The sequence below is a fragment of the Pleurodeles waltl genome, chromosome 6 (assembly GCF_031143425.1).
Source record: "Pleurodeles waltl isolate 20211129_DDA chromosome 6, aPleWal1.hap1.20221129, whole genome shotgun sequence".
Taxonomy (NCBI): domain Eukaryota; kingdom Metazoa; phylum Chordata; class Amphibia; order Caudata; family Salamandridae; genus Pleurodeles; species Pleurodeles waltl.
Genome location: NC_090445.1, coordinates 530,878,184 through 530,950,272, shown reverse-complemented (window position 1 = coordinate 530,950,272; position 72,089 = coordinate 530,878,184).

Here is a 72,089-nt window from a genome sequence, read left to right as displayed (position 1 = left end):
AAGCAAAGTAGGGTAAAAGTCACTGGGTGATGGGGGCACAAGTCTGCAAGCCACAGGCTAAGCTAACTCCTGTATCCCATTAAAACAAACTAGGATTCACTACAAATAGAGCTACAATCCATGACCTCTGTATATAAAAGTATCCTGTTCTGAAGCCAGCCAATCGGAATCAGCATGCCATCCCTACAACTGTGCAAGTGCTATCTGTGCTACATTTTGTGGCCATGGGCTCATTTCAGGTAATAGTGGGCATGGCTGCAAGGGTCTCACAGCCAATGTTCAGCCACATCCTGTCCAATTTCCTGGATGCATTCGTTCAACACTTGCAAACTTATGTCCAGTTTCCCCAAAGGGCTGAACTCACCGCCATCAAATCAGGATTCTATGCCTTCGCTAATATCCCCCATGTGATACGTGCCATTGATGAAACCCACATGGCTCTCATACCCCCAAGAGTAAATGAACAGGTGTATAGGGATCGTAAGAACTATCACTTAATGACTATACAACTGGTGTGTACTGCTGATCAGTACATATCACATGTCAATTTCAGGTTCCCAGGATCAGTCCATGATGCATTTGTCCTGAGAAACAGCAGTGTGTCACACATGATGGGACAACTACAGGGGGACAGAGCTTGGGGCATAGGTGAGTGTGTATGACACTGGATCAGTTACATAGCTGACAGCCAGGCTGTATGCAAGTAAAGGCAGTTTGTTCAAGTCCTCTTTCACCCACTTTTGCAGGTGTTTCTGGCTACCCAAACTTGCAATGGTTCCTAGTTCCCAGGACAGATGCAGAGAGGAATTTTAATGAGGCCCACTGTCGTACTATGAGGGTGATAGAGCGCACAAAAGGACTCCTGAAGGTAAGATTTTGTTGCCTCTATCTCTCTGGGGGATCCCAGTGCTATGTCCCTGACAATGTGTAAGATAGTGGCGGCCTGCTGCATGCTGCACAACTTGGCTGTGAGGAAAGCTATCCCCCTTCTGGAAGAGGAGTGTGCTGTCCAACAAGCCCTGCAACCTCAGAGAGGGGATGAGAGTGATGGTGAGGAAGAAGAGGGGTAAGATCTCAACTCCAGGACCAGCTAATCTGGCTATACTTTCTGTGACTCTAAGGTAATGTTCAATGATGCTGATGTCTTCACTGCATAGTTACAGTCTGACTCATGTAATAAGTACTGTGGTGTCTTTTGTCAGTGACAATGCTAAATCATGACTGAAGTGGCATGTTCAGACACTACAGTGTGTTGGATCTCCTCTTGAAATAAAAGTGTTATTATAATAGAAACTGGCTAATGCATTCACATTCACAATTGATCTCTCCTATTGATGAAGGACATATAATTTGGGTGCATATGTGTTTTTATTCAATGGTGATATATACATAAGTGCTGGGACAGTTAAAGGGAGTGGGCACATGGTGAAAAACATACTCAGGTACATATGCTCAGCTCTTGGCTGCACTGGGGTATAGTCCAAATGGCCATTGGAAGATGGTGTGATGGCAGTGGCATGTCCACAATGTAGTTCAGTGGCACACAAGGGAGATAGTTTAGGGCAGAGTCACTTCCTGGCACTGGTCTTGGTCTTTGATGGTGTTTCAGTGGGATATCTGGGTCTGAGGGCACATTTACGAAGGTGAAGCTGGGCTGCAGCGGTGGGGGTGCTGATGTCCTGTGAGTCCTCTGGCAGTGCCACCAGTCCAGTGGATGCTGCAGATGTAGCTGGCAGGGCAGTGTCCTGGCTAGTGGTAGGGGCTTGCATGTGGGTGGAGGACTCAGGCTGGCTGTGGTACTTGTGCTGTAGCACCCCTGCAATGGAGGCCATGGTGGCATTGAGCTGTTTCCATTGCTCCATGGCCTCCTGCTGGTGTGCTATCTGCAACCTCTGATTCTGCTCCAGGGTGGCCAGGATCTGGCCTATCCTGTCCTGGGTATGGTGGTATGCTCCCAGGACCTCAGAAATTACCTCCTGGACTGCAGCATCCATCCTTTGGCTACCCTCCAGGCAACTGATGCCCTCCCACTGGCCTAGCCTCCTGTGCTTGTGTCCCCTGCACAGGTCTGGCAGTCCCACTTGCACTGGGCCCTTCATAATCCTGCCTGTTGGTGGGTGGAGACTCTGGCCTCTGTACATGTGGGCAGCCAGTCTGTGGCCAGGAAACACTGGTGTGGGGTAGTTTGGCCAGAGCTGATGATGGTGGTTGTGTAGGGGTGTCAGTGGTGTCATGGGTGGGGCTTCTGGAGGGTGACAGTCCAGGACTGTGGGATGGGCCAGGGATTTCATCTGTGTCCAGACATCCCTCTGCACTCTCCTGAGTGGGGCCTCCATCTTCAGGTGGATGACTGGCAATCCTTGTCGTCTCCGTCCGGGTGGCATGGGTGGTGGTGCCTGTGTGTGAGAGAATAGACATGTGGGTGTCCTGTACTTTTTCGGCAATTGCTGCACTTATCTGCACTATTTTATTCTTATATTCCCCTGTAGTGGCATGCAAGGTCCCTTTGTGTACATTTAGGTGCATTTTTGTGTGGGGAGGGTGGCGGTGCATTGTGGGTGCTGTAGTGCCACTGGGATTCCATGCAGGGGTAGGTGACTGTGCACAGGAGGCTAGATGGAGATTTGTTTGTGGGATTCTGGGCATGCAGGGGACTTGGATGTGGGTGTTGTGGACTGGGTAGTGGATGGGGTCCTGGTAGTGGTGAGGGGATGGGGTAATACATGCATTACAGGTGTGGTGACTATTAAGATATTTTAGTTGACTTACCCGATTCCAGTCCTCCAGGGAGTCCGGTGAGGCCCTCCGGGAGTAGGAGAGCCAGGACCTTCTTCTCCCAGTCAGAGTATTCAGGTGGAGGAGGTGGGGGACCATTGCCAGTCTTCTGTGTGGCGATGTTGTGCCTGGAAGCATGAACCGAATCTTACCACGCAGGTCGTTCCAACTCTTCCTTATGTCGTCCCTTATGTGTGGAAGGTTTCCCACAGCGTTGACCTTGTTGACTATCCTCTGTCATAGCTCCATCTTCCTGGCCACGGGTGTCTGCTGCACCTGTGCCCCGAAAAGTTGTGGCTCAACCCTGAGAATTTTGCCCACCATGGTCCTTAGCTCCCTGTCTGTGAAGCGGGGTTGCTTAGGGGGGTGCCAAGGTGTGTGTTGTGGGTGGTGTGTAGTAGTTGTATTGGTGAGGGTGCTGTTGTGTGGTTGGGTGTGTGGCTTGTGAAGGTGTTTGGGGTATGTATGGGTTTTGGTGGTGTATTTGTGTGTGTGACTCGTGTGATGTTGAGTTCAGCGTATGCATGTTGTGTTGTCAATATCTGTCCTGCTATTGGCATTGCAAAGGATTGTGGGGTGTTTATGTGTGTGTTTTATGGTGTTGTGGGTGTGTGTCAGGTGTGTAGGTTTCAAACTTGTCAATGTGTGCATTTGTTGTTGGTGGGTCCCATTGCCCGCTGTAGCGGTCCGTACCACCAATGGTCGTCTGGCTTTTTTTGTCCACCAAGTTGATTTGTGCATCATTATTTGGTGGGTGGAGGATTTGTCTGCACAGCAGTAGCAGGGTGGGGTTTACCGCCTTTCCGCCGTCATTGGAGTTTGCAGGATTTTCAGATGTTTGTCCTTTTGATATCATTATTCGTCAGTGTGCAGTTCACTGCCACTGGCGGTCTTTTGTTCACCACGGTGGTCAGCAGTGACTACTGCCGAGTTCATAATGAGGGCCTATATTTAAAGTCGGTCATAATGATGCAAGGATAACTCATTTGACTGCACCATTCAGTTTTGCCTACGCATTTTCCTGATAAAATAAGGTGCCGTCTTCTACAAAGAAGTTAAATGCTCAAACTGTCTCTTTCACTATTGTGCAATCCTGTTAGAGGAGCTCGTGGGTAGGCCTGCTTCAAAGACTAAGGGCCCAATTTAAATATTGGCAGACCAGGTAATCTCCATTGGCCTGGTGAAAGATTTATGGCCTAAGCATGTGGTCATTTTTTAAAACATTGTCAGGAACTACTGTCACTGTGGTTCCTGTCAATGCTTTTTTAAAGTTTGCCTCACAGCTCTCTCAGTCTGACAGATCAGTCCATCAAACCCATTTTTTTCAAAAAGAAAATCTCAAACCAGGAATTTCTTTTTGATTATTAAAAACATGCCCGTCTTGCTCCCCATGGCAAGGGGGTATTGGGCAGTTTTCACTGCCACTTAAAACCAAGGCTTCCTGGAGGCGATGGGGCAGTGAAAACATACCTATATGTCCATACATCTAAATCAGTTGTGCTGACATGGAAATAAGCCTCTGATCAGGCCATCAGTGAGGGTTGCATCTTTGGTCAGCGGTCATCTAAATTTGGTGGCAAGGATACTCTGTTGCCATTGCAACAGAGTATGCTTACCACCAATATTTAAATCAGCCCTTAGTCACACTATGGCCTGTCTCTGTGATAGGGATGGAAATTCTGAAAAGTCCTGCCTACCTTTGTCTGTGTAAGTTCTATGTGCTTTCCACCTTTCTGCAGCAACAAACTCATAGTTAGAGCATCCTTCTTCCTCACAGGATGTTATTAATTATTTATACATCTTTTGTCCTGATTTTCACCATACAATAAAATTACACAAGCTTGAAATTTCTAGTTAATTTCTAAACTAAGTTACACAATTGAGAAGCAGGTTTTGACAAATGCAGAGCCACATTAACCTGTGTACCAAGTATCAATTTTATGAGCTTGTCATGCTGGCAGTCCCAAAAAGACTACTGCACTGGCGCTCCCTGGGTCTGCCAAATAGCAATGTATACTGGCAGAACCGCCGCCTGCCAAGCTAAAATGCAGACTGCCAGCGGTCTGCTATCTTGGTGGTCTAACCTCCAGTGCCATCAGTGCCGCTCCAACTGCTGAGCCAATTACAAACAAACAATGGACTTCGTGGTCCCCTTGCAGCAGTAAGCGAACACTGGTCAAGCGCCGTGTTATGCGTTCAGCAATGCAACAGACAAATGCCTATAGGATGAATTAAAAAACAACACAGCTGACACACATTGGATCAGTGGACAGACCTGCAAATTACACTATAAAACACACTCCTTCATAGACCACAGTCATTTCCATACATCCTGCAAGAATGACTGGTAAGTCACAACACAAAAACTGTTGCAAAACTGCAATGTCCTGCATGCTCACAGTTCAGTTTTTACCACTGTGGTGTTCATGCACTTCACCAACATTCATTACCCAGAGTATTTGAGATGTAACACTGTCAATGTGTGTTGTTGGATCCAAAATCATAGCTATCAAGGTCCATCACATGCCATATGTTGAAATTGTGCCTGCAAGTCTTTCAATATCAAACTTCATCCCAGGACTCATAGTATGACTCAGGATGTAAATATATGCTCCAACCTAAATGCAGTCTGGCAAGAGATAGGTACGACACACCATTTGGCAAGTGTTGGGAAATAGAGAGAGGGACCTGACTGCAACTCCCAGGAGGCCTCGTTTCAGTAACACCAACCACCAGCCCAGTGTTCACTTGCACAAATACCCCTGTTTGTCAACTCTCAATTGAAGTGTACTCACATTAAAGGATACCATTTGTCAACTGTGTGAAGTGGAGGGGGTGACCAGACTGCAACTCTCAGGATGCCCTATTTCAGTAACTCCAACCACCAGCCCATTGTTCACGTGCCCAAATACCCTGTTTGTTAAATCTCAATTGCAGTGTATTCACCTGGGAGGATACCATTTGTCAAGTTTTGGGAAGTAGAGCTAGTGACCTGACTGCAACTCCCAGGAACCCCTGATTTAGTAACTCCAGCCACCACTCAAGTGTTAACTTGGCCAAATACCCCTGGTTGGTAACTCTCAATTGAAGTGTACTCACCTATTAGTGAGCAATATACAGATCATGCTCAAATCAGTGACGTCTGTCTACCTAGCACCAGCTTGACCTTCTATCGTAAAATTAATTATTGAGGACAGGAATGACACCTTACCAAGTGTGTACACCAATTATTCCTAAGACCTTAAGCAGCATCACAGGATTGGTGGTAGCACCAAACACATTGACACAACACTGCACATCTGATGACTGCAGTTACATATACAACAAAGTTGTGTGCTTGCCTGTATCTGACTCAACTAGGCCTCCAAATGGTTAAAGGCACATGTTCAATCAATCAATCAATCAATCAGTGTTTGTAAAGCACGGCAAGCCTAATGGCCCTGGGGGGAGGAGAGAGGCCTCATTCGAAGAGCCACGTCTTGAGGTTCTTCCTGAAGATGGTGAGCGATGGGCTTTGTCTGAGATGCAGGGGGGGTTGTTCCAGCTCTTCGCAGCAGTGTAGGTAACAGATCATCCTCCGACGGTGGTTTTGCGGATGCGAGGGACTGTGGCCAGGGCCATTTGGTCGGAGAGGAGGGATCTGGCGGTAGTGTGGAAGGAGACACAGTGGTTCAGGTAGGCTGTTCCTGCGTTGTCTATGGCCTTGTACATGTGGATGAGAAGCTTGAAGGTGATTTGTTTCTTGACTGGTAGCCAGTGGAGGGTCCTCAGGTGTTGGGAGATGTGTTCCTGGTGAGGGAAGTTCAGAATGAGTCTGGCGGCTGCGTTTTGGATGAGTTGAAGTTTTGTGATATTCCTATTTGAGGTGGCAGCGTAGAGGGCGGTGCCGTAGTCGGACTTGCTAGTGACTAAGGCATGGGTGACTGTCCTGCGACAGTCTGCTGGGATTCATCTGAAGATCTTCCAGAGTTTTCAGAGTGTGTGACAGCAGGAGCAGGTGACAAAATTTATCTGGCGGGTCATGGATAGGGAGGAGTCGAGGATGATTCGTAAGTTGTAGGTGTGCTCGGTTTGTGCAGGGATGTGGGCCACCAGGAGCCATCGCAAGCTGAGGTGGCATTTCTGAAGATGATTAGCTCCGTCTTGTCAGAGTAGAGCTTGAGGCAGCTTTCTCTCATCCAGGTGGCAACGGCTTCCATTCCTGCATGAAAGTTTCTTTTGTCGGTGTCCAGTTCTTCAGTGAGGGAAATGATGAGTTGTGTGTCATTGGCATATGACACGATGTTCATACCATGGCTTCCGACGATGTCGGCAAGAGGGGACAGGTATACATTGAACAGTGTGGGACTCAGTGAGGATCCTCGGGGGACTCTGCAATTGACTCCTGTGGATCTGGAGGTGTAGGGCGGTGGACTGACCCTCTGCGTACTCCCGGAGAGGAAGGAGTGGATCCATTCCAGGGCATTTCCATGGATTCCTATGTTGTGGAGTCTGCTGCGCAGAGTGCTGTGGGAGACCGTGTCGAAAGCTGCCGAGAGGTCGAGGAGTATGAGTGCTGTGGTGTGTCCACGGTCTAGGAGTAATCAGATGTTGTCAGTGGCTGCCAGGAGTGCTGTCTCCATGCTGTGATTGCTGCAGAAGCCTGACTGGGAGCTTTCCATGGAATTGATGGGCTCAATGAAATTGTGTACTTGTGCATTGATTGCTTTCTCTAGTACTTTGGCGGGGTAGGGTAGTAGCAAGATGGTCCGGAAATTCTTTAGTTCTGATGGGTCGGCTGAAGGTTTTTTTCTGAGAGGGTGTATTTCTGCATGTTTACGCATGTCGATCGCAGGTTTCGGTGCCAGGGGACAGGAAGCTGTCGTAGATGTCCTGAATCTTGTGATGGAAAAAGGAGACAAGTTTGTCAAGAGGTCCTGTGACGGGGGTGCTGGTGGCTTCGGAGGGGGTATCTGTGAACTCGTTGATGACAGGGAAGAGTTCCATTGAGTTGTGTGCGGAGGTGTTGCCTCTCCACTGTGTTGGCTTCACAGTTGGTAAGATGTCATTTTTATTCCATCATCCAAAGTGCAACTGATTATCACATCTAATGAGCTGCTTATGTTTAGGCAAGCTTCACACATATCATATTGAATAGTCCAATAGCATGGTAACATTGCACGACAGGCTAACCTAACACTTAAAAATCTTCAATGTCTCTTCTTAATGTACACAAAACCTTTGGTGGTTGATGTCACACTTCAACCTGTAACAATGTACTTCCTTCATCAACTGGTTGAGCTGCCGCTGGACACTCCTCGTCCACTGAGCAGACTCCAACTACACCCCTGGATGAAGGCCTCAGTGATGACAACACTCCTGGACTTGTGGACATGGAAGATGGTCCTAGCCCATCCTGGCAACCTGGTCAGATGGCAATAATGAGTCTCAATGTGCCCACAATGACACTTCCCAGCCCTGTTGCATCAACTTCACAGGCAACAATGTGCCTCCTAACCTGTGTACCTAGCACAGTTTAAAACATTTTGTGCCCCCAGTCCTGGATCCTGAGATGCAACTTGCTGGGTTGTTCTTCAATTAATTTATGATGCATGTAGAAACCTTTAAATAGTGGATTGTTAAGGTTTAGAATGTTTATATATCATATGGATTGCAGGTATATCATGAGAATGTGGGGACGACATTGTGAGAAGACAAGTGGAGAGCGGTTGGGACGGAACCAGTGCTGTGGGGTTCAAGTTATACATCAATAAATCTTCCTCTTGAAAACGTTAATCAACGTTTGTGTGTACTTAAGAAATTGTCGAGAAGAGGCTTCAATCCTTTACGAACCCTAGCAGCCATTGATGAGTCTGTCAGATGTAGTGTTTGGTCACTGTTGATTGTGGTTATGTTCTATTGCTCTTTAGTACAATATTTCCAAGATACTATAAAGTAAAAGTTTTTTTTTAAAGAACTTATTCAATGGAGTGTGTTATGAACTTTTCAAACTGTTACAGTCATTTAAAACAAGCACGTGCTCCGTGGATTCTGTAACTGGTGAGTACCCTGTTGTCATAGCTGCTTACCTTCTCATGATGTGTCCAGAAGCCTACACAGTGACGGCTGGGATCACGTCTTCTCCTGCATATTGTATCCTGGTTACCATGGCATGTTTGCCCCCACATCCCTATGCACGCATTTTTGAGTCGTGCGCTACAGCATTGTGGAGCCTTACAGAAACAGAAAGCTGCTGCGTTGAAACCATATGTAAGCAAAGCCACTTCACAACTTCCACACATCTCTTGGTATTGCACACACACAGGTACTGCATCAATCCACGTACTGCGCAGCTGAGCCATATGGAAGCAGAGCCACTTCACTATACTAGCACACATCTCTCAGTGATGCGCACACCTAAATATCTCTTCATTCTACATGCGCACATCTCCGGGTGATGCACACACCAAAATAAATAACAAGTCTATCAGGTGAGACTATGGCTTCTGGCAAGCAGACGTTAGTGTTTTACCTGGCGTTTTGATGCTGACAAGCTCACCCATAGTTTGTGACAATTCAGAAAGCATCTTGCGTGTCACATAGTGATACACACACTAAAATCATATTCCATCTTATTATTTCTAATTTGGAAAATACTATGGTTACTATAGACTTGCGGTTTTATCTTTTATCTGGCAGGTCTATACTAAAGCATGCTATGCAGTGACATGCACACTTATGACAATGAACCTCAAAATCATTCCTACGTAGTATAGTATCAGGATCACCATTATTAAACCTACGTTTTTAGCATACATGTCAACTCAGCAGAACACTATCACTGTGGGTAATGTGATTCTTCCAGCACCACTACCCTTCATGGTGACAGAAGGCGAGTCTAGCATGGGGTGGGATGAGTGGAAAGATGTTTTTGTAAATTATATTGCAGCATTCAAATCAGAAGAATTATCTCCAGAAAGGAAGAAGAAAATATTTTTACATTGCTTAGGTCCTGCAGGATTAAGAATTTTCAATTGTATGGAAAAAAACAGCACTCTGAGGATGAAGGAGATATATTTGTTCATGCATTAGCTGATCTGGAGACCCACATTTTGTCCGGAAGGCCATTTTCCATTTGTCCCCTTACTTGACACGCACTAAATGGTAAGCCTTACTGAAGTCCTATTTGGTATAGATTACTGCATCTTTTACCTTGTCCAGTAATTCTGGAATGAGTTGAAGGGGGTACCTATTCTTAATAGTAATGTCATTCAATGCACAGTAGTCGAAGCACGTTCTCAACTCTCACTCCTTTTTAGCGTAGCAGTTCACAGTACAGAAGGTGGACTCTAGCCGCACTACTCATTTTTGATAATCAATTTGTGGATTGTGTTTACCAACCAAGGTAATCCTAAAATGAGTCTGAACCATGGTGTATCAATAATATTGAAACATATTTGTTCATCATGTTTATTGTTGCAATTCATAGTGAGTGTTTCAATTTGGAACAATACTGGGCCTGAGGTGAGTTTGTTACCATCTACCGCCCACACAATCTCTGGTTGTGGCTTTTATACTACTTGCATACCCAAACTTTCGGTAATTTGACTGTCTATAAAGTTTTCAGTGGCACCACAATCTATGAGTGCCTCTGTCTTCCATTCTTGGCCTGAGAATGAAGTTAGTATGACAGTTCTATTTAAATGGTGTTAAGCTTAGCATGGATGGGAGTATGTGGTATTCCTTGCTGTCCTCAATAAGTGGACCTCGTCGCTCTGGAGCGTGGGTAAAACTTGCCAAAGAAGTACCCACAGTGACCTTGGGTTTTTGGGGACGAGACAAAAATTCCTTAACAAAATGGCCAGTTGTTCCGCAACATAGACACTGATTTAGTTTCCTACATTTCTCTGTCTCTTCTTTGGATAAAGGGACCCTAATTGTTCCTAATTGCAAAGGTTCGCCGAGATCAGGAGGTGCCTCTGTAAGGGTTTACTTTTTATGTTTTTTCTGGAACATGATTACTCTGTGGTCTGAAGTCTTGCCTTTCTCTGATTTCCTTTCTTGGAGCCTATGGTTTAGCTTAACTGAGATTTATGAATTCTGAACATTCTTCTAGAAGTTCTACTAGTTGTGACAGCAGATCTTTTAATTCAACTACTAAACTCCGGTAGTAAAAAGGGACAGTCTTTTGCCTTCAGGATAATTTGCTTCAATAACTAATCAGTTAAAAGTAGTTTTATAATGCAATAGATCGGATGACCCTTGTTTAAGGCTTAACAATTCATTCTCTGCAGCCTGCAAGAAGGCATGCCGGGCGACCAAACTTTCCATTGCTTCCTTAAATTGTTTGTAATTGTACAGCCAAGGGTCATCCTGCTCAACTAAGGGTATTGACATTAGGGCCGTGTCTCCCAGTCACCAGGAAAGGATAAATGCCACCTTGTAAGCATCATCTGAAAGTACTGTAGGTTGCATTGATTCATAAAAATGTCAAATGTCTTGCTATCTCTGTAAAATCGTTCAGTATGGGCCAGTGGTATGGGTACTGCAGTAATGACTTGAAGATGTGTGGGATATTGGGAGTTTGAGGTGTCTTGTGAACTTATATTTTCCCCTATATGTGAGGTTCTACCTTTTTGTGCTAATTGAGACTGAATAGAGCCAATTTCTTGTTTCATGGTGGAATTCTCAGCCTATATGGCAGACAACATGGCTCCCAAATCCTAAAGGATGACCTGTGAATCCATACCATCCAGGCATCCTTTTTATTTGTGGGCTTTGCGTTCTGTCAGAATCAATGGAACACTCTTACTTGAGAAGAGGAGCCATTCCTTTTGGGTTCCAGGGACAATAAGTTCTCACCTCTTATCTCCTTGTTCTTTAGTTGGCCCTGTATCCAGCTGAAGATTTTCTTGTAGGGTGCATGATGGAAACTTGCTGCATATTGTGAGGGTGATATGAAGAGCTGAGCTGGTAATCATGAGGATGAGTTTTTTTTTAGGGACAGATATAGAATTCAGTTTTAGTGCAAAAATGTATTATTTAAAGCGTGTCTCAGTAAACCATTGATGTATGCAAGAACATTTTCCCACTACTAACATACTGGTACGCTGATGAAAATAATCTCACCTTTTGACTTGAAGTGCCTCCTAATTTAACATCTAAATGTAAATTGTGGGCATCTGGCCATGGTATATTGTCAGCAAAATAGTTGACTTTTTCAAATTGGCTTTTTTCTGGAAAGCTTAGTGCAACCTATACCACCCTGATACTAGTGCAATCAAACAGGGGGACGTGATTGTGCTGATTTCTGTGTCTCATCAATGCAAACTGAGCAGCACCTCTGTTAGTGTTTGCTTTTTGATCTTGTCTTTTCTTGTTTTCTACAGGTGTCGAGCTGTCCGGGAGACAAGGAGAAATTTCCAGTCTTTGGAAGAAACTAGTCGCAGTAAGTAGATGATCTGAACTTAGGTTCTTTGAGGGTTTGAAGAGACTTGACCAGACTCTGGAATCTCAACGCAACGGGCTGGATCAAGGGTGGAACAGGTTTAAATAGTTTATGTCTTTGGTCTGTGATGAGTCATTTAGAATGTTCATGACTACTGAATATGTCTACCATCTGGTCATGAGTCATTTAGAACCATGTGACTGATTGTTTTTATCACTTTAAGATGAGTCATTCAGGATGTGGTGACAGATGGTTTGTGTTTACTTCATTATGATGAGTCATTTTGGAATGCTCATGGGGGAGCTCATTGTCCCAGCTTGATTGGTTCTGTACGTGTTTCTTTCATGAGTCATCAGCATGCTGTGAAACTGATCTAGCAGGTGCACTTTAATCAGGAAAACTAGGAATGAATAGGTCAAGGCATAATTATGCTCTCTAAAACAAACTCCAAGTGTCAAATGGAGTTCAAACAGGGGTGCCATGTGAGACTGTGTTCTGGTTATTACTGCCTGCCAGAAGCTTTCGAGAAAACATTCAAGCATGATTTCTGCCATTTTGTACATACAATCATTTTGAAGGAGGAAGCATGTACTAAAGGGCACAAACTAAGGAACATTCTTATGAGCATGAAAGAGGAAGTAGTAAAAGAACTCATTAAATTAGTAGAAACAGGAGTTATTGAGCAAGTAGAATCTTCTGATTGGATTGCTCCCCTAGTTCTGGCACGGAAGGCTGATGGCCTGATTCATTTATATGTTGATTTAAGGGAATGAAATAAGAATAGCTTTGTAGACATGTTTCCCTTACCGTGCATAAATGAACTGATATCTGTAAAAAAAAAGTATGAAGTGGTTTTCTACGATAGACCGTACGTCGGCTTACCACCAGGTGCCATTACACCATGGCAGTAAACACCCCATGCCCTACATTACAGCAATAGGGTGTTTCCAAGTTAAAAGAGTACCTTTTGGATTGGTATCAGCTGCCGCAATGTTCCAACACCTCATGTTTCAGCTGTTTAAGAATAGGAAAAGGGTCATCTTCTTCCAAGATGAAATTCTAGTTACGGGGAAAGGCAAAAGAAAACATGAAGTTGAGCAAGAGAATGTGCTAAAAATGTTGGAACATTATGGGCTAACTGCTGAAGAATCCGAATGTTGCATAGCGTAGTGTGACGTACTTAGGGCATGAAATCAGCCACAAGGGCATTACACCCAAGACAGATTTAGTGGACGGTATATTGGTGGAATTTTATGCTAAATTTGAGAACATTTTATCAGGCAAAATGTACCATATCAGATAATTACTAAAGGAGGGAGAGAAATGTTTGTGGACAGAGGAATGTAACAAAAGATTTGAAGGTATAAAGGAAGAAATATGTAAGTCTTCCACACTACAAGGTTTTGACCCAAGATCGAAAAGTTTTATTACAACAGAGGAGTTTGGGTGCTGTGCTTTCCCAGTTACAGGACGATGGTACAGAGAAAGTAGTAACCTTTGCATCCAGGGCCTTAACGCTGGCAGAAGAGAAATAGTGAGTTATTGAAAGAGAGACATTAGCATGTGTATGGGGGATAAAACAATTTAGCCCAAAGCACTTTAGACAGTTTATTTGGGGCACCAGAATAGTGGTATGATGTGATCATAAACCTTTAACTAAGGTACTTACTTCACAAGGTTTAAGCATGCTTCACTAAAGATCACGAGACTTTCCATGCAACTGTTAGACTATGTATATGATTTACATTATGTTAATGGGGCAAAGAACAGAAAAGCTGAATTTTTTAGCAGACTGCCCCAAGCCACAGAGAAAACAAAAGAGTGTGAATAGGATCATTATAAGGCTGCATCAGTATTTAATGAGGAATTACATAGTATTAAACCAGAAGTTTAGAGAACATCTTTAAATTAATAGGATGTAATGACCAAAGTGAGGAATTTTATTAAGGAAGGATGGCCTGAGAAAAGTAAACTGAGTAAATAACTTGTGGCATGATGGGAAGTAAAAAATGAGCTATCTGAAGAGGATGGGTTCTTATTGAGAGGATGTTGATTAGTGCCACCTAAGGATTTACATGCATGTGTCATTAATTTATGTCATGAAGGCCATTTAGGCATTGTAAAGATGAAAAGTAGGGTCAAAATATCATACTAGTGGCCAGGCATCGATAGAGAAATTCAGAAAATTGTGAGAGACTGCAGCAAATGTCTCAATGAAAACAAAACACTTAATACTCTGAGACCACAGTTAGGGTTAACAGTTTTACCAAAAGGACCCTGGGAAAGGATAAGAATAGATGTGTTTAGTCTTGTGCAAAGTGCAAAGTATTGACAGAGTATCTAAACAAATTTTTGTTGTGGTTGATCATTTTTCAAGATGGCCTGAATCTAAGGCATATAGAGCTGATGCTGGAGTTGTGATAAGCTTCCTGTGAGAAATACTTTCTAAAGAAGGACTATCTAAAACTGTTGCTAGCAACAATGGAGGGCAGTTTATTTCAATACTATTGTAATATACCACCCTGAAGGAAATGGAAACGAAGAACAATTCAATAGAGTATTGAAGGGTATCATTGAATTGTCCAATGGTAACGGTCTGAATTAGAAAATGGAGATGTGGAAAACTATAAATGCATACGGAGTAATACATTTTGATATCACTGGACACAGTCCATTTGAGTTAATGCAAGGAAGAATGCCTGCACCAACGATAATATTGGATGGTTAGACAGCAATACCAAAGAAAAATGGTTGTTAACTGAACTTAAAAATCATATTGAGTTAGGACAAAGGAAATACAAGTAAAAGTTTGACAGGTACATGGGGTGAGAAAGGTTTGCCTTAAAGTAAGAGATGTTGTAAACGTGAAGACAGGGAGAATATTGAGAAAGGGTGAGACTAAGTATTCTGAACCCCTAAAGGTGATCAGAATATTGTATAATTCAGCTTCGCAGAGTGATGGTAAGGTTTGGCATACTAAAAGGCTGGGACTATACAAGGGACAGGTTGGAGAAGACAATGTAAGTGAGAAAAATAAGAAGAGTTCTAAGAGTTCTAGGAGTTATGATTGGGTTGATGAGGAACCATGAAAGGGAGGAGAAAGTTAAAGACAGGAGGGAAGCCAATTACCGGATGATGATGTGATGTTAACCGAGAACATGATGATAACTCTAGGAACCAGAAGGAAGCAAACACTAGTGCCAGATGTGAGAACAAACAGGTCATAAGTAGATGTGAAAGGCTGAGTGTAAAACCTAAATGTTAAGAAGACTTTGTAGCTATAGTGAATGCTATGTAATAACTTTCACTATGATGTATTGGACTATACTTTCACTTTAGACATGAGTAGACTCTATAGCAGTACTGTGCCATGCATTATTTTAGAAACGTGTTATAATTTTTCTGTAGGAATTTTAGGGTCATAACCTTTATTGATTAACTCAACTATGAGGAGTAAATAAAAAATAAAAAAAATAGGGGGCGATGTGTTGGGTTGTTCTGCTAATTTATGTTGCATGTTTAAACAGTGGATTATTAAGCTTTAGAATGTATATGTTATATGAATTGCAGGAATGTCATGAGGAATGTGGGGAGGATGCTGTGAGAAGAGAAGTGGAGAGCGGATGGGATGGAGCTGGAGCTGCAGGGTTCAAGCTATACAACAATAAATCTTACTATTGAAAACCTTCATCAGCATCTGTGTGGACGTAAGACATCTCAACACTCCTGGCACTCAGAGTCCAGGACCAAGTTGGAGAAGGGCACCCTGTGCCAAGGGCAAAGGCTCGTGGGGGTGGGGTGTATTGGAGGGATGCTGTGGGCTAGTGGAGTGAGGCCACTTGGGCTGCTGTCGACCAAGATACCATCATCCACGTCTAGGGGCCTTTCGGGAGTCCCAAGGTGTGATGGGCCAGGTGTTAACTGAAATCTGGGAAATAAAGCAACTGCAGAGGGACATGATTGCAAAAATGGATGCACACAATGACAAAATGGGCACCCTAACAGGGGTGCTTAGGGACATCAAGACAACCCTGAGCAGGGCTTGACCTCCACCATTTACCCCTTCATGAGGCCAAACAACCTCAAGGCCAAGTATATCCGTGGCAGACACAGGAAGGGAGGTTCTACCAAAGGCGCAACCACTCTCTGACATCCTTGCCTCTGTAGCAGCTGATTCCCCCCCTCGCAAGCAGGGACTTCCATCCACGAATGCAGGAGGCACGGATGGCAAGACACCCACCACTGCCAGCAAGAGACCTCTGCCTTAATGGCCTGCTCTGCATGTCACACATACACAATCTGTGGACTGATCCTGAACCACATTCCATTTCCAATGAGAGGATTACTCTAGACTTTGGACTTCCAATGGTGTGGCATCTACTCTAATGATTTCATCTACCATGACTGTCCCCTTCGCTTTACATTTTTGTGATCATTGTAATAAATACACGCATCACAAACTCATTGTCTTCTGTCTCAAGTTTCACACTTAGCTATTTCGATATGCAGGACCATGTGAACCATACGATGAAGATACAAGCTACTTGTGCAGGTAGGGATATGTTTTGTATGTACACAGTGCCCAGTTAAGTATTACAACCATTACACACCAACACACACATACAAGTGTCTTGTTGCGGAAGAGATCTTATTACATTGTTTAGCACATAGGCTGTCAAGATGTGAGTAATATTGAAATTGAACATGACCATGTCAGACTGTGTAGGTCACAAAATATACTGTTACAGACCCTCAGAACATTGTAGGAATGGACATGTGAGACAGTGTGCTGTTACATAGGCAAACATTGGCTATGGTTGATGTCATCAGTTGGAACCAGATCCACTCTACAAAAGGAAGTCTACCTCGACAGATGGTAGTATAGCACTTCATGGTCACAGGGGCATTACAATCCAGTGCTTCGGTATCTGGTGGTATGACATTAATAATTATCAGTGACGTGCCCAGGCACTTTGAACTACAATGATTAAACACATTAACAGCTACACATAGTTCAAACAAAAAGACTGTTTAGCCAATTTGAAGGGGAACCTGCATGAAATTGGCCTACCACAATATTTTCACTCATCACATGATGACACACATGATGCATCATGGCTATCACACAACAATGAACAAGTCCAATGGGCTCTTCTGCACTTTCATCCTATCACGGTGCAAGCTGTCTTGACACTGGCTGTCTACACCCAAAGTCTGTGATAAACATTCCCAGAAACAATCCATGTCCTTTTTGCATGTCCCAACAGAATGATGTAGCTGCCAATGTCACACCTCTGAAATGCACAAATGAAGATATCATGGTGAAGGTACCTGAACAAAGATAAATCAAGCAGTAAAATTATGAAACCATGTATATGACACACGTAACATAGCAAACGTCTGTAGAGCAAAATCCATCAAAAAAATTTGACACAAACAAAGCAACATCATCAAATTGTGAATGTGTCAAAAGCTTGCTTATCAAACACCAGTTTGCATATTTTGTATGAGCATCAGTTCCCTAACTACTTTAAAAAATATACTCCACACATTATCACAACTATAGTTCATTGTACAGTCAAAGTCATGACATCTCATGACATCCTTACACTCATGCGAAGAAGATGTAGATGAGATCTTGTTGCAAGTCATCTACTTCCTCTTCACCACAATCATCTTCATTTGGCATTCCAAGAGTCTGACCAAGGGGAGTCTCACAATGAATCGTATGAATGTTGGATTTGTGTTTTCAGGCATTAGATCTGGCTCCAACTGAAGTCATATATCCACAATGGTACGCAGATTCAGATGGAACTGTTTATAATGTGACATTCTTCTCTGGTTTGGAGGTCTGGCAATGGGCAGTACACTGGCGCTTGTCACCTTCTCCCTTTCCCAGGATACCTATTGTGGCATTTGAATGAGTTGGAGCATTAGTTGCTGTGTCCACACCAACATACATGATGAATAGGACCAAATCCATGTGGCAAAGCAGGAATGACTGGAAAAACATTACACACATTACACATCAGAGGTGTCTACCACTCAAGGGCCAAATGTGATCCCTATGGCTATCTACACATGTGTCAACAACATGGATTAGAGCATCAACCAACGTTCTGCTCCTCATGTGCCCCTCAAAATTTAACAGTCTGTTCAAACTGCCGAACATTATGCCATCTGTGACCAGCAACACACTACACTGGTGATTAGGTAGTTTAACCTACACAAGGCTGCTTTGGAATGTTTGTGATGATCAGACACATATATTGGTGTTGTGACACATTTATCAGGGCCCAATACTGTATTCTGAACTGCTAATATGAAGGATGCCTGACCTACTTCACTAGACAGTAGGAACTGCCCGTGGCCTCTTGCTGAAGTTGACTGCGCTGTGGGCGGTTTCGACTGCAGTGGACACAGCCATAGGCTATCATTGTTGTATATAATGGTCACAACCAATGGATGTGCCCATTGTTGGTGATAACTGCATATGTAGCATACACGTATGTTCTATTTTGAAAATTCACTCACCTGACACTGCTGCCGTCAATACCTCAACCACTTCAGCTGCTGTGTGCTGCTTCTGGGAGCAATCATGCCAGGCTAAGCAGGTGAAAGGACCCCTGCCATCTCTCCTGAGAAGCTGGAAAGGCTCGTTTAGAAGGTCCTTCCCCTGTATGATCAGCTGTATGACTCACCAGAGGAGCAGGTAAGAACCCCAAAGCATATTTGACTCTGTTCAACACCATCCCTTCCTTCCTCATGAGTTACAATGTGCCTGTGGGTGCCAGTTAGAATTTTTGGTTGCCTGTTGTCACATTTTGTGTGCCATGCAAGAGATGTACATGGTGTAGGCAGTGGAGAAAAGTACTCTATGTATTTCACATTAACATTGTGTTGTGTGATGTGTGTTAAGGCCTAGATCCTCCTTGTGTTACATTCATATATCTAGGTAAGGAGACTTTATAGCCATACAACGACATATCTATGTATATGATGGCTGTAAACGTCAAACAACATATATGTGCAATACAGCATGAGCTGTGTATATATATACGTTTTGAGTCATTTGAGGATCTTATAACCAATGTGTATAGAGCCACAGATCACTTAGCCCACATCTGACCTTGCCACACTGTTATAAAAGAACAATACAAAACTCACTTTGCCCTTCAGAGTGTCACACAAGCCACAACCCACATAGAGAATTTGAAGATGATGTACTGTCATGCATGAAAGTGATGAGAATGTGACTGCAATGTATGTTCTGTGTGCTCAGCCTGCAGACACCAGGGCCTGTCAAATATATCTCCCCATATGGGACATAGGCCAGGATCAGGTAGAGTTACTGTGGCTATGCAACTGTGGTAACGGGCCCACTTCCTGTAGACCTGAAGATCCTGGCATGTAGCCAAAATGAGTCTTCAGTGGCAAGACTTGGCCTGAATGCCTGTGTCCATTGACTACATTAGGAATGAGTACCGAGGTAACTCCCTGAGCTAGTAAGTATGTACATTATCCCTAATTCTCAATGTGTGTCATTGACTTATGACAGGTCCCTTACTCCCACAGCTTTGTTGTCACCTTTATATAAATCATATTTGACCAGTACAGGCGTATTGCACAAGTGACTAAACCAACAGTGCAGATTGTTAGTGGATTCCGGGGAGAGCATGGCATGTGACTCATTAGCTTGGTTACATGAAAACAGTCAGACCAACTGTAGTATGTTGGATGCCATCTCTGTAGGACTGCCACATATGGTAAAAGGTGTGTTCTGTGCTACAAGTACATACCAAACAAACCCACCCTGAAGTGGCATGAGTGTGCACTGGGTAGCCCACATGTCCACACATGCACAGGGGAGGGACTTTCTTTGCCACCCATGGCAGCCCTTTCATTGCCACTCAAGTCTTAGGGTGAAGCCTGTACTATGGTAGTTGCCTTTAGAGACTGTATGCTTTGAGCCAATGTGGCTGGGCTGAATGAAAATGTGTCTGTCCAGTCAAGCCCAGACAGTTTTCATTTTAGAACATCACAATGGTATGCTGTGCTTCATTGTTCTCACATTACAGTACATGTTGCTTGAGCCTGGGCCACCTGATATTTATAGGTTTGCTTAGTCAGTGTAGGCCATGAGCAGGGTAGTGCATTAGTCTGTAGATTTCTCCAAATGTGTGCAGTCATGTCCATGTTTGCTTTACACTTGTGGTGTGTTGCCAATTACAACATGTTTGTTGGCAATGTACATATAGTGAAGTCACCAAAAGGTTTTTTTTTTCAGTGTGACAAGGGTGTTTCCATGTCACCTTCTTCCGGCTACCGTATTTCTTTAAGCAACATGGCTGGATTATTTGCCTATTATTTCATCATGAATTGGTACTGGGTATATGAAGATAAGCTGTATGCATGACCTTGTGTGGGATCTGTGAGACTGAACTTGGCATTGCCATACTATTTTGTCACCACAGATTACTAAGGGATGTTATCTAAGACAAGCCATTCAAGGTGATAAGATGTCCTACTTGCTCCATGAGTATTGTGATTGCACAACTTCACCCATGCAATTGGAGTTGTCTGTGATTCTGAATTTATTGTGGGCAACTGTTCACAGTTCATGTAGCATGCATGCATATGGTGCCGCAAATGTTGGAGCCACTTTGCTGTGGCTTGTGGCTGATGGCTACTGTATGTTATGGCAATGTTTGCTAATCACAGCTGTTGTTCAAGTGTGATCAGGCACATGTAGTGACCCTAAATGTCTTTGTAATTTCAGCATCAGCACCGGCAAGTGGAGGAGACAGGTTCGATCCAAGTAGGAAAGCAGCTGGCCAAAGTACCTCCAGTCATGAGACATCTGACACGGAGGAATCCATGGGCACAGGGAGTAATGGAGTACAATGGAGGATACAGGATCTGAATCATCTTCTTCAGATTCTTCCTCCAGTGGCCACTCCCTAGTGGTGGTGGACCCATCAGCATCTGCTCCTTTTCCATCCTTGTCCACCACCCCCAGTTCCATCTACACCCTCCCTGTTGCTCTGCACCAAGTTGGTCATGCCTGCTCAGAGGGCGTCTCCTTCGCCTCAGGCAACTCAGCCCCTCTCCTGTTACCTCTACTACCCTGAGTGAGGAGGCTATGGACCTCCTGAGGAGTATCTGTCTGGGTCAGACTGCCATTCTGAATGCCATGCAGGTACAGGACAGCCAGCCCACAGATGGTTGCATACCTGGAAGACATTGATAGAGACATGTCTGGCCTACCAAGATCTTTTCAGGCTCTGGCATCCTCACTGATAACAGCCTTTCACCCCCCACAATCCAGCTCCTGCTACCTACCTCTTCCTTATCCAATTTCCCTATTCCCTTACCTGTTCCAGGCACACAGATACATCTGCACACACCCACCTCAACACACACAAGCAGCACACATAAACACAAGAACCACAAGATACAACGACATGCAAGCATTCAGCAGTAACTCACACACACCGCAACACCCACCAGTCCCACAGACACCACCCCATCCCCATTTACCCACACATCACACCCAACATGGTTGTATGATGGAACCATGCCTGCTGGAACAGTGCATACCTTATCAACGCGGTCGGAACCACGACCGCGTTGTTTCCATGCATGCCTTTACCATGAATGTCTTTGCAACGAATGTTGTTGTAAAAGCATGCCTAGTAAAGGCATGCAAAACGGCATGCGTAGTTCTCTCATGCAACCCCCACACCTGCCCTAAGGCCCAAAATTTCCACACCCCTAATACCTAAACTATCCCACCCCCTGAGCCCTAAAAAAAAATGATCCCAAACCCCCAACCCTAAAAACTAAACAACCCTGATGCCCCACCAACCCTGAACCCTAAAAGAACCAGATCCAACCCTCTTCCCCTGCCCATTTAAAATAAACTACCAAAACACCCCCACCCACCCTAAACCCTAAAAAAAAAACTATCCTGACCTCCCACCCCTAAAAACTAAACTACCCTGACCCCCCACACCTGCCCTGAGCCCTAAAAAAACTACCTGACCCCCAACTCCTAACCCTAAAAGCTAAACTACCCCAACACCTCCCACCCACCCTGAGCCCTAAAACTTTCACCAATAAGTAAACTACCTCAACCTCAATCCACCCTAAGCCCTAAAAAATATGCCCCAACCCTCCCACCCTGCCCCTAAAAACTAAACTACCCCAACCCCCAACTGCCTTGAACCCTAAGAAAAATTACACCAACACCCCCACCCCTGCCCCTAAAAAACTAAAGTACCCCAAAAACTCCCACCCACCCTAAGCCCTAAATCCACTACTAAAAACTACCCACCAACCCTGCCCCAACCCTAGTTACCCCACTGTGTCCTCTTCAGATCCTTCCTTCTCTTCTCTCCTCCCTCCCTTCCTTAAACCTTCCTCCACCCTTTAAAAATTAACTACCCAGCCCCCCATCCAAAGCCTTAAATAAAAGAAATACCCAAACACCCGCTCCCACCCCTAAAAAAAATAGCCTTACCCCCACCTTAAGCCCTAAGGATCCCCTTAGAAAAAAAGGCCCACCCGACCACACACCCACCCCAATCCCTTAATCCACCCTCCAACCCTGTCCAAGCCCCACTTACCTCACCACGCCCTCCATGTCCTCACCTGAACAATGCATGTTTTTTTCTGTGCCTTAACCACGTATATGTGAAGTTTAGCACATGGGTGATTAAGACACAGAAAAAGCCATGCGTTGTTCCGGCAAGCATGGTTACGCTTGCATGGGAAATGTCTGAGTTGTTAAGGATGCACCCACCATACCTACAGACACCACCCCAACACCCACAAACCTACACAACACACTCAACATACCCACATAACCCACCCCAACACCTACAGACCCACACATCATAGACATCATACCCCCAGACACCACCCCAACACCCACAAATACGGCCACCAATTCCACATTGCCTAGCGTCTCCACCTCACAGCCCCCAAGAAACGCAAATACCAACAAACGCAACGGACACCACCCAAACCCAAGCATGCCTCACACACACCAACAGCATCAGCACCAACAGCTGACACACCCACTTCCTCAACCTCCCAACCCCTAATCCCTTCTGAAGTCCATATCCATTTTCCCAAAGAAAGATTCCTTTATAACCTTGTCCTTACCCCTGTGATTCCCACTCCCTCCCAAAAGCAAAAGGACCACACCCACATCTCAACCCATGCTTTCCACATCTAAGTCCTCCCCTGTCACACCTGCCCCCCTGAAACCAGACATACCCCTCCCACCTCCAAGATGTAGATCACCCTATCCAAAAGGTAAGCCCACCCCAACCAAAGTTAAGTCAACCAAGACAAGGGTAGATGTTAACTAGATTGATTTGTGGCTGGTAATCCAATTGGGGTCATTGCTTTATGTTTTGTTTGATATGGTATTTCATCGTAGCTTGGCCAATGTCAACATGTATTGTGTTAGATTTTTTCCCTTGATGTAGATTGGACATTCATATCATGTGTGCAAGCTAGAGTTGTGTTTGTCCAGGCATGGAGGGTGTTCAATTGTACTACCTTTCTATACATTTGACTGACCACCTGTTCATGCATGCACCTTCCAGCTACTTCATCTGCATGTGTGACCCAGGCTGTTGCATTTGTTTTCTTGACTTGCACTTACACATTTGGCAGATTGGCATGTCACTTACCTCTACTAATGGTTGTCCCTGAGATACATGAAGACCCAGTTTCTGTGCATATAGGCCCTCATTCTGACCTTGGCGGGCGGCGGAGGCCGCCCGCCAAAGTCCCGCCATCAGGTTACTGTTCCGCGGTCGAAAGACCGCGGCGGTAATTCTGACTTTCCCGCTGGGCTGGCGGGCGGTCGCCTTCAGACCGCCAGCCAGCCCAGCGGGAAAGAGGCTTCCACGATGAAGCCGGCTCGGAATCGAGCCGGCGGAGTGGAAGCTGTGCGACGGGTGCAGTTGCACCCGTCGCGTATTTCACTGTCTGCGCAGCAGACAGTGAAATACATGTAGGGGCCCTCTTACGCGGGCCCCTGCAATGCCCATGCCAGTGGCATGGGCACTGCAGGGGCCCCCAGGGGCCCCGCGACCCCCCCTACCGCCATCCGGATCTCGGCGGTCCGACCGCCGGGATCTGGATGGCGGTAGGGGGGGTCGGAATCCCCGCGGCGGTGCAGCAAGCTGCGCCGCCGCGGAGGATTCAATGGGGCCGCGGTACACTGGCGGGACCCCGCCAGTGGTGCCGGTCCGACCGCGGCTTTACCGCCGCGGTCGGAATCCCCATTGGAGCACCGCCGGCCTGTCGGCGGTGCTCCCGCGGTCCTCCGCCCTGGCGGTCAAAGACCGCCAGGGTCAGAATGACCACCATAGTGTTTTAGGGGCATGTGCAAAGTGAAATGTGTCCCAGGGCAGCATCCTTCCTGTGGGACCCCTGATGCCCCCATCCCTATTTTGCAGGTATTGTTCACATTGTGAGCGTTGGGTATTTGTCTCACAAACTTTTGTGCATCCCATTGACCTTCCATTGTCTTGTAATGTGGACGATATGTGTGGGTTCATTACAGGGCTGTTTCATTGAAGGGGTATTTGGGTTAAATGACACATCTATACATATGGGTCTTCAGTATCAAGACAGGTTGTGGCATGTGAGCAATGTGAGGGCTTCATTTCAAATAGATGTGATGTTAATGTGGTGTTGCTGTTGCATGACACAATGTTCTCAGCACTTCACTGACCCTGAAACTGGGATGAGCAGACGTCTGGGTTTGTAGAGTGTTGCAGTGCAGTGACCTGCCCAAAGGGGGCATTAAAGTGCTGTGATTGGGTCATTAGTTGTGTACAACTCCAACCTGGGACACGCAAAATTATACTTGGTCCACGAAGCACAATCCCCATACTATGTGGATGGTAGGGCATTGATCTTTTGTTGAGTTTAGGGACACAGGTAGATGTGTGGTCCTGCTGTCGGTTGCATCCACAGTGACATGGATTTTGGGCTCTATCTATGAGCAGCAGAAGGATGTGTTTGATTGGTTGCATGGCAGCACAGGACGTGTGATGCTAACAACAGGTGAGTTCCTTCCTTTAATGGTTCTGTTTTTGCCAGCTGGGACGTAGTGGTTGGACTGCCACAGTCATGTAGGTGGAAGGGAACATCAGAATGTGTCTGGCAGAAACACTAGCTCCAGCAGGCTCATCAGCCTATCTCGCTGCTGTGGGGGTCTGCAATGCCTGGCGGTGCTAGCAGAAGCACGGTGGTCTGGCGTCTATTGAAAAGCATGCATCATAATAGAGTGGTCCGACCGCCAACACGACGGCAGTCAGACCGCCGCTACCATGGCAATCTCCAGACCGCCAAAGTTGTAATCAGGCTTTTGGTTTTTGTTGCTGTAGGAGTGTGTCAGTTAATATAGTTTGCTTGTTTCTAAACATTATTTTAAAGCATGTCAAAATAGTTTTAATGTGACAAACCTGAACAAGCACCAAGATGTTGGACAGATCTACTGATATGATTTTAAAGTCATATGGGTAGTGCAAGAGAAGTGCAGCCCGGACTGTTTCCCTTATAATATTTTTGAATTCTATTACACTTGTGCAGTTTTTGACTGATGAATAAATGTACAATGTTCTAATTGGTGTTTTTCAATTAGTTGTCATGTTTAAGTGTAGCACTGAAGTAAACAAAAAGGTGATGATGGAATCTGTATATTTGTAGAACTGGAACCAGATTAAGGCCCTCATTAAGACCCTAGCGGTCGGTAATAAAGAGGCGGTAATACAGCAACAGGCTGGCGGTTGTTACCGCCAAATTATGACCATGGCGGAAAGATCACCAAAAGACAGCCAATGTATCACACTGACCGCCAGGGTGGAAACAACAGCCACCACGGCGGTACCCGCATACAGCCAGACAGAAGTCAAAGTTCTGCCCACCATATTAAGACCCTGCAAACCGCCACCTTTTCCGGGGTGGTACCAACAACATCAAAAGCCTGGCAGAAACAGAGCTTAGAAGTGAAAGGACTTACCTTTGGAGACACAGGGAACAACCATGACGCCATGGAACCCGAACTGCATGTATTTCCGATGATATTCTACGGTCTGCGCCACCATGAACGCCTTCGAAGATGACGACGGTGAGTACAGCTGCCTAGCACACAAGGGAGGGGGGGATGACAGTGACACACACACGCACCACACACACCCCATACACACAACCAGATGCACAAGAAAGCAAGTTAATCCCCCTAAATCAGCTGAAGAATGCAAGGACAAAAAGAGTTGACTAAAGTAAGTGTAATAATATCAACACAGTATAAAAATAACTTAGCTAATGTTACATATATCTACAAATGTACAGAGAAAGGGACACTGCCCAGTCCTCAGTTCGTGTGGGCCACATGACCAAATGGCAAAATCCAAGGCCCCACTTTTCACCTGCATCAATACAGAGAGAACACTGCAGGGGCATCAGTTGGCAAATAGAAAGGCACCTCAGGGGGAGGCGGCACCTCAGCCAGATGTGGAAACAAGACGACTGGTTCTGGCGGGGGCAACATGCCCTGTGCTTGGTCCTGGGGAATGATGGGCCACAGTGTCTCGAGTGGGTGTTTTGCTCACTGGTTCTGGAGGGGGCAACATGCCCTGTGCTTTGTCCTGGGAGTTATGGGCCACAGTCTCTCAAGTGGGTGTCTTGCCCAATGGTTCTGGAGGGGGCAACATGCCCTGTGGTTGGTCCTGGGGAGTGATGGGCCACAGTCTCTCGAGTGGGTGTTTTGACAAATGGTTCTGGAGGGGGCAACATCCCCTGTGCTTTGTCCTGGGGACTGATGGGCCACAGCCTCTCGCTTGGGTGTCTTGCCCACTGGTTCTGGAGGGGGCAAGATGCCCTGTGCTTTGTCCTGGGGAGTGCAAGGTCACAGTCTCTAGAGTGGGTGTCTTGCCCACTGGTTCCAGAATGGACAGGCCGCACAGCAGCCCATGGAGGCAGGATCACATTGCATCCACCGGCGGTGACGGCTGCACTGTGATGGTGCTGGTGGTGGTGGGAGGCACCTCCACATCCCCTGCACCCTCGGATGGATGCACTGTGGTGGTGTTGGTGGTGGTGGGAAGCTCCTGCACATCCCCTGCACCCTTGGATAGATGCACTGTGATGGTGCTGGTGGTGGTGGTGGGATGCTCCTCCATAGGCCTAGCACCCTCTGATGGATGCACTGTGGTGGTGGTGGGAGGCTCCTGCACATACCCTGTACCCTCAGATAGATGCACTGTGGTGGTGCTGGTGGTGGGAGGCTACTGCACAGGCCCAGCACCCTTGGATGGATGCACTTTGGTGGTGCTGGTGGTGGTGGGAGGTTCCTGCACAGGCCCAGCACCCACGGATAGATGCACAACCATGCTTGGTGGTGGGGGATCCGTGACAGCTGCTGGTGCAGGCTCCTTGCCCTTCTTGCCTGCTGGTGCAGGGTCCTTGACCTTTCAGATGGCAGGTGCAGACTCTTTCCCCTTCTTGCCAGCTGGGGCAGGCTTCCTGCCTTTCTTGCCTGCTCGAGCAGGCTCCTTGCCCTTCTTGCCTGCTGGTGTAGGCTCCTTGCCCTTCTTGCCTGCTGGTGCAGGCTCCTTCCCCCTCAGTATATGTGGTCTGGAATCCTTTCCACCATGACTAGGTATGGATGGAACTGGGCCCACGGACTGTGTGGCTGAGGTGCTTGGCTGCGTTCATGATAGCCTGGCCATACGTGCAGGATGGATGGGGGAGGGGCAGGGAAGAGGTCAATGGTGGATAGGAAAAGTTTCTTAGGGACATTGGGTCGAGAAGGAATGGGAGTGGAGGATGAGGAAGTGGTTGTTGGAGGTGTCTGTTTGCTGGATTTGGGTGCAGGTGCATGGGTTGTATGCTGCTGTGAGGTGGATGGCTGTTGGGTGTCTGAATGCTTGCGTGTGCGTACTTTAGGAGAGGGGACAGACACAGTGGGAGAGGACACAGGAGACATGTGCATGGATGTTGTGGAGGTGTCTGCCATTGAGGTGTGTGTTCTGTTTGGTGTGGTGATGATGCTGGTAGTGGATGCTGATCTAGTGCATGCAGGTGTGAGTGTGGATGTGACTGGGAGGGAGGTGATGGAGGGGGAGGAGGGAGAGACAGTGGACGTTGTAATGTCTGCAACTGTATGGTGTTTGTGTGAGTGCTTGTGGGATGAAGTGTGGTGCTTGTGTTTGCCTGTGACACTCTTGGGTGTTGTCCTGTGTGCATGCTCATCTGACTGTATGCTTGGGATGTGTTGGGGTAGAGGAGAATGGGACTGGGAAGAGGAAGTTGAAACAATGGCTGCCATCAGGGAGGAGGCCCGAGCCTGAATCGATTTCTGTTGGGCTGCCAATCCAGTGTGAATGCCCTCCAGGAATACATTAGAATGTTGCATCTGGGCTGCCAGCCACTGGATGACATTCCCAATGGTTCACTGCCCTACAGAGATGGATGTCAGGAGGTCAATGGCTTCCTCTCTCAGGGCAGCAGGGCTAACTGGGGCAGGGCCTGAGGTGCCTGGGGTGAAGGAGATGCCCACCCTCCTGGGTGAACGGGCACGGGCAACTCAATAAGAGGCTGCTGGGAGGGCGGTTCTGGTACAGGGGTGGCAGCTGTACCTGTAGCTGGGGTGGTCACAGAAGTGTCCGCCACCACCAGGGAGCTTCCATCGGAGGAGGTATCTGTGTCTGAAATGTCCCCTCCAGTCTCTGCTGTGGTGCCCCACTCGCCCTCTGTCCCACTGGTGCATTCAGAATCAGTGGACTCTGCCTCCTGGGTCCTGTGGGATGCAGCTCCCTCTGTCGCCGGTGCCTCTGCTCCTCAGCCAGATGATGCTAATGCACATAAGGACAGGATGACGAAACAAGAAAGGGGAGAGAGAGACAAAGGATACATCGGGTCAATGGCTGCACCAATACCACTGTTGGCGTACACAGCACCCTCACACACAGGGAACAGGCCTATGCACTATGCATTACACCACCACTGATATCGCTAGCCACAAAGGCATGAGGAGGGGCACACACCGCCATCTGCAGCACACCTGGAAACCATGCAGACCTGACCAGTAGTGGATGCTTACAAGCTAGGTAGGAAGGATTATCCCTTCAGAACCTTAGCCACCAAAGGACCCACGCCTCTATGTCAGGCCTGGCCTAGGGGCACTTACTAACACACATCCACCACCCGGATACCAACCCACCAGCCATAAGTTGTAATGATAGCCACTGTACTCATCCCCTTGTGGCTTCTGTGATGCCCTCCAGTGCCCTTCCACCTCTGGATAGGCCACCACCAGTATGCGGGCCATCAGAGGGGTCAGGGTTCGACGGGTACCCCTTTCTAGTTGGGAGGCTATCCTCAGCTGGGCCTCCGTTGTCTTCCATACTGAGCATCTCGGGTCCTCCCACTGTTTGCGACAGTGGGTGCCCTGCCTGCCATAGACCCCTAGGGTCATCACCTCTTTGGCGATTGCACGCCATATACCCTTCTTTCGATGGGCGCTGACCTGCAGAGACAATACGTACAGGAAAACACCATTAGACAAACATTCCAGCCTGTTACACATATGGCCCACCATACCCATTTCTATCACCACTAGCACACACATAGCCCAGCACACAGCGTGTACACCGCAAAGAAGACATCCACCCCCCTTACACAAGGCCTTCACACACACAACTACATGCATTCATGCCACATGCATCGTGCCCACAGTGTACTCACCTGTTTGTCTAAAGGCCCATACAGCAGTCTGTACTGGGGTAGGACCCCATCCACCAGTCTCTCCAACTCCTCTGAAGTGAAGGCTGGGGCCCTTTCCCCGGTCACACAGGCCATGGTAGGTTCCAGGCACAGGTCACAGCAGCACATGCACTATAGGTCTTCTCCTATAGAAGGTCAGGTAGCAAGTGAGGAATATGATGGAACATAGTGGCCACTTCCACAGCCATGCATACCGTCACTGCCGGCGTAGATCACAATTGGTCACTGTACTCCATAGGGCCCAATATTAACTAATGAGGAGTTGCACAGCGGTTCCTGACCACCTTCCGGCATGGTGCACAACATCCGCAGAATTTCTCACTTCCACATATCCCTTCCACACAGGACAGGCAGACGCCATTTCAGAGGGGACAGCCCTATGGATTCATGCTGTGTCACAGGAGAAATAGGCACACACTGGACAAATCATACTGACCTGTTACAAGTTTACAGATTGCAAACTCCTGTTGAGGCTCCAATGTTACGTTTGTGACAGCCTCCTCACTCTTGTGTTCCTTAGATACCTACCACTGTAGATGAATAGGAGATGGAGACATGCCCCCATGTACCAACCCCTGGTGGACTTGGCAACACTGAAGGACAGGCACATTAACCTCACCTATAGACTTTACAGGGCCGCAATCACAGAGCTGTGTGCCCAATTGGAGCCTAACCTGATATCTGCTATCTGTCACCCCACTGGGATCCCCCTCTTGTGCAAGTGCTATCTGTACTCCATTTCCTGGTAACTGGTTCTTTCCAAGAGACAGTGGGCTTGGCAGAAGGAATTTCACAGCCAATGTTTTCAATAGTGCTGACATGAGTGTTGTCTGCCCTGATAAAACACATGTGCAGCTACATTGTTTTCACCCAGGTTGAAGATTTGGACACTGTGATGGCTCAGTATTATGCAATTGGACATATCTCCAACATAATTGTGGCGATTGATGGTACACATATTGCATTTGTCCCCCCCCCGGCAGAATGAACAGGTATCACAGGTATTACAGGAATTGTAGGAGTTTTCACTGCATGAATGTTCAGATGGTGTGTTTGGCGTACCGGTACATCTCCCACGTAATTGCTAAGTATCCTGAGTCGGAACATGATGCCTTTGTCCTGAGCAATTAGAAGCATTCCAAATGTGATAGGCCAACTACAGAGGCACAGGGTGTGGCTAATAGGTGAGCCCTGGTTCCCACCCAGTAGATGTTGGTGTATAGTGTGGGCCATATAGGAAAGTGCGTGGCTAAATGTTGTCCCTCAATATTTGCAGGTGACTCTCGTTACCCAAACCTATCATGGCTGATGACCTCTGTGAGGAATGGCAGGACAAGGGCAGAAGAACGTTATAATGAGGAACATGGTCGAACCAGAAGGATCATTGAAAGGACCTTTGGCCTCCTGAAGGCCAGGTTCCAGTGCCTCCATCTAACAGGTAGATCCCTGCGCTACTCACCCAAGAAGGTCTGCCAGACAGTAGTGGCATGATGCATGTTGCACAACCTGGCCCTCAGACACCATGTCCCTTTTCTGCAGGAGGAGGAGGCTGGAGACTCCTGTGTGGCAGCAGAAGACCCTGTGGACAGTGAGGATGAGGAGGCAGAGGATGAGGATGAGGACAACAGAGCATCAGTTATACTACAATACTTCCAATGGCACACAGGTAGGACAGTGTAACTTTACTTTTCAATGACTTTGGTTGTAATCTGTCTGGCAATGGCATGCTGATATTTCCCACTTCTATGTCCACTTACTGTTCCCTCTGGCAATTCACTCTGCGGATGTTGGTGACTTGACATATCCTCCTGGTGTGATCACTACAACCAGCTACAGGGCATTAATCTATGCTCATTCTGTTTACGGTTAATTTGAAATGTTTGTACCTGTTTCAAACAATACATATTTGATATACATGACATACTCCAAATTGATTTTTTTGAAGGGTGTTTATTGAAGTGCTAACATATAGGGGGAAAATGCAATAGGATGGGGTGATGATGGAGGAAAGTCCAGGTTATTGTTCCAGTCTGTTTTTAGCACAGGTGCATTTTCCAAGGGGTCATAGGAAGGGGAGCAATGACAGTTCAAGGTGGACAGGGTGACTGAGGGACACAAGGGGGACAATCAGGAGAGTCTTATTTCCTGGCGGGGGTCTGGGCAAGTGTCTCTGGCTTGTGTCTGGATATCAGGGAATGTTTGCGGGTGGTTCACCTTCTGCAGGGGGAGGGACGCTGGTGGCCTGAGAGTCCAGTGGCGGGTCCTCCTGGCCACTAGCGGCAGCGGAAGTGGAAGGCTGTTGAGATGTCTGGCTAGTGGCAGGGGCCCACTGGTGTGAGACTGCCTCCCTCATAATGTTGGCCATGTCTTCCAGCACCCCTGCTATGGAGATCAGGGTGTTGTTGATGGCATGCAGATCCTCCCTATTACCCTGGTACTGTCCCTCCTGCAGCCGCCTGTTCTACTGCACGTTGTCCAAGATCTGGCCCATCCTGTCCTGGGAATATTGGTAGGCTCCCAGGATCTCGGATAGTGCCTTCTGGACAGTTGGTTCCCTGGGCCTGTCCTCCCCCTGGCGCACAACACTCCTCCCAGTTTCCCTGTTGGCCTGTGCCTCTGTCCCCTGATCTGTGTGCCCACTGCCACTGACCCCAGGTCCCTGATTGTCTTGGGGGTGAGGTGTGGCCTGGGGTCCCTGTAGAGGTATACACACTGCAGATTGACGTGTCCTGGGGACAGAGGTGTGGGTATGCTGGGTGGGTGGTGTGGTGTTGGATCAGGATCGGGGAGGCTCTGAGGTGGTGTGTGACAGGGCTTGGGTAACCGGTTGTCCAGTGGTCCCTGATTGGCCAGGTAGGTCATCCAGATGCTGAAGACCAGAGTTACTGTCATCACTGTGGGCCTCTTCTGTTGGGGCGCTGGATATTGCTGGCACCTCCTCTCCTCTGAAATTGGCTGGGGTACCTGTGGGGATGTAAATGATGTGTTATGGTTTATGTGTCTGACATATTGTGCATCCATGGCTTCCCCTCTATGGTTGGATTTGCCCTGCCAGCTTTCACTTGTGTATGTTAGTGTATAGTGGGATTGTTAGTTCTCTATGGTGTGCATGATTTAGTGATGAGTGTCCATGCAGGGCTGTGAGGGGTGTCCATGCATTGGTACATCATGCAGGGCTTTGCATTGGGATGAGTGACATGTGAGCGTGGAGTGTGTGGGATTTAGTGGAGTGATGGGAGTGATGATGAGGGTATGTGATGGCATGCAGGTAGGGGGAGATAATAGTAAAGAGTTGACGTACCAGAGTCCAGTCCTCCTCCGACTCCAGCCAGACACTCAGGATGCAGTATTGCCAAGACTTGCTCCTCCCATGCTGTGAGTTGTGGGGGAGGAGGTGGGGGTCCACCGCCAGTTCTCTGGATAGCGAGCTAGAGTCTTGCTGCTATGGAACATACCTTCCCCCTTAGGTCGTTCCACCTCTTCCTGATGTCATCCCTAGTTTTGGGTGCTGTCCCACGGCGTTGACCCTGTCCACGAATCTCTGCCATAGCTCCATCTTACTAGCTGTAGATATCTGCTGCGCCTGTGCTCCAAATAGCTGTGGCTTGACCCTGACAATTTCCTCCACCATGACCCTTAGCTCCTCCTCTGTGAAACGGGGGTGTCTGTTGGGTGCCATGGGTGTTATGTGAGGTGTGTTTTGGGTAATGTGTTGGGGTATGTGATGTGGAGTGCGTGAGTGGTGTATAGGTGTGAGTAGTGTGTGGCTCCAGTTGTGTCAGTGGTCTTGGTGTCTCTCTGGTGGCAATGCTTTGTAGTCGCAGAGGCTTGTTGGTAATGTTGGTGTGTGTTTTTTAGTGGTTTGGGTGTGTGGGTGTGGTGTGTGTATGGGTGTCAGTTGTGTGTTTTTGGTATTAGCCAATGTAGTGTTGCTTTGTATGTGGGTGTCCATTGGAGCGCAGCGGTATGTACCGCCAATGGTTTACCCCCATTGAATGTCCGCCGTGGTGATTCTTGGGTCATAATGTGGTGGGCGTTGTACTGTTGGCATAACGGTGTGGATTCTGATATCGCCAGTTTGTCACTGACCTTTGGTCTGGCGGATTTGTGTGTGTGGCTGAATTCTGTCGGATTGTTGTGGGTGTGTCATAATATGGTGAACGGATATCCTCCACCGCCGCGGTAAGTTGGTGGGCATTAGCGTGGTGGTAAGTGGGATTTACCGCCAATGTCATAATGAGGGCCTAAATTTCAGATGTCGGATTTTGTAATCTGCACGCAAATGATCCCGCCCATGGAAATAGTCCATAACATTCCTGTTATACAAAGCTGTTAATATTTCACTTTTTATGAAACTGCCTGAGCACAATTTTCCAGATGAATTGTGGTAATCTTGCCCATCTTTGTTTCTTTTGCCAATTGACGTTGTTCACATGTACTAATGCTACTTTCTGTTTACGTTATTCAACCATGTGAGGCTGAAAACCAACAAATATTACAATCGAATGAAATATTTTTGATTTGTTTTCAAGCTGTATCGAAGACAAATATTCACTGTGACTTTTTATTACAGGGAAATTACGGAACATTTTGAAAATATAAAGTCCTGTTAATTATTACTGCGTTGATTTTTCTGTCCACCTGGTATAACATCCAGAGTTTGGACTTTGAATCAGGAGGCATCTTATGTTTCTTTGTCTAGAAATAAATGTTTAAATTGCGTGATTGTTCTTATGTTTGGAGTTTGAAATCCTGTCACTAAAAGCAGAGCAGACACAACAAACAGGTGGCCTAGACGCATGATCCAACACTATCCCCCTGGACCTAAAAAATGCTGATTTCCAATGTTTCATTTACACATTTGATATAGAATTTGTCGCCAGTGCATCTGAAACTGTTAAACAGGGAACTAGAAAAAAACAGCCACCAGTTATATTTTCCACGAGCTTCATTTCTTATTGTGAAGTACCACACAGTTCAAATACATCGTTTATTCTTCAAAAATACATGAATTTTAGATATGTGTGTTTAATTTTCCTAACTATGAGGGTGTGTGGGCTCTGGCACTGACTGATAGTTGGGTATGGAATAAAGAATAGTGGTCGAAATTTCGTCAGACAAGAGTATTGTGTCCTAAATATTGTTTCCAAAATGATAGTCCCTTTGAGTTACTAATCTAAAATCTGCACCCACTGTTAATATATATTGTGCATGAAATTTAAGACACAATACTTTCGTCAGACAATGTTAATGTTAACGATATTCTGACATATCACCTGGCAGTTGATGAGGGCAAATTGAAAACACATGGAACTGTATCCTAAAAGACGCTACTGATCCAAATACAATTTATGAGGGATACTATTGTTTTGCTGCATTAATTGAAATTGAAAATGTTGTGCACATATGTTTAATTTCCCAATCAGGCATATCTCATTTAGATTATACTAATATCCATAGTATCCTTCCTGGATTTCCTTCAATAAACATATCCGACCTTCCGCACTTCATTATTAGAAGGCATGAAAATGCTCCACATTCATATTAGGAGAATATATATTTTTATCGAACTTAACTGTTGTCAGACCTTGTTTGGTACCATGGGGCAAGCAGGGTCTACTGGACCTCAACCATAGTAGTTGAGGTTGTTTGCCTCTGATATCCCAGGGTCCCTTCTACTATGGCTCTGCAAACTGGGCAAGACCAACCTCTTCCATACTCGAGCCTCAGTGGTGGCAATGGCAAGCAGTCACAGTGGTCTCAGGGAAATAATGTGGGTATGCCCTAAGTCAGAGCTCAACAGTCATACATCGACTCAATAAAATAATGTCCAAGGGCTTATCTTCACATAAAGAAAAGTAGGTTAATACACACTAAAATTTGCTATTAATCATTACTCAAACAGGATACAATTTAGTGTTTCTAGGCACTATTCAGATAGTGCTTCACCTCTTCCTGCATTACCTTCGCTTTATCCAGGTTCTCTATCCATCAACAATTGCAGACCCTGCTTTGCAGTTCCCACCAGAAACTGGGTGGAGACACTGCAGGTCCCCCAGCACTACAAATCAGCAGATTATTTGCCTGAGTCATTTTTATGGGTTCTCCACAGACACCTAGGGCATGGTGCATATCACTCCTGGACATACACTCTTATTGCACAGTTGGCAGGTTTCTACCATAACTCACCAGACTACTATGTGCTTCAGAAGAGGTACACAGGTCTTCCAAAGAGAGCTCCAGACTCAACTGATTTCCCATCACCACTCGGTAAGTAGCCATCAGGGAGACACTAGCCCTTTTCCCACAGCAGCCCTTGAATACACTGCAGAGCACTAACATCTTTGCACACAGAGGACCCAAATTGGAGTATTGAGGTCTCAGTTTTTTAAACCAAAATCCGACAGGGGATGTATATCCATTGTCTGCAACTGTAGAATCATTCTGAGGTGGTTTTCCTGTCAAGTGTCCTTTCAATGTTGCTCTTGAGGCACAACCTTTGCGTAGAATAATGCTTGTTGCACCATGGTAGTCTCCAACTGGGGCACCTGTAACAGAGGCACAAAAAGATGTCAGGTTTCTCCACCTTAATGTCATCATCCTTACTAAGGGAGTCATTCCGCCTCTCTCATGAAATCTACCAAATGTCAGGGTTCAGTAATACTAATCAGCAGCTCTTTTCTAGCAAAAGGCTTAATTACATTTCTAATTGAGTCCTGTCTCTACTGCCATCACTTCAGTGCCTAGGTCTCCTCCCTCCAGTTTCAGGAATATGAGCAACACACTTCCACTATCTGAAAAAGCAACCCTGACATCTATCCTGTGCAAAGGCCAGGCCAGAGATATCCAAAATGGATCCTGCAGACCTCCTGGCTTACTAGCAAACAACGCATGTACCATGCAGGCTACACAAATAAACAACATACAATTCAGATATTAGATTTAGGAACTGGGTAAATGAACAGAAGCAGAGCATCACACATGCGACCAGTATGCCTCCATTCCAGTAACAGGGATAAAAAAAAAAAAAAACATGGAATGTTGCCACCATTGTTCTATGTGCTAAAGTCCATGACTGGGACAATAGATCCCTCTCAGTCAGTGGGGGCATGCTTAGTGTGCCCCTCCAGGCACAGAAAAAGTCCAGGGCCTGAGTTGTGTCAAAGGATAGACCTATGTCTCTGTGCACATGATAAATTGGGATGACACCAGGTTCAAGATCAAAAATATCAAATACACACAGTTGGGCACTCAGGGCAGTGGAACATGACTGTATACCTACTGTAATGCATGGGACATTCTCCCTCCCACTTACATATTACGCTATCATATAAGCCCATATAATTATTAGACTTCCTGATGATTCTATTTCCATCCTCCACTTAGCTAAAGACCTGTCGCTATCACACTTGAAACCTGATATGGCATAATTGTTTGAATTGCAACAAGCAAGTGAAGTGAGTTTGAGCCCACCAATCCATAGGGTTGTAAGGTGGTTCGGTTTCCAAGATATCTAAGGAACAAAAGGGCCTAAATGCTGCAATTATTAGACATATTGCAAAGTAAGTATCTACCATTATGTAGGACCTGCAGACTAAAAGGACACTGCAGAAATATTTCAATACTTCAAGGTATGTCATGCAAGACTGACCTTTGCCAGGAATATTTGGAGGGAAGTGTAATTTTTTAATACAACTTTACAAAGTAATCAACTGAAACTCAGTGCAGACTGATTGTTAGAATTTGGGACTCTAGTTGGCAGAGTTATGCATCCTTTCCAAGTAGGGTTCACAATCCTGGTCAGGGAAAGTCAGATACACACCCTAAATTAACCTGCTCTCACCCTCTCGTAGCTTGGCATAGAGCAGTCAAACTTAACTTAAAAGGCAATTTGTAAAGAATTTCTGCAACACTTCGTTACAGTCAAACAGTGAAAGACACCAAAAAAAGACTCCACATCAGTACAAGATCAAAAAAACAAAAACCTAATAAGTAGAAGTTGAGACATGATTTTTTTTTAAGTAAATGTGAAAATAGTGCTCAGAAGTCACTAGTGGTCAAAACATTACTTGAGGTTGTGAGGAACCAATGCAAATCCAAAGTTCAGGCCGACCGTGATGGAGGTTAGGCCAGTCACAGACCCCACGCAGGGTCCACTGAAACAGTACTTTGATGGACCAAAGCATTGACGTCGAGGGCATGATGCATCATTGTTTGTGAAAATCAGCTGCAGAAATTGCTTCTGAAGCCCAGGACTGGAAGGGGCACCTCTAGCAAGGGTAGGACTCACAGATGGTAGAGTCTACCAGCACCAGGAGAGTTGCAGGCAGACTTTTATTTACATGAGACTGCAGAGAACAGGAGGCAAGCCAGCAAGCCCTTGAAGAATCTTGTGTTCAAGGATGTAGAGAACAAGTCCAATCCTTCTCGCTCCAGACAAGAAGCAGCAGGCCACACCAGCAAAGCAACTAGCAAAGAGGCAGTCCCTTCTACAGCACCAGCACACAACACTCAGTAGCCCAACACAGCAATACAGTTCCAGAGTTGCAGTCCATCCTGGCAGCACAGCAATCCTTCTTCCTGGCGGAGTGTCCTTGGTTCGAAGACAGTTCTGATTTAGTGGGGTACTCATACTCAAATTTGCCTTTTAAGTGGGAGAAACTTAAAAGAGCCCTTTGAAGATCACGAGGTCCCTGCCCTTCCTTCCCTAACTCCAGACACTGTACAGATGTAAGTGAGGCAGTCGTAAGCTCGCCCCCTATCAACCCAGTTAATGGCTCATTAAAGCCCATTAAGTCACATCTAAGCTCCCATTTTATGTGACTATCTAGAGGGAATGCACAAAGCCCAGCTGTCACCAACCCCGGATGTGCATTCAGAGACAGACAGAGACACAGAATAGTTGAAGTAAGAAAATGCCAGGTTTCTAAGCGTAGCATATTCAGACACTTACAATTTTAAATCTGACTTCTCCATAAGTTGTGATTTTAAAGTGTGAATGCAGGGACACCAAACTCCACATTTCTATCTTTTTCCAATTGGAAGTCACACTTAAAGCCTGCTTTAAGGTAACCCGAAGGCTAACCTATGGGAGGGATAGGCCTTGCAGTAGTGAAAAATGAATTTAATACTTTTTTATTAGCAGGATGCACCACTAAGCTGACCCCTGGGAACATTTAGTAATAAATCCAATACTGGTACCAGTTTGGATTTATCATTCTGAGTTGTTTGATACCAAACAACTCAGGGGACAGAGTGGCCATCATGTAGCGGTGAAACTCAAGTTGACCAGTCCCCACCACCTGTATTAATAATGGCTACACTGTCCACTCTCTATGCCCCGGGTTCTCCAAGGACATAGTTGGGGCATATCGCTCATGCAGCTGTGCCTTCAAATACAGAATGATGCACCCTGTCTTAGGGCTGTAAGGCCTGCTATAGGGGTGACTTACATATACTACATGCAGTGTTATGGGACAGGGCACACAGGCTGTGTGCCATGACGTATTTTCACTTTCAGTTGCACCAAGACACGCAGCCTGCAATGGCAACCTGATTGTGGTTGGTGAGGGGTCCCTGAGGGTGGCACAATATATGCTAAAGCCCTGGGGACCCTGTTGTACTAACTAAAGACTTACAGGTTGACCAGAGGTATTGCCCATTGGGGAGAAATTGCTCAGGGTCTGTAAATAAATGCTACTAGTGGGCCTGCAGCACTAGTTGTGCCACCCACATAAGTCGCCCCTTAGCCGTGTCTCAGGCCTGCTATTGCAATGCCTGTGTGTGCAGTTTCACTACCACCTAGACTTGGCATTAAAAACTACCTGCTAAGCCTTAAATATCCTTTTGCTACATATAAGTCACCCCTAAGTTAGCCCCCACTTAACCCATAGGGCAGGGTGCCATGTTAGTAAAAGGCAGGACATGTACTTATGTGTTTTACATATCCTGGCAGTGAAAAACACTCATATTTGTTTTTCACTACTGTGAGACCTGCTTCTCTCATAGACTAGCTTTGGAAGGGCTTTAGGAGGTTCACATAGATGGCACTGTGATGGTTCCTGTGAGTGCAGAGTCAACCAGGTAGGTGACCTCACTCTTCTTTGCAAGGATAGGGTAAGGGCCACTCCATTTGTCCTGCAGTGCCCTTGGAGTTACAGGCTCAAGTACCCACACTTTCTTCCCTGGTTGTTACTCCACCATGGCAGCCGTTTGGTCATATCAGTGCTTCTGGAGCTCTTGGCAGGCCTCAAGGTTTTAGATGCTATCTCCATGTACTCATCTATTCTTGAATGTAGGCCAAGCACATCGTCCACAATGTCTTGCATGGGCTCTTCAAGAGCGCTCTAGCACTCTACCATTCATCCCTCACTAAGCGCTGTGGTCCCCCTACAACTTGACCAAACAGAAGTTCAAAGGGGAAAACCTACTCTTTCCTGTTGCACTACTCTGTAGGCAAAAAGCAGGCAAGGTAACAGGATGTCCCTTCTCCTTTTGAGTTTTTCAGAGAGTCCTGCAATCATGCTTTCATGGGTTTGTTGAATCTCCCAACTAAACCATTTCCTTGTGGGTGATATGGGGTAGTAAACTTATATGATACTCTACATTCATTCCACATTGTCGAAAGGTATGCAAACATGAAGTTACTACCTCTGTCTGATACCACCTCATTAGGGAAGTCCACTCTCGTAAAAATACTAAGTAGGGCCTTAGCCACTGCAGGATCAGTGGTAGTCCTAAGGGGTAGAGCTTCAGGGTACCTGGTGGCACGTTCTACTACAACTAATATGAATCTGTACCCTGATGCTATTAGGAGGTCGAAGGGACCAACAACATCAACTCCTACCCTTTGAAAGGGAACCACACACACTGGAAGTGGAATTAAAGGGCACTTTGGGTGGGCACCTGCCTTGCCACTGGCTTGACAGGTGACCCAGGAGTTAGAAAAACCCTTCACCTTCGGGGACATAGCTGACCAGTAGAAGTGAGGTGCTAACGTACTCCACGGTTTGGCCTGGCCAAAGTGCCCAGCTAAGGGGATGTTATGAGCCAAAGTGAGTGGAACTCTATACTTCTAAGGCACTACCACTCTCCAATTGGCACCAGGCATCTGGCCTCAGCATATAGGAGAAGCTGGCCTACCCAACTTCCATCCTTTTCTCTTGGAGGGCAGGGACATTATTCTATGCTCCAAAAAACTATTTTTTACCCTATGCTTTGCATTGTGCTCTGATTTTCACACGCACCCATGTGGGTTTACCCAGCATAATTGCATGGATCTTTCTCTCGGCCTCAGCCCATGCTGAGGATTCCAGATCATTTCCTAGGAGACAAGCTACAGGAATTGCAGTGGATACCACCACATTCTTCTGGCCAGTAACCCCTCCCCACTCTAAGGACACCATTGCCATGCGATGTACCTTACCTAGGTTGTCAGAATTGTTGAGAAAGTTTCACCAGTCATATACTGTTCTCTGGATATCGGTTTTTAAGTCACCATGGTGATACTTGCATCTCTGGGTTATTATCTGTACTTCTCCAGATTACTGGGCCAGGCAACCAGGGCAGCTACATTCACCCCAACCCTCAGAGACTAAAGTTGCTTCTGCAAACTCTCTGACATGGCCAGGGCCCATCTGGGATCCCATCTGGAGACTTACCAATTCAGCAGGATTTGCAGGTGCACTAGGGGGATTCTTTTTGGGAAAGGCAGGGTCTCCAGTTTGGTGCCCATTGGCTTTGCAATGAAAGCACCTCACCTTCTTAAGGTCCCAGTTCTTATCCTGGTACCCACCCTTGGACTCTGTCTTGTTTCAGGGCCCACCCTCCTGAACAGGGTTTTGGGGCTTTCAGAAGACTCTTTATTTTTATCCTTAGACTGGTAACCATTTTTCCCATGGGGGAGGGCTTAGTAACCCCTTTCTTTTGGCCATCTCCACCATGAGTTGTCTTGGATACCCTAGTCTGTACCTAGTGGTCTACCTTTTTTCCCAATTCTTTGAGAGAAATTGGATCTAGGTCTACCAGGGATTGGTGGATGTTTTCAGAAACACGGTTTCTTAAGAGAAGCTCTTTCATAATAAGATTATAAACCCAATCATAGTCTTGCACCTGGTTCCATTTTAAGTAGCCACCTATGCCCTCATGACAGCCCTGGTGGATGGTGGTAATATGGGGAAAGGTACTGCCCACAGGCTGGCAGTACCTTTTCCCAAACTATGACATTGGTGGTTTGGCTCGAGCCAAACCAACAATGTACCACTTCGTCCACCAGGGTGGTAACGGCCGCTGGGCTGGAGACCTTGGTCTCCAGCCAGGTGGCCGTCACAATCCTACTCTCGGGATTATGACCCCGCCTACAGCCATTGTTTTCGTGGCAAGCGTACCGCCACCAAAACCATGGCGGTAGGCACTATCAGTGCCAGGAAATTCCTTCCCGCCACTGATAGGGGTCTCCCCCACCCCCCTCTCCCTCCCTCCGCATATTTACGCACCCACAAGCGCATGCATACACAATCATACGCACACGCATACCCACATCCACCCACGCATGCACACATACATACTCACACACCACAACACACACCAACATATATTGACACACACATGCATTCACAACACACAACATACACGTACACTCACATTCAGTCATTCACGCATGCATTCAACGCGACTCACACCCACATGCACACATACAAAAACAGACCCACACACAACACCTCAACACACGCACACACGACCCCCCACCTCCCTTCTCCTGTCAGAGAACCCGACTTACCTGCTTGCAGGGGGTCCTCTGTCAGGAGACGGGATGCGGCGCTGCTGCCAGCAGCAGCGTCCACCAGCAAAACATTGCCAGGTCATATCATGGCTCATGATACGGTCAGCAGTGTTTTGCTGCCATGGCGCTGCTGCTGGCAGCAACGCCACCTTACTGCCATCCGCCGCCATGGCCGTCGAGGGTATTCCGCCAGCCTTCTGGCGAAATTCCATCTACGGTCATAATGCGGGTGGGTGGCTGGTAGCCATGGAGACGGTATGTTGGCGCCCGTCACCGTGGCAGTAGGTGGCAGTTACCGCCAAATTCATAATGAGGGCCCTTGTGTTTTGACTGAGAAGTCAGCAAAATCTACCCGGAATTGACTGTAGTTTTTCCTGGTCTCCCTCAACCTGATCCTGTACTCCTTAGTGGTTAGTCTCAAGCCCTCAATCAGGGTATCTGTTATGCAGTCATAGGACTCAGTATCTGCTTCAGTCAGTGTTAGGAGTATATCCCTACACTTTCCTGAGAACAGTTCCCAGAGTAGAGAACCTCAATAGTTCTGTCTGAGTTTCCATATGGTACAAGCACTCTCAAAGGCTGTGTACCATGTGGTGAAATGATTAACATCTGAATATTTAGAAACAGTTCCTTTGGGTATCTTAAAGTCAAAAGTTTCTTCTTTCTCCCTATTTAAATATTTGCTACTGCCAGAGCTAGGTCCTAGACCCATTTCAGCTCTTTTTTTCCTATAGTTAAGACTCTAGACTCTAATTCTATCATCATAGCTAGCTTAAGGAGTTCAGCATCTTCACTGTCTCAATCTCCTGGGGTACTATCAGTAGTGCTCCCAGTGGTGTTGCTGTCAGTGGAGTTGTGGAGGGATTCATCATCCTCTTCCTCCTCATTCTTCTGAGGGGCTCCTTTACTTGTCATGGCTGTATCATTTTCTGCAAGCAGCTGCTGCAGAGAAGCTATTGGATTAGAGCCCATGAAAAATTTCCATGCTTGCCAGAGGGCCTTAAGTTGGGCTAACTTAAGGTTTTGGTAGTGACCCAGGTTGAGCTTTGGGATGTACCTGCTGCCTTAGTCATGGTTGTAAATCAGCTGGGACCTTTTTAGAAGCATCCAAAAAAAAACTAAGTCTACTTCTAAAGGGCATAACTAACTAAAGTATTTTAAATTCTAAATAGTTTGGACTGAGGGATTTAACAGAAGTCCCTACTGCCATTTCTAAACAATTTGGAAAAAATAAAACATTGGGAAAAAATGTTTCCTGACTAAATGCAATATTAGTGCATCACCTATTAACTGAGTGATACATCATGCATATGTCAAGTCTTGTATACCATCCCTTCACCACCATTGTAAGAAGCTGGCTCTTTTTATGATATATCAAAATGAGATATACTGTGCAAATAGTCCAGGGATTCCCTTACTAGTGGACAGGGCTTGCTCTAGCAATCCAAGGTGCTCTTTTAGTGGGTAGTGTGGTGGAGCAGCCTTTAGCTTGTCAGAGAGGAGTGTGAGACGTGGAAATACACACAGTCAAAAAATTAGACACATGAGTCAATAAGGAGAGCTACAACAATTTACAAAAATAACAAGTATCTTTATATATGTTTTGGCACCAGAATCAATATAATCAGGTAAGTATGTTTTCCAAGAGAAATATTTACAGTTGAGAAAAGTTGACATAGTGCAACTCTTGAAAACTGCAATGTTATCCTATGGAGGAAACACAAATATGACAAATAGGTAGAGTACAGTGACTTACAAGACCAATCTCCTGGACTTAAAGTAAGTATTAGGCCAGGTCCACACCAGTAAGTCACACCGAGCAGCACTGGGGCTGCGGGGTGCAGAGGTGTAGTGCGGTGTTGGGTGCCCAATGTTAATCAAAGGAGATTGGTCCAGTCGAAAGAGTCTGCAGGTTAGGACCAGGTGTCAGGTTTGGGTGAGCCACTGAGTGGGCTCAGGTCTTGCAATGCTTGGTAAGGCGGCACACCAGCAGTTCTCTTCTCCTCGGTATGGGACAGCCGAGTATAGATGTACAGTGGACCGTTGGGGTTACCATCACTGGAGATGGCCGCAGTTGACTAGGGGCCTGCACAAAGAGACTGCAGGTGTCAGAGTGAAGGTCCCAATGGGGAAAACCACAATGAACTTTGTCTCCGGATGAGCTGTGGACCAAGTTGGTACCATTGGCCCACTTCAACACAGGCTAGGGGGCTCGGATGCAATGGAGCTGTCTGGCGGTGATTCTAGCAGTCTGGAGTCCTCTTCAGTGGTTCTTGTATGCCTGAAAGGTTTCAAAGGAGCAGATCTGCTAATCTAGATGAGTTGCTTGGTGCTGGGGTGAAGGTTGGCAGTCTTCCCGGATGTTTGCAACATTCAGTAGCTGGAGGACAAGATTACTTTGGCACAATTGTCAAAGTTGGCAGGCAGACTGGCAGGGATGTTGCTGAGTCCTTCACTGGTCTTCAGCTTTCACTTTTGCATTTCTAGAGTGTCCTTCTTCTTCAGATCAGCGGAATAAGATTTCCTGGTGCCAGGGGATCCCTATATGTCACTGTACCCCCTATGTGACCATTTCCTGTGGGAAATAAGCATAATCCTGTCCCAGAGTTCCTAAATCTGCCAACACCAAGAAGGAAGATTTCTAAATGTGGTGCCCACAAAAGACAGCTCACCTAAGGGGTGGAACTGACCTGAGAGGTAGACGCACCTCCATGACTACTAATTTTAACCCCTGTCCAGGTACCAAATGGGCCCTGGGGAAGGAGAGTGGACATCCTCTCCTTTGTGGGCAGCCAGATCTATATCTCAAGGGAGGAGGACTTCTTAGAAGCTGCTGGCCGTGCAATGCAGAATCATAGGTCATCCTGTTGGGAGGGGCATGCTAACACTCCCGCGACAGCAGGCTTTGTTTTAGTCTGCCCGAGAGCAATGGCTCTCATCCCTAGGGGTTTGAAATGTGTCTGGTGGTGGCAGAACTTTTCAACCAGCACTCATGTAACTCATAGGTTTTTAGGGTCCATCGCTAAGATTCCCTCTAAGTACATGTATTAATAAACCCATCATTGGCATCAGGGAGGGTTTAATAATATGAGATGTTTGATTCCAAACATCCATATTTTCAGTGAAACCACCATGTAGTTGGGGAACTCTTATTGACCAGTGTCCAGCACATGTACTTAAAATGGCTTCCCTGTTTATTCACTATGTCTAGGATTGACAAAGACATAGCAGTTGCATATCTGCTCTTTCAGATATACCCTCACATGTAATGTAAAGCACCCTGCCTTTGAGCTGTAAGGCCTGTATTAGGGGTGACGTATATATTGCATGTAGTGTTAAAGAGACAAGGCACACAGGCTGTGTGCCATGTCATGTTTCCACTTTTAGCTTTACTAAGACATGCAGCCTGCAGTGGCAGTCTGCATGTGCTACATGAGGGGTCCCTGAGGGTGGCACGATACATGCTGCAGCATTTAAGGACCCCCTCATTGATACATATGCCCTAGGTACCAGGGGTACCATTTACTAGCGACTTACAGGGGGCCAAAGGTAATGCCAATTGGGGAACAGTTGCACAATTTTCAGGGAATGAGATCTGGGAATGGGGACTTAGTTAGCAGGAACTCAGTGCACTTTCAGTCAAAATTGCATCAAATACCAGCAAAAACTGAGGGTGACTATGTCAAAAAGGGGCAGTTTCCTACACAGGACATGTTAAACTTTAAAGTTCACATCAAACTTTTTAAATACACTGCACCCTGCCCTTGGGACTAACCAGGGCCTACCTTATGTGTGATGTATGTAATAAAAAAAATTAAACTAAAGAAGTGGGTGCAATTGCCAAGAAAAGTTTCTGCAGTGGCAGACCAGAGACCTGTTTGAAAGGCATCCATAGTGGATGGAACAATCAGTGGCCCATGCCTACTAGCAGCATTTCATTCACAGGCCCTAGGCACATATAGTGCCCCATACCAGGGAAATACACATACATTAGATAGTTGTGGATACACCAATGTTACCATGTTTTAAGCAGAAAGGGTGTGCACTTTAGCACTGGTTAGTAGTAGTAACGTGCCCAGACTCCTAAAGCCTACAAAACGAGGTCAGGAAAATAGGAGGAGGAAGGCAAAAACGTCTGTGGATGAACCTGCAGAAAGGACCATTTCCAACACAACCCATCTTCAGCCTAAAGCCAGGGTAGACTAATCAATACTTTAATGGCCTTCCATACTTAGGGCAATAGAACATGGACAATAGCCCAAAACTACAGGACCATGTGTCTGTTCTATACCACCCTGAAACCAATTGGATCCCTCTGTATAGACTCTCGGGGACCTCTGAGCTGACCCACGGGGAACCCTTTTCCTCATCTGTGGACCCCATCTGTGCAACATCTAACCTTAGCTTGTTCACAGATGCATCCCAGTAGTCAGACAGTACCACCATGGCCACCAAAGTGATGTGGCCCAAGTCACCCATTGGGTCTGACATCTGTCCCCAACCCAGGAAAAACTGTCCACAAGGACATCAACCAGCAGAGGCCACTGACAGCTGCCTGTGTCAACTCCCAGGCCCCAGGCCACCTAGGAGTCTCTGACCTCTTCAGTTTCTCAGAGTGGAGAGCAGTAGCCCCAGATGCCTTGTACCCTTCTTCCACTCTCCCTCCCACCACTTCAGAGGTGGTGTCCTGATACTGGCCACCAAGCCTAGGTTCTGTACCATGAGGCTGAACAAGAGACAGGGGTGGGCTCTCCCTCACCCTGCTCCTCTCTCTGGGGTCCTATACTCTCCACTTTGGAGTGATATCCCCCTAGAAAGTTGAACAGATAGGGCACCCCACCTAGTTCCCCTGACACTGGGATTATCTCATTCCCCAGAAGGCAGTATATGGGCATCTAGGGACTAACTTTAACCCGCCTCTGGGTCACCACCCCATCCCACTCAGGGGATACCAGGGCCATAGGGCAGAAGAAGTCCTACAACCCTGGCCGGTGTACTTCTCTGGGGAAACTAACTTTTCCACCATCTTGGTATGGATAGCCCAGTGTCCCTTAGAGCAATGACTGGGACCCCATACACTGTCACCTGGTGACGAGTCTCACCCTCAGGAATCACCAACTTAACACTCTGAGTCTACCTCCCAACTGAGGGAGATTGTGGCATGTTCTGTGACCTACCACTGGGGACTACTCACCCATAAGGCCACATTGGGCACTCCTGTAAAGTTTCCACGAGTGGGCAGTTTCTTAGGGCAGACAGAGTCCTTCTGCTTGTTAGCTGAGAACAATCAAAGCAGAAGGGCTGGAAATGGGGTGTCCAGGGCCACAACCCATCAGAACTTCCCTCAGATGGGACATTGAAACCCTTTCCTTCCCCCTTACCCTCAGACTTGCCTGGGTCTCCCTTGACCTCCCTCTCACTCTGCTGGGGGGGAAACCTGAACCACACATCATAGGGTCACTCCCAGGGACCTTCTTGTGGACTCTGGTGCTTACCCAGGGGTCCTCCTCCTTAGCAAGCTCTCTGGGTTAGTGAGAATACTGTCAACAAGGTGTTGGTGCATATCTGAAAAACAAAGACTGAACAAATGCTCTGTTGCCAACACATTGTTCAACCCCATGTAATCTTTTTCCTTACTGCCCCTAAACCAACCATCCAATGCATTGAAAAACTAATCCACACAATCCACCCAGGTCTGTTGGGAAATCTTTTGACTATTCCTGAATTTCTGTCTATATTTATCTTGGGTCAATCCACACTTACTGATTGGGGCCTATCGCTTGGGGGGATACCTCATCCTGTCACTTCCTTTTGGGGCCAGTAGAGTGTCTCTCCCCTCACTGGAGATATGTCTCCACAAACTAGCTCCCTAATCTGCCTCAGGTACCTTATGCATTTCCAGAGCAATTTCGTAGGCCTCAAACCATCTGTCTATGTTGTCTCCAACCACAAAATCAGAAGAATTGCTGCCACCATCACTGCTGGACTCCACCTGTCTGGCATTGATGTTCAGCACTTTCAGGCTCAACTCCTGAGCCAAAATCAACTTTTTCTCTTCAATAGCCACTCTCTTTGTGCTCTCCTACTCCTCTATGATCAGTTGCCTTTTTTTCTCATATAAGGCCTGTTTCTTCTGTTTTTCCCTTCTCCTCTACTCTGCCTCTATGGCCAGGTGCCTTTGTTTCTCCTCAAGTTTGAGCTTGGCAAGCTCCAATCTAAATTTGCCCTCCTCCATCCTGTCCTCCAGCTTCCAGATCCAAAGGCATGCTGTTCCTTGCTCTGGAAGAGGCCCTCTTTCCTGGGAGTAAGTTGCTTGCCCCCCACAGACAGCAGCCGAAAGCCTCCTCTCAGACCCTGGTCCAGATCATCCTCCACATCCAGCTCTTCCTCAGTCTCCTCTGACGTCTTATGTGCTGCAGCATGGTCTTCTGAATAGGCTTTCAGGGCCTTTTGCAATTGCACTTTCTTCCTCCTTGCAGATAGCCAAAAAATCCTTACAGAAACCTTTGAGCTGGACCACAGTGTAATCCTCAAGTTTGGGCAGCTCAAACTCCATTTCTGCAGGTGCAGATGCAGAACCTCCAACAAGAGATATACTTTAGAATAAAAAGCTAAAATGTCAAGCAGGGAGAATTGAAAGTAAAAAATTCTAATTGAATAGCGTAGGAAAAATAATGCTATTGGGCATCAGAGACAAATGATTCAAATTGGTCTAGGTGTGAGTAGTAGTGTTCACCAAATTACTGTAAGGCACTGCATAAATCCTAGTCCTATCCACCGCTGATCAACAATGTTAGAAATTGGTGTCTTCTTGGTAGAGGTATGAACCCTGTACAAGTAGGGAACCACAGTACAGTCAGGGTAAGTTAGATACATACCCAAATTAACCTGTGCGCACCCTCTGGTAGCCTGGCACAGAGCAGTCAGGCTTAACCTAAGAGGCAATGTGGAAAGCATTTGTGCAACATTTCATTTTAGTAAAAGCGTGAAAGACACCACAAAAAGACTTCACATCAGTTTAAAAAACAGAGAATATTTATCTGAGTAGAACAAGACCAAAAAAACAAAAACCGAATAAGTAAAAGTTAAAAGATGAAGGCCCTCATTATGACATTGGCAGTAAGTGCTGCTTACCGCCATGCTGACTGCCGCCACCATACCACGACCGCGGCGGTATACCGATAAGCGTATTATAACCCACACATAGAAATCCGCCACTATACAGACACACACACAAGTCCGCCAGCCCAAGTTCAGTGATAAAATGGCAGTACCAAATCCCACACTGTTACGCCAACAGAAATACGCCCACAGCATTATGACCCATGAATCACCGTGGCAGACATTCAACCACGGTAAACCATTGGCGGTACAGACCGCTGCGCTCAAAATACACACAACCTAACAATACAACATCACATTGGACAATTCAAACTACACACACGTGACACACATACACACACCACACACCCACACCACTTTAAAACACACACACACACTACCCACAACACTTTACGAAAAAAAAAAAATGACAACTGAGAGAGAGAGAGACAGGCCAGGAGCACCCACTGAATCAGAGGCACAGAACACCATCACCCATACACCATCCACGCACCTCACAGCACACACCCCAATACATCACCCCAAACACCCTCACACACACAACACACACTACACCCATGGAACCACAAAGACACCCCAGGTTCTCAGAGGAGGAGCTAAGGATCATGGTGGAGGAAATCATCCGAGTAGAGCCACAGCTATTCAGATCACAGGTGCAGCAAACGTCCACTGCTAGGAAGATGGAGTTATGACGGAGAGTCGTGGACAGGGTCAACGCCGTGGGACAGCACCTCGGAACAAGGAATGACATCAGGAAGAGGTGGAACGACCTACGGGGGAAGGTGCGTTCTGTGGTTGCAAGACACCAGATAGCTGTACAGAGGACTGGTGGTGGACCCCCACCTCCTCCCCCACAACTAACAACATGGGAGGAGCAAGTCTTGGCGATTATGCATCCTGAGGGCCTGGCAGGAATTGCAGGAGGACTGGAATCTGGTAAGTCAAATCTTTACTACCCCCCCCCTGCATGCCATCACAAACTGCTACCCCTACCCTCACCTCCATCACTCCACCACCTCACATATACCCTACCATCACAACCCACCCATCCCAATACCAATCCCTGCATGCAACACCAATGCATGGACCCCCATCACCACAGCTTGCACACTAGTGACAATCACTTAGCCAACCAAATCACAACTCACACAAGCCAAAGCTGCCTTGTTACTAACAACCATAGAGGGAAACATACCCATATACAAGATGTTACACGCAGAAACAATAACATTGCATTTACATCCCCACAGGACTCCCACACAACGTTACTGGAGAGGAGGTGCCAGCAACATCCAGTCCCACCCCCAGAAGAGTCCCACAGTGATGACAGCAGCTCAGCAAGCCTGGATCAGGATGACCAACCTGGCCCATCAGGGACCTCTGGACAGTCGGTGACCCAGCCACTGTCCCAAACCACCAGAGAGCCTCCCCCTCAGGAAACACCATCACAGCATCCACCCCGCGGACCCATACCTCTGTCCCCCGGACACATCAATCAGCAATGTGTCCACCACTACTGCGACCCCAGGCAACCCCACAAACACAGGACGATCAGGGACCTGGGGTCATTGGCAGTGGGCACACTGTTCAGGGGACAGAGGCACAGGACAACAGGGAAGCTGGGAGGACTGCTGTGTGACAGGGGGAGGACAGGCCAAGGCAACCGACTCTCCACGAGGCACTCACCAACATCCTGGGAGCATACCACTATTCCCAGGAGACCATGGGCAGATACTGGCCAAGTTGCAGGAGACCCAGTGGCTGAAGGAGGGACAGCACGTGGAGATCAGGGAGGACCTGAGAGACATCCACACCACCCTGGTCACCATTGAAAGGGTGCTGGCAGACATGGCCAACACCATGAGGGAGGCAGTGGCATAGCAACGGGCACTGACACTAGCCAAACTGATGAACAGGTCTCCACCTCCGCTGACGCTAGTGGACAGGAGGCCCCGCCACTGGAACAACAGGCCACCAGCACCCCTCCCCATGCAGAAGGAGAACCACCACAAAAAAGGTCCCTGCGATCCAGGCAGGAGCCAGAGAACATTGCCAAGATCCGCGCCAGAAAATAAGACTCCCCTGAATGTCACCCTTGTGTCCCACTCTGTCACCCTGTCCACCTTGAACTGCCATTGCCCCACTCCCTATGCCCCTTGGACAATGCATCTGATAGACTGGACTCTATCCTGGACATTCCTACACCATCAACCAAGCCCTTTGCAATAACCCCTACACTTATCACAGAAATAAACACTGTCGGAACAAATACAAGGATCGAGTCTGTCAATTGATTGAAATATGTATTAGTTAACAAGCTGTAAACATTGCGATTCAAATGTACAATTATATATACATAGGTATGACCTGTAGTTGGCAGCAGTAAACACACCAGGAGCCAGAGTGGGGCACAGATATCTGAAAATAGAGATGCCAAAGGGTACAATAAGTGGCCATAGAAATAGGAAAATCAGGCTGCCATGTACAATGTCCAACACAAAACTGCAATGGAAGGTGAAGTTTCAGTGTCTTACCTGTGTGTCACTGGAAGTACTGTTGAATTATAGTAGTTCTGTTGTCCACATCCTCTTCCTCTGCCTCCTCTTCATCACTGTCCACAGGCTCCACCGCTGACACACGACCATCTCCAGCTTCATCCTCCTGCAGAAAAGGCACCTGGCGTCTCAAGGCCAGGTTGTGCAACATGCAACATGCAACGATGATCTGGCACACCTTCTTGTGTGAGTAGTACAGGGATCCACCTGTCAGATGGAGGCACCGGAATCTGGCCTTCAGGAGGCCAAAGGTGCGCTTAATGATCCTCCTTGTTCGCCCATGTGCCTCATTGTAACATTCCTCTGCCCTTGTCCTGGAATTCCTCACTGGGGTCAGTAGCCATGAGAGGTTGAGGTAACCAGAGTCACCTGTAAATATCGAGGGATACCTGTTAGCCAGACACTCACCCTTACGGCCAACCCCACACCTATACACCTCCATCAACTGGGTGGGGACCATGAGCTCACCAATTAGCCACACCCTGTGCCTCTGGAGTTGAGATATCACATATGGGATGCTGCTATTCCTCAAGATAAAGGCAACATGCACAGACCCAGGATACTTTGCATTGACATGGGAGATGTACCGGTCCACCAAACACACCATCTGCACATTCAGAGAGTGAAAGCTCAATTTCTGAACACCTGTTCATTTCTCCGGGGTGGGACAAAGGCAATATGTGTATCATCAATAGCACCAATGATGTTGGGGATATGTCCCATTGCTGAGAAGTCAGCCTTCACTGTGGTCAAATCATCCACCTGGGGGAATACGATGTAGCTGTGCATGTGTTTCATCAGGGCAGACAACACTCTGGTTAGCATGTTTGAGAACATAGGCTATGACATCCCTGATGCCATGGCCACGTTAGCTTGGAAGGAACCACTTCCCAAGAAATGAACACTGACAGGACCTGCACAAGAGGGGGGGATACCTGTGGGGTGGCGGATAGCTGAAATCAGGTCTGGCTCCAATTGGGCACACAGCTCTTGGACTGTGGCCCTATCAAGTCTGTAGGTTAGGATAATGGGCCTCATTCCGACCCTGGCGGTCATGGACTGCCAGGGCCGGGGACGGAGGAAGCACCGCCAACAGGCTGGCGGTGCTTCAGGGGCAATTCTGACCGCGGCGGTAAAGCCGTGGTCAGAAAAGGGAAACAGGCGGTTTCCCGCCGGTTTTCCCCTGCCCCAGGGAATCCTCCATGGCGGCACTGCAAGCAGCGCCGCCATGGGGATTCCGACCCCCTTCCCGCCATCCTGTCCCTGGCGGTTTTTACCGCCAGGAACAGGATGGCGGGAACGGGTGTCGTGGGGCCCCGTCGCACCCCAGCAACTCTGCCGGCTCCTTTCGGAGCCGGCTTCATCGTTGCTGGGTCTTTCCCGCTGGGCGGGCGGGCGGCCTTTTGGCGGTCGCCCGCCCGCCCAGCGGGAAAGTCAGAATGACCGCTGCGGTCATTTGACCGCGGTGCGGTCTTCTGGCGGGGGAACTTTGTCGGGCGGCCTCCGCCACCTGCCGAAGTTGGAATGACCCCCAATGTGTCTGTCCTCCATTGTCACCAGGTCCACCAGATGTCTGTACCCAAGGGTATGTCTCCATCTCCTATTCATCCTCAGTGGTTGAACTCTAGGGTGAAAAACGGTGAGCAGATGGTCATATCCAAACATATATTGTGATTAATATGCCTTTATTTTTTTATAGAAACAGTATATGAACGTGTAGGTCCGTTGATGTGCCTATGTGTATTGTGACACAGTTAGGTGCCATGGCCTGTGCCCCCCTGAAATGGCGGCCGCTTGACCTGTGAGGAGGGACAAGTGAAAATGAGGTAATTCTGCTGGCTTTGTGCGCCGTTGCGGGAGGTGGTCAACGACCGCCGTGCAACACATCATTGGTTATCATTGGGGCCTACGGCTTCCAGGAGCCAATGGTGGTGTATACTGGTGGTGACGGTACGCACTGCCGCGGACATGACTGCCATTTTCTCTCTGTTCACTCACTTGCTACCTGACCTTCAACAGGAGAAGACCTACACTGCAAGTGCTGCTGTGACCTGTGTCTGGAAGTGACCATAGCTCGATTGTCTGTGGAAAGGGCCCCTGCCTTCACTTCCGAGGAGTTGGAGAGACTAGTGGTTCGGGTCCTTCCCCAGTACCCTTTACTTTATGGTCCTCCAGACAAACAGGTGAGTACACTGTGAGCATAATGCGTGGGGCACGAATGTATGGAGTGCTGTGTGTGAAAGCCTCAGGTAGGGGGGGGTTGAGGGGTCCTGGGCAGAGTGCTGCATGTTTGGTGGGCAATGTCTGTGTGTAAGGGGATGGGAGGCATATGATGGGCCATGAGTATAACAGTCCGTACGGTATGAATGATACCTTTTCTGATGTATCTTTTTCTGCAGGTCAGCTCCCATCAAAAAAAGGGTATTTGGCGTGCCATTGCAAAGAAGGTGCGGACCCTGTGGGTCTTTGACAGGTGGAGCACCCACTGTCGAAAACGGTGGGAGGACCTGTGCCACTGGGCAAGGAAGAAGGCGGAGGCCCAGTTGGGGCTGGCCTCCCAACAAGGAAGGTGTACCAGTTGTACCCTGAACCCCCTGATGTTCCGCATCCTGGCGGTGGCCTATCCGGAGTTGGATGGGCACTTGAAGGCATCACAGCAGCCACAAGGGGGTGAGTACAGATTTAGAATCATGACTTTGCACGCGTTAACGTGTTACCTGGGTGGGGGATGTGGGCCTGTGGGTGCCCCTAGGCCAGGGCAAACATGGCAGGGTAGGTTCCATGATGGGCAAGCTCAGATGTACTCCAACCCCAATAATCCTAGTGGGCATATACTAGTGGGCAGGGTCCTGTGGGTTCCAAGTGTGCAGCTAATGGTGTTAGGCATTGTACTCCATGGCCTGGTGACTAGCATTGTAACTGGTAGTGCATGGCCTAGTGTATAGGGCTGTTCCCTGTGAGTTGTGTATGCTAACGGTTGTGTTGTTGCTGGCATTGACCAAGTGTATCCTCTGTCTCTTCCCTATCCTTTTTGTTTTGTTACCCTGTCCTTGTGTGTATTAGCATCATCTGCCGGAGGAGCAAAGGCACCAGCGATGGAGGGAGCTGCATCCCAAGTGGGCCAGGAGGCCGAATCTACTGATGGTGAGGGCACCAGTGGGACGGAGGGCGAGGGGAGCACTACAACAGAGACAGGAGGGGACAGTTCTGACAGCGACACCTTCTCCGATAGAAGCTCCCTGGTGGTGGCGGACACCTCTGTGCCCACCCCAAATACAGGTGCAGCCGCCACCCCCTGTACCAGCACTGCCCTCCCAGCAACCCCTCAGTTAGTTTCCTGTGACCGCTCACCAAGGAGGGTGGGCATCTCCTTCGCCCCAGGCACCTCACGCCCTGCCCCAGTCAGCCCTGCTGCCCTCAGTGAAGAGGCTATTGACCTCCTTAGATCCCTCTCTGTTTGGCAGTCAACCATACTGAATGTCATTTAGGGTCTAGCAGGGTATTTGCAACAAAAAAATGCATACCTGGAGGGCATTCACTCTGGCGTGGCGGCCCAACAGAGAGCATTCCAGGCTCTGGCCAACTCACTGATGGCAGCCATTGTCCCTGTCTCTAGCATCCCACCTCCAACTCCCTCTACCCTGTCCCATTCCCCTCAACCCAAGCCTATCCCAAGCACACCTTCAGTCCTGCATGCACCCAAGTCAACACACAGAAGTGGCTCAGGCAAACACAAGCACCACACTTCATCCCACAGGCACTCACACAAGCACCATCCATATGCAGACACACTAACATCCACTGCTTCGACTGTGTCCCCCTCCTCCTCGTCCACCTCCCTCCCAGTCGCATCTACACTCACACCTGCATGCACTACATCCTCATCCACTGCCTCAATCACCAGCACACCTATCACAACACGCCCCTCACTGGCAGTCAACACCCCCACATCCATGCACACGTCCCCTGTGTCCTCTCCCACTGTGTCTGTATCCCCTCCTCCCAAGGTACACAAACACAAGCACTCAGACACTCAACAGCCATCCACCTCACAGCAGCATCCAGCCCATGCACCTGCACCCAAATACAGCAGACAGACACCTCCTTCCTCCACTCCAAAACCTTCACCCTCTTCCAGCCCCAGTGTCCGTTTCCTCTCCACTCTTGACCTATTCCCTGCCCCTCCTCCCCTTGTTCTTCACTTCGGGCCAGGGTGGGCAGAACCCAGGCCAGCACCTCAGCCACTGTAGTTCCTGCAGCTACTGCAGGTGTGAGAGGCTCCAAGGAGGCACCAGTCAGCACAGCCAGTGTGCCTGCACCACCTGCCAAGAGCAAGAAGGGGCCGCCAGCTAGCAAGGGCAAGAAGGGGACACCAGCTAGTAAGATGAAGGAGGCAGCACCAGCCAGCAAGGGGAAGGAGGCACCACCAGCCAACAAGGGGAAGGAGGAAACACCAGCCATCAAGGGCAGGGAGGGAATACCAGCTGGTTGAAGCAAGGAGGCACTACCATCTGCCAAGGGCAGGAAGAGGACAACAGCTGCAAAGGCCAATGTAAAGGGAACTGATGTTGCAGGCAGGATTGATCTGGTGCCTGGGGCTGGAGCAGTATCTGGGCAATCAACACCAGCCAAGACACTTCAGCTATCCGAGGCTGCAGTGGAAGGGCTGGAGCCTCCCCCCACCACTGACAGCACCGCCACCTGCACCTCCATCTGCACCACCAGCAGCACCACTACCAGCAGCAGGAGCCCCAGTGGGCAGTCGTCCGAGGCTACAGGGGAGGGCTGGAGCCTCCCCCCACAACTGACAGCACCGCCACCTGTATCGCTGGCAGCACCGCCACCTGCACCGCCAGCAGCACCGCCACCTGCACCGCCAGCAGCACCACTGCCAGCAGCAGCAGCCGCAGTGGGCAGCCGTCCGAGGCTGCAGGGGACTGGCTGGAGGCTCCCCCCTCCACTGACAGCACCGCCACCTGCAGCGCAACTGTCATCCACTGAGCAGCCGTCACCACTGGGGAGCTGTGTGTAGTTGTACCTACATGGACTGTACTGCGTCTTGGCCCCTGCAACACCTATAGGTGTGACACCAAGGTGAGAGACTGTGACCTTGCACCATCCAGGATCAGCATCACAGGGCAAAAGGCCCCCTACACAACCAGTGAAAGAAGGCATCCACTCACCCCCTCCTTAGCAGGATGAAGCACACTGGGCACAAAGCCTCCTCCAGAACCATTGGAAGAAGGCATTCACTCACCCCCTCCTTGGCAGGATGAAGCAAAGCCACCTCCAGAACCAGGGGAAGAAGGCATCCACTCACCTCCTCCTTGGCAGGATGAGGCACACTGGGCACAAAGCCACCTCCAGAACCATTGGAGAAGCCTTCCACTTGAGAGACTGTGGCCTTGCACTCCCCAGGAGCAAGCAGTAGGCAAACCACCCACTTGAGAGACTGTGGCTTTGCACTCCCCAGGACCAAGCAGTGGGCAAACTACCCACTTGAGAGACTGTGGCCTTGCGCTCCCCAGGAGCAAGCAATGGGCAAACCACTCCCCAGGAGCTAGCAGTGGGCAAACCACCCACTTTAGAGATTGTGGCTCTGCACGCCCCAGGACCAAGCAGTGGGCAACCACCCACTTGAGAGACTGTGGCATTCACTTCCCAGGACATCGCAGAGGGCATGTAGCCCCCTCCAGGAGCAGTGGTGTTGTACCATCTTCCGGCTGAGGTGCCCCCCCATTCCCTGTCCCCTGAGGTGCCTTTGTGTTTTCAAAATGATGCCCCTGCAGTGTTCTCTCCGTATTGAGGCAGGAGTCAGCTGTGGCCTAGGCCATGGACATTTTGGAGTGGGCATTGTCCCTCCATCTGTATATATTGTACATACTGTTTATTGCTTTAAGGACATATTTATCTACATTTGTAATATTACACTCACTTTAATCAATTCCTTTTGTCCCTGTGTTATCCCTGATGGTTACGGGGTTATATGTGATGTTGTTGCATCTGTTTGTGTGTATGGTGTTGGGGGTGGGGGTGTTGCATGTTGGCTGTGTGTGTCACTCTCTTTTTCCTCCCCCCTCCATTTTGTGCTAGGTGCAGTACTCACCAAGGTCGTCTTTGCTGCCGTTCGTGTTCCTAGAGTAGGAGGAGGTAGACCAGCATTGGAAATATGTGCAGTTCGGGCTCCATGACGTGGTGGTTCTTCCTTGTGTGTCGAGGGGTGAGTCGTTTCCCTTCTGTGTACTGTTTCTGCTGTACTTTTGATGGCTTTGGTACCGCCCCAGAAAAGGTGGCGGATTGGTGTGTCATAATAGTGTGGGCGGTACATTGTCTTCCGCCTGGCTGTTGGTGGTTATCTCCGCAGTGTGTGTTCCTACTGCCGTGGTGGTCGGAGTGTTACAGTGGCTGCATGTTTTGGCAGTTTCCGCCGTGGTCATAATTCCATTATTTTTACGGCCGGCCTGTTGGTGGTCTTACCGTCGCTTTATCACCGACCGCCAGGGTTGTAATGAGGGCCTAAATGTGAAAACAGTGCTTAGAAGTCACTACCGGTCAAAAGGTTACTTGAGGTTGTGAGGGACCAGTGCAAATTCAAAGTTCAGGCCGACTGCGATGGATGGTAGGCCAGTCACAGAATCATGCAGGGCTTACACAGGAGAAGCTGCAGGTCTACTAAGGGGCGTCTTCTTGAGAAAGGCAAAGTATCAACGTCCAGGGAATGATGGGTCGGATTTTGCAGAAATCAGCTGCAGAACCCATTTCTGAGGCCTAGGATTGGAGGGGCAACACAGTCAAGAGTAGGACTCACAGCTGGCAGAGTCCAGCAGTTCCAGGAGAGTTCCAGGAGGTTTTTGATGTCCCTAAGACTGTGGAGAATAGGGGGCAGGCCAACAGCCTTTGGAGAATCCTGGGTTCAAGGATATAGAGAACAGGTCCAATCCTTCTCACTCCAAGCAAGAAGCAGCAGTCAGGTGGCCAACACAGCAAATGAAGTAGCAAAGTGCAGTCCATCCTACAGCACAGCACCAGCAAGCAGTAGACAAACACAGCAATGCAGTTGTAGAGTGGCTATTCCTCATGGCAGCACAGCAGTCCTTTTTCCTGACAGACTGGCCTTGGTTCCAATAGAGTTCTCATTTGGTGGGGCTTGGGGTCCAATACACATACCCAAATTGCCTTTAAAGTAGGAGAGACTTTAAAGAGGCCTTTGAAGATCACAAGGTCCCCGCCTTTCCTTCTTATACACCCTAGAGGGGGTTATGCAGCTCTTTATGCGGGGAGATGCACAGACCTATTCAGGTGTAAGAGAGGCAGTGGTAAGGTCGTCCCTCCATCAAGCCAGGCAATGGCCCATTAAGTCAAGCCTAAACTTCCATTGTGTGTGACTGTCTAGAAGAAATGCACAAAGCCCAGCTGTCACCAACCCCAGATGTGTTTTCAGAGGCAGGAAGAGGCACAGAATAGTTACAGTAAGAAAATGCCAACATTCTGAAAGTGTAGTTTTCAGACTAACAATTTAAAATCAACTTCACCATCCTGTAGTGGGTTCGGGTTATGACTGGAAGGGGGTATGGTTGTAAAGACTCCCAATGCACCAGGTGCTGTTCATAAGTGCTCTTTATTTTCTTCTTAATAAGTGATTAATGTTTTTCTATATATTTTTATGTCCTTAGATAATGTTCCAGGGTCTTCTTGATCTCTATTTCAGGGGATAATACTTGGTCTTCTTCTTCTTCCCGGTTTGTCTTTTCCAGTTGTCAAGACCAAGAGGCGGCTGCAGGCTAGGTGACACTGGACCTCTCTGTTCTGGGATATTGGTGGCCGGTCCCCAAGGAAATGAAAAAAATGAAAAAAAGGAAAGTGTGGGATTTCAGGGAAATGCATTTTATAATAGGATTAGTATGCGGGTGTGTGAGGTCACAGGGGTTGGTCTAAGCCATGCGGGGGGGTTGTGAGTGGGTCAGGGCTGTTAGGTATACCACAAGTTTCCCAATTGAGTGTAGTATTTTTCTAATACGGTCAAATTCTCCTTCGTTTCTTAGAGGGTGGTTATTTCTCACCACTCCCTTCTCGTGGGTTAAAGAGATGTGCATGCAATTTTAGAGAATCCTCCCCTCGAACCCTTCCTCCTGATCACTCCCCTGCGTACCCCTCTCACTCCTGCTCCGGTTCCACCTAGACAATAAATTTACTCGGAGACACGATTGTACCTGTGTCAGCCACGCCCCTCTAGGGATGTGGTGGCTCTGGTCACGTCTCTCGGCGGTCTGCATTGGCGTCTCTGTTTTTCCATCGATACTCCTCCGTTGCTCTGGATCCCCTCCTTCTTCCTCTGGTTCCGCGCTCTCTTCCCCCTCCGGCTCTCTCTCCTCACTCTCTTCCGGCCCCGTTTCTTGTAGCATCGGCGCGTCTTCAACCCGGATATCCGGGTTGTGATTCACTTCCAGGTGATCGGCGTTCCTATGTGTGCCCCCGGGGCACCTCTCGGATGTCTCAGGGGCGCGCGTTGTAGCCGTGGCAGTGACTGCCCAGTTACACATCCATAAATTGTAATTTTAAATTGTGAGTGCAGAGACACTAAACTCCAAATTTCTATCTTTTCCCAATTAGAAGTTACATGTAAAGGCTGCTTCAAGGTAACCCGAAGGTTAACCAAAGGAAGACATATGCCTTGCAGTAGTGAAAAACAACTGTAATAGTTTATCACTACTAGGAAATGTTAAACTTAAAAATGCATGTCTAACTCTTTAAATAAACTGCATTCTGCCCGTGGGGCTAAATAAGGCCTACCCTAGGGGTGACTTATATGTAATAAAAAGGAATGTTTGGGCCTGGAAAGTGGGTGCATTGGCCAGGTTGAAATGCCACTTTATAACTGCACACATGCTCTGCAATGGCAGGTCTGAGACATGTTTGAAAGGCTTCTGAAGTGGGTTGCACGTTCAGTGCTCCAGGCCCACTAGTAGCATAGAATTCACAGGCCCTGGACACATATAGTGCACTTTACCGTGGACTTACACGTAAACTAAATATGCCAATTGTGGATACACCAATGTTATCTTGTTTAAACAGAGAGCACATGAACTTTAGAACTAGTTAGCAGTGGTAAAGTGCCCAGAGATCTAAAGCCAACAAATCTGAGGTAAGAAGAAGAGGAGCAGGAAGGCAAAAACATCTGGGGCTCTCCAGAAAGAGTCATTTCTAACAATGATCAAATGAGCTTCTTGCGGGTTCTACCTCTCCAATGCTTTCATCATGTTGTACTTCCATTCTAAATATGTTGACAAATATAGAAATAATTAAGTATCCACTTGAAAGGGTTAGAGAGGCAAATGATACCCAGATATATATTCCTCAGGTTACACAAATCTTACATTGCTAAGTCTCAAATAGCATTTGTATATACTGAAAAAGACTATTGGAAAGCTCCACATGAACAATGAAATAGATGTTCTAACAGCACATTTTATTATTAGAAATATGGACACAATGTTTAACCTCAGACGTTTGTTTTCACAAATCAAATTGACATGTTTACTTCTAAGCCATTGGCGTGCCAATTTCAGAAAATAAATACTTTATGTCTCAGCCAGCCGCTTGTCATTTTTTTGTAAATGTATTGAGTCTTCAAATGCCAAATTTGTTTCCAGTAAAGTAACCCATTGTGGTTTTAAATGTCAGCATGTTAGTTCCCGCCAATAGCAATGCTGTCCACAAATATAGGCTTGTGATTTTCAATTAGATGTTATATGCAAATATGAGATTAACATTTTTTGGTGAATACGCTAATTTATTGTCACATATCTGCTTGTCATTGTCTGATAATAATCAAATTTTGCATCGATATACCAACTTTCATGTGCTAGTCATTGTCATCATGTGCTCATGTCAGCTTCTTATTGTAAACTGTGCTTTCATGTACCCATGAGTCTTCATTCATATGTCATAATTTATTGTCATTTGTCCTGCACCCACATCAACGACTCTTTCCATCATTTCCTGAGGGCAGTACGGCCAACTGTCACTCATCACAGGTTAGACTAGCTCATTTTGGGGTTTGTCTCTGTATTATCACAATAAAGCATTATGTCAAGCATTTTTGAGCTCTGACTCAGAGAGGTTCTAGAAGCTCATCTGGCTGGTGATACTGACAGCACAGATTTTGGTCATGCAGGTGGTGTTCTTGTTTCTTGCAGTGGGCATCTTGTACAAGAGAGAGAGTATGAGTTGCATGTCATCAGCATCAGAGAGGCTGTTGATGCTGTATGTGTGTGTATGACATTAGAGAGATCATGCATGTGTTGAAGAAGATGAGTGTTAGACCTGACATCCTTCGCATGGTCTCCCCAAATTTTTTGCCTCTACTTTCCAGGTTGTTGCTGTGTGCTAGACTCTATTTTCGCTGTTTTGGTTACTCTGGACAATTTACCACTGCTAACCAATGCTAAAGTGCAAGTGCTCCCAAGTGAAATTGTATGTGTAATTGGCTTTTTCATGATTGGCATATTTGATTTGCTGGTAAGTCCCTAGTAAAGTGCATTAGAGGTTCCCAGGGCCTGTAAATCAAATGCTACTATGGAGCCTGTAGCACTGGTTGTACCACCCACAGGAGTAGCCCTGTAAACATGGCTCAGACGTGCCACTGCAGTGTCTGTATGTGTAGTTTTAAGCTGCCAAATCGACCTGGCAAATGTACCCACTTGCCAGGCCCAAACCTTCCCTTTTTATACATGTAAACACACCTAAGGTGTGCCCTAAGTAGCCCCATGGGCAGGGTGTAGTGTATGTTAAAGGTGGGACATGTACGGATGTGTTTTACGTGTCCTAACAGTGAAATACTGACATATTTGATTGTCACTGTTCAAAGGCCTATCTCTCTCATAGGTTAACATGGGGGTTGCTTTTAAATATCCTTAAAGTGCAGTTTCCCTTTGAGAGCAGATAGAAAAATTAAGCTTGGGGTCTCTGAGCTCACAATTTAAAAATACATATGTTAGTGAAGTTGTTTTTTAGGTTGTTAGTTTGAAAATACCACTTTTAGAAAGTAGGGATTTTATTGCTTTAACCATTCTGTGATCTGCCTGCTTGTGTATTCCCTGTCTGGGTCAGACTGACAGTTGGGCTGTTTATGAATCTCCTCTAGACAGTGACACAAAGGGAGCTGGGGTGTAGCCTGCATATCCTGATGAGCCATCTGAGCTTAGGGGGAGGGAGGTGTGGTCATTTACCCCTGAATGGGCTGTGCTTGCCCTCACACAATGCAGTCTCCAACCCCTTGGTGTGTGTCTGGGGCCTGGCCTGGGCAAGGCAGGATCTTGTGAACAACAGAGACTTTCCTTGAAAGTTTGCCTATTTCAAAGGCCGAAAGGGGTATAAGTAGTGGACCCAAAAACCCATACTTTTATATCACTTCTAGATTCAAGAGGAACCTCTGCCAAGGAGAAGAGCTAAAGAGCTGAGGAGAAGTGCTGCCCCTGCCTGTCACTGTGCTTTGTTGGGCTATTGTTGGGCTATCCTGCAGTTGCTGCTTCTACCTGTGAAAGGGAACAAAGACCGGAATTTGTTGTGCATTCCTGCTTGAGAAGAATTTCCAAGGGCTTGATCTGAGCATGCCTCTTATTTTGAAGTTTCAGGGCCATCAAAGACTTCCTCTGACAGCACTTGGACTCTCTGCTGAGACTCATGCCCTGCCATGTGATGCCCCATCCAGTCCCTGGGCCTTGAAAGGTGAAGTTGGCAGAACAAGGACTGAAATCAATGCACAGAACACTGTGCGGGCAAATTTTCAGTCCACCACCTGTAACGCGGCTGAAAAATGACGAGCCACCCACTTTGCTGCACGAACCGATAACACATCCGCATCTCAGCTGGGAGATTGATGCATCACGGCTGAAGAAACGAAGCAACACCCGTCTGCAGCTGCTGATAACAACACAAACCCTCACACAACACAGTTTTCTGACATTGTGCAACCGGATTTCTCACACATTGTCACTGGGTGTTAAAAATCAAAGCAAGCTGTTATACTCAGGAAACAGGTAAGTATTAATAAGGAAAGCTTTATTCAATAAGGCCACCAACCCACGGCAGGGACAACTCCTCAGCACAGACCAACTGCCGTGGAACCCCCACACATCCCAATACAACATCACGTGGAACCTCCATAGCAAGAAGATTCCAACATCATGTAGAACCTCCATAGCGATGAGGTTCCAATCTGCAAACATAACACATCTCCCTTACTTACAATAACACACACAGAAATGGATAATAAAACAGTACAAAGAAAATAAAGAGTATACAATGCGTTAAAGTGTATGTTACAAGATAATACAGCAGTTAGCAAAGCACAATAGAGTGTGATGCAAAATATCACAAAGTATTAGGATGCATAGTCTCACAAAGTATTAGGGTACATAGTCTTTCAACCACCGCGGTTTGGAGCGTAGCCTGCTGGAAACCTTAGTACGTGACTGCTCCTTGGTTTCCTTCAAGGGGTAACTTTCTTCTTGGTTCTCCAGGGTAGTGGCATCTTCCGCCAAATTGCTCCACTTCACAATCCGGGACATGCTCCACACATCTCCATTATCTAGAACCACCACATTTCTCTTCACCTCTTTGATGCAGAATGGACCCTTGAAGCTTGATCTACCCTTTGTACTAAAACCAGGGCTTTTCACCAGTACCATGTCGCCTACCCTCCATTTAACATCGGAAACCCCATACTTGGAATCATACTGCAATACTGCAATTTATATCTACATTGATAATTCTCTCTAAGATTAGGTGTCTCATTGAACTTCTCATGGTCAAGACTCTTTTGCCCCAGTTTGTTTTTAATCCACGCTGGAAACATTTTGGTGCAACCTGACCTTCCTCTGATATACACAAATGGAGCAATGTTAGTGACACTATTAGGGGTATTACGATGTGCCAACCACATGTCTCTAAGAAGCTCAGCTAATGGGACTCTGGTCTCGACTGCCTCCTGAACACAGAATTTTACCATTCTATTCATGCGTTCTGCAAGACCATTGGCCTGAGGTAGATACAACGCTGTTTTTAAATGTACCACGGCCAAGGATTCTAAAAACAACTTAATTTCCTGAGACGTTAACTGTACACCATAGTCAGTGACAAAGTGACTAGGTACTCCTTCCCGGGAGAACTCCTCCTTTAGAAACTCGATTACTGTTCTAGTGTCAACAGAACTCACACATTTAGTTACCACCCATTCAGGCGCATAGTCCACCAAAACATGACATAGCGCTCATTGGCGGGTAAAAGTTGGAAAGGATCCATGAAATCAAGACCTAATTTCATCCAGGGTTCATCAGGAATTCCTACGGGAGAAAGTGGAGCCCTCACTACGACTTTACTCTTGTCACTGTGTGCACAGGATACACAATCTTTCACAACAGCTTCAGCCACGTGATCCAAACCCGGCCACCAGTATACCGCTCTCAGTCTAGATTTGGTCAAATTCCTGCCCAAGTGACCTTCATGAGCCAAGTTTATTATTTTACACCTCACCCCGACAGGGGGTATAGACTTCATACCTCTGAATAGTTCACCCTTACCTAAGTAAAGTTCATCTCTCACGTTCCAATACTTCTTCAGAGAATCAGAAATATCTTTATACTCTGGCCAACCTCTCACCACAAATTCCTCAAGTTTTACCCTGCCATAGTCCTGTTCAGCTGCAGACTTCCATTCATCCTCAGTTATGGCCATTTCTCTCACCCAGTTGATTACACAATCATCATCAGAATCGTCACCACTGTCAACTGAGGATCGAGACAAGAAGTCTGCTACAGTATTCTTTGGGCCAGGTACATATTCCACTGAGAAATTGTATTCCATCAGTCCCTCTACCCACCTCTTTATTCTAGCTGTCAGTTCATCATTTTTTTTAGAAGAAAAAAATTGGACCAGTGGCCAATGGTCTGTCCTTACAACAAAAGGCAAACCCCACAAATACAATTTGAAGTGTTTGACTGCCCACATACACACCAGTGCTTCCCTCTCTATAACAGAATAGCGTTGCTCAGTTTCTTTGAGAGAGCGAGAAGCAAAGGCAATCACCTTTTCCTACTGGTCTGTGCTTTGGATGAAGACTGCTCCCAACCCTTTAATACTAGCATCTGTGTACAAGAAGGTTTTGGCAAATGCATTAAAATGTCCCAGGGTTGGCATCTTACTAATACAATTCTTTAACAAATGTGAATGCAGCCCTGCAATCATCTGTCCAATTGAACTCACACCCTTTTTTTAGGAGGGCTCTTAAGGGCTGACTACGCTTGAAAAGTTAGCAATGAATTTGGAATAATACTCTGCTAATCCCAGAAACGATCTGGGGCCATATGTACGAACACATTTTCCCATAGACACAGAATGGGTAAAAACCTTTGCTACATCTGGCCCCTGATTCCATCCTTGTCTTTGGGTTCAGGTGCCTGAACAATAGAACTAACTAGTTCATATTTGGGTTTAATTCCTTCACCTGATATGGTGTGACCAAGGTAAGTCACCGAAGTGACCCTGAACTTGCATTTTTCTTTTTTTACAGTAAGACCAGACCGGGCAAGCTTACTCAATACTTCCCTCAGGATCCTTTCATGCTCACGCATGGTCTTACCATGGACCAACATATCGTCCTGGAAAAACAAAATTCCAGAAATTCCTTCCAAGACTTTCTTCATTATGCGCTGGAAGCAGGCGGCCGCAGAGGCCAACCCAAAGAGCATTCTAAGGAATTGGTAAGCCCCCACCGGAGTCACAAACGAGGTGAGGTGCCTAGATTCAGGGTGTAAGACGATCTGGTGATAAGCTGAGGACAAATCTAACACACTGAAAACCCTTGAGCCAACCAAACACGATAATTCTTCCGAAATATTGGGCAGAGGTTGGCGATCTACCCATATGTGCTTATTAAGATCCCTAAAATCCAAACACATGCAGATTTGTTTCCCGTTATCTTTAGGTGCTAAGACAATAGGGGCCAACCATTCAGAGGATTCTATTTCTTCAAATACCCCAGCATTCAGTAATTTACTCAACTCTGCCTTGAGGGGTTCCATCATTAGTTTTGGAACTCTCCTCACTTTGTGTACAGAAGGAACAGCATTTTTCTTAAGAGTTATCTTGTGTTCAAAGTTGGTAAGACATCCTAATTTATCACTAAATACTTTGGGGAACTCCTTAAAGATTCCAAGGTCAGCATTATCATCATTCACCACCATGACTTGAGACTCAGAGTTCGGGTCTAATTTAATTCCCATGTCCCGCTGGTGACGCCAACCTAGAAGATTGTTCCCACACTTTGCTACATAAACCTTACCAATTGTAGTCCTACTCTGAAATTGAATTTCCATGATTCTGTATCCAATCACTTCTATCTTAGAACTGCCATATCTGATTGGGTTAATATCCGGTTCAGTTAAGGAATTATAATCCTCCCCGAATATTATTTGCCAATTTTTGTCACCTATCATGGTATAAGGAGACCCTGAGTCTGCTAGAACTTTAACGACTCTACCATCAAGTTTTATAGTGCATTCAGGCATGACAACGGGTCCCACATCCACATCCTCACTGCTTCCTCCTACCTGGTTAATACCAGGTTCCAAACACAAAATCATTTTGTTGACATTCTCAGTAACTACATCTACATTGTATCGTTTGTCACTATTGCAAACGCTCGCATAGTGGCCTTTCTTTTCACATTTCCTACACAGCGAGTTATGTGCATTACAATTTAAGTTGTTCACTGTGTGTCCAGAATTGCCACAACAATAACAACGTGAACCCGAATGTTTTATCTCCTTCTTCTTCTCCTGTGAGGATGCAGTAGTTTTGTTGTCATTGCCCACTCTCAGAACTTCTTCTTGAACTCGTGTTGGCTGCACCGTACACAAACTGTCCCCTTTGTGGTCATTCATCTCCTTGATCCAGTTATTGGTGCTTTCCATCCCCTCAACAATTGCAATGGCTTCTCCTAAATCTGGATTCTTCGTTAGTAGTTTCTCTTGGACCCGTTTGTTGTTTGTGCAATGCACTAATTGATCAAGAATGAAGGAATCCGTGATATCTTCAAAATCACAAGTGCGTGGCAGAGTACGTAGGGCAGCAACAAAATTTCCAACACTCACAGATTTCCCTTGGGATCTTGCAAAAAATGTATGTCTCTCTAAGACGACATTGAGTTTAGACTCAAAGGGGCATATTTATACTCTGTTTGCGCCGGAATTGCGTTTTTTTTTTTTACGCAAATCCGACGCAAAACTAACTCCATATTTATACTTTGGCGTTAGACCCGTCTAGCGCCAAAGATCTTGGAGTTTGCGTAATTTTTTAGCGTGGACACATACCTTGCGTTAATGATATGCAAGGTAGGCGTTCCCGTCTAAAAAATTACTCCGAGGCATGTGCGCCGTATTTACACTCCTGGGCAAAAATGATGCCCGGGAGTGGGCAGGTCAAAAAAAATGACGTCCAGCCGTTTTAGCGTCATTTTTTAACGCCTGGTCAGGGCAGGAGTTAAGGGACCTGTGGGCTCGAAAGGAGCCCAGAGGTGCCCTCCCATGCCCCCAGGGACAACCCCTGCCACCCGTGCCCACCCCAGGAGGACACCCAAGGATGGAGGGACCCATCCCAGGGAACTTAAGGTAAGTTCAGGTAAGTATTTTTGTTGTTGTTTTTTTTGTGGCATAGGGGGGCCTGATTTGTGCCCCCCTACATGCCACTATGCCCAATGACCATGTCCCCTGGGCATGGCCATTGGTCAAGGGGGCATGACTCCTGTCTTTGCTAAGACAGGAGTCATTTCAATGGGGGTTGGGAGTAAAAAAAAATGGCGCTAATCGGGTTGAGGCGAAAATTTTGCCTCAGCCTGACTTGCCCCATTTTTTGGCGCCCAAGCTCCATTTTCCCCTACGCCGGCGCTGCCTGGTGTAAGTCTTTTTTTTTTTACGCACACCAGGCAGCTCCGCCAGCTAACGTCATTCCATAAATAAGGCGCCCGCATGGCGCTTTGGAATGGCGTTAGCCGGCGTTACATTTTTTGACGCACAACTGCGTGCGCCAAAAAGTATAAATACGGCCCAAAATGTGCTGCCAACATTGTTACAGACATCTCATAAATATCCCTGGGTTCTCCTTCCGCCCCTCCAATGGGTAACGTTTCAAGACTGTCATAAATATTCCTGCCCTCAATCCCCAAATTATGTAAAAGAACCACTTGTGTCCTTGCTGGAGAGAACTTTTCTCCTCCTATAGCTATCAAATAAGAGTCAAAAAGGTTCTTCCAACGTTTCCAAGGCAGGATGGGTTCACCTTTATCAGATAAGAAAGGAGGTGGTTGCGACATTGTCGGAGTAGCCATCGTGAAATAGTCAGAGTAGTGTTCAACAAACTCGTTGAGAAAACAGAATAAATGTAAGTTCAACAGTGGTAATAACAGTTCCTTCAATCAGGGAATGGCCACAAAATTTGGCTCAGCGGTGTGTGATGCAGCCTTTCATCAAAGCAAAATTTGTAAAACGGTGAGTAGTCTAGTGTTTTCCTTTTTTTTCTTGAAGGCCTAGTGTTCTACTGGCCTAGAACGGGGATGCACGGTGTGCGGTCTAGTCTTCCGCTGTGCAGAGGAAACGACGGTAAGCCAACTGCACACAAACGCACGCGCGGTGATATCGTGCGTGGCAAGGAAACAGATGAACACTCGTGGCAACGTCTCGCGCGTATGGGATAAAAATGAAATACTGCAGCTGAACGATAAAAGGAAAAAAAAAATACCTGAAAGATTTCCACTGCAAACTCCTTAACGTGGCCCGAGACGCGTCCTTGACCCAAGACGCTGCTATCAGCTGACTCGGGTCAGACGCACAGCATCAACATGAAGAAGGAGGCCACAGGTATCGGCCGACCGGTTACGAGTCGACACAGTCATCGAGGAAGGCCAAAACTGGAAACTACTTCGCACCGAGTTCTGGAAATATTTTCATCGTCGAAGGAGGCCAAACAGGAAACAAGTGCGTATCGGCACACGAAGATTGGTGGGTCCAGGGTTGGTGGCAATGCCTGTGGACTACAGGCCCCTCGTCGCCGGTGTTATACTCAGGAAACAGGTAAGTATTAATAAGGAAAGCTTTATTCAATAAGGCCACCAACCCACGGCAGGCCCAACTCCTCTACCCAGATCAACTGCTGTGGAACCCCCACACATCCCAATACAACATCACGTGGAACCTCCCTAGCGAGGAGATTCCAACATCATGTAGAACCTCCATAACGATGAGGTTCCAAACTGCAAACATAACACAAGCCTGTGAGGACCGAGGTATCCGTCTGGAAATTAACGCAATGCTCTCTTGCGGGAGAGAAAAATGATACATCACCAACCCAACCAGAGAATAAATGACCCACGGCCTTACTTACAAGTAAGGAATCGACGCATTGCTGAATTTTCTGACGCTCGTTCGCCTCTGCGGCTTTATTTTTGACACAAACCAGGTACTTTGTTGAACAACAAAGTTTCCATTGTTTTTTATGGAGTAAGACTCTTAGGCCCTCATTACAACCCTGGCGGTTGGTGTTAAAGTGGCAGTAATACCACCAACAGGCCGGCGGTAATTACTGACAAATTATGACCATGGTTGTGTTATCTCCGATAGACAGCCAATGTACCATACCGATCGGCAGGACGGAAACAACAGGCACCATGGCGGTAGCCGCCTATAGCCAAGCAGAAGTCAATGCTCCGCCCACCATATTAAGACTTTGGAAACCACCACCTTTTCCGGGGCAGTTCCAATGACATCAAAAGCCTGGTAGAAACAGACCTCAGAAGGGAAATTACTCACCATTGGAGACACAGAGAACAACCACGCCGCCATGGAGCCCGAGCTGCATGTCTTCCCCATGATCTTCTATGTGGTGCTCCACCATGAACATCAACGCAGGCGAAGACGACGACGGTGAGTACAGCCGCCTAGCACACAAGGTAGGGAGGGAGGAAAACGACAGTATCACAACCAGGTACCACACACCATCCTCACACACACTATCCACACAACCAGTTGCATTACCAAAACATTTTTACACCGCAACTCAGATGAATAGTGGAAGGACAAAACGATTTTTAAAAAGTAAATGTAATGAAAACAACACATCAAGAAAAATAATTTAGGCGAGAAAATAGATATATACATATTGTTAGAAATGGGGTTTCTGGTTGGCTAGTGTATGCACCTCAGCCAGACAGAACTTACCCACTCTAGTCAGGGCAAGGGAGTTACACATCCAAGATAACCCCTGCTCACCCCCTTGGTAGCTTGGAACGAGCGGTCAGGCTTAACCTGGAGGCAATGTGTAAAGCGTTTGCACAACACATACAACACATGTGACACAATATCCCCACCACAAAGGAAACACAACACCAGATTATATGAAAATATACTGTATTGTACACAAGGCAATTATCAGACCAAACATCACATATCAGTACTATCCTCCTACCTTAGCAGTTGTCAGAATGTTACACATTAGTTACTCTGCAACCTAGCAGTAGTCACACATAACACACAGGTTACTCAGTATTCTGCAACATAAGCAG